General features: G+C 47.2%; 2 long non-coding RNA genes across 3 annotated transcripts; one reads left to right on the forward strand and one right to left on the reverse strand.

Annotated features, from left to right (window-relative positions):
- Positions 1 to 13,813: 13,813 nt before the first annotated feature.
- On the reverse strand, positions 13,814 to 38,590 carry LOC129626123 (uncharacterized). 2 transcript variants are annotated; one of them, XR_008701775.1, is made up of 3 exons: positions 38,188 to 38,590; positions 33,756 to 33,844; positions 13,814 to 14,081 (listed from the first exon to the last, which is right to left on the reverse strand). It is a non-coding gene; the product is annotated as an uncharacterized LOC129626123 (long non-coding RNA). The 2 variants fall into 2 exon arrangements; XR_008701774.1 differs by lacking the exon at positions 13,814 to 14,081 and adding an exon at positions 30,062 to 30,415.
- Positions 28,464 to 29,182, forward strand: LOC129626124 (uncharacterized). Its single transcript, XR_008701776.1, has 2 exons — positions 28,464 to 28,688; positions 28,906 to 29,182. It is a non-coding gene; the product is annotated as an uncharacterized LOC129626124 (long non-coding RNA).
- Positions 38,591 to 71,877: the final 33,287 nt, after the last annotated feature.

The following is a 71,877-nucleotide window of genomic DNA, read 5'->3' on the forward strand; positions in this document are numbered from 1 at the left end:
GACCTGACCCAGCTGAGCAGATATTTTCTTTCTGTAAACACTAAGTTGTTATCGTCAGTGTTCTACTGGGAGTTCAGGAAGTTTTGATTGATCTTAATTCATCTCCTGAGTGCATCCAAATCCAACTCTCCATCATAATGGAACTGGACCGCGCTGAATTTCAGGCTGGGGTGAGGCTGCAGTTCGCGGCTCCAGCTGCTGGGGGTGACCGCGGGGGGAGACCGGCAGAGCAGAGAAGCCGCCTGCGGTCCCCACAGCTGGACGCAGGTGGCCAGGGAGGAAGCCGCCGTGTCTGGGCCCGATTCCCGGCCCGGTCTGGGAGGGGGCGGGCGATTGAGCAGCGATTCGGAAACTCGAATTTCACCTTTGCCTTCCTCCCAGTGCACTCTCCAGCGCACGGCCTGGAGATCTGTGCCTCGTTCAACGGTGGTTCTTTGAGCACAATTTGGATCGCTAACTCAAAAGAGAACTGAAAGTCTTCTATTTTTGACTAAAAAAAAAAAAAAGAAAGTCTCTGGTACGTTGAAATGCTAAGAGAAATGTGTACTACATTTCTTAATTAGTTTTCTCTAATAAAATACTTTTTATGGTTTTCTGTGCCAACGGTATACTGTTCCCGTAACTATTTGATTAAAAAGGAAAGAGTTCTTTGAAAAACCATAGTACTGTAATACTAGAACTGAAATTATACCTGTTATTCCATACTATTGCCTATGGCATTTTGGACCTTTCTCATTATACTGATTTGTGAGATATTTTGTCTTCTGTGGGGAAACTTTGTGGCCTGTCTTTTTTTTTTTTTCCTTTCCTTCCTCCCTCACTCTCTCTTTCACCCTTCTTTCTTTCTTCTAAAAGAAATCAACTGCTTTCTCATTGTTGTAAGATATGTATGTGCTGTTTACTATACAATTTCGAGTATGAGATGGCATCCTTTCATGAGAAATTCATTAAAAACTAACACACGGCATTTAAAAAACATATTTCTAAATACTACAGTTGAGCTTGATTGCATGAAATACAACTTGAAGACTGGAAACCGAAATAAATTCCAAAGTATGTTTTTAAACACCCGGGTACTGGGCTCTATGACAGGCAGCTGTGGACACTGAGGGGATGAAAACCCCGTTTGGAAAATTTCCACTTTATTTTTACCATTTACTGAGGTCCTGTGCTAAGAGCATTAAATGGGTCATTTCATTTAATCCTCACAACCATTCAAAGAAGTAATACCATTATCCTTGCATCATCCGTGAGAAATGCCCAGAGAGGTTAAACAGCTTGCTCAAGGATGCGGAGCCACTAACTGGTGGTACTGGAGATAAAACCACAGCCATCTGGCTGCAAAGCAAGAGCACTTACAACCTGCGTGCATTCTAGGAACCCTGTCTGGTTGAGTTCAGAAGAAAAACTACCAAGGCATCCACAGGGCCTGCAGCCTTGCTTGACTTGTATCTCTTCCCTCCTCTGAGAAGGAAACTGAAAGTGTGATGTCTTTGGTTTGATTCTGTTTAGGCTCTGAGGTTACACTGTCTCTGGGTTCTGCTCCACCCGTAACGACTCACATGGCCATGTGTAGAATACTTTCTTTTCTACCGCTCAGGTTTTCATTCCTGAAAATGTAGATAATAGTGACCTGCCTAACGACATTAAGCCGGGCTTCCCTTGTGGCTCAGCTGGTAAAGAATCCACCTGCAATGCAGGAGACCTGGGTTCCATCCCTGGGTTGGGAAGATTCCCCTGGAGAAGGGAACGGCTACCCACTCCAGTGTTCTGGCCTACTCTGTCCATGGGATTCTCCAGGCAAGAATACTGGAGTGGGTTGCCGTGCCCTCCTCCAGGGCATCTTCCTGACCCAGGGATCAAACCCCAGACTCAAATCTGCACTGGAGGCGGGCCCTTCACCACTGGCGCCTCCCAGGAAGCCCTGTGGATGCCTGTAGATAGTGGCAAGTCGTTTCTGAGATAAAAGGTGGTTTATAAGAGGATTGTTGGAGAAGGAAATGGCAACCTACTCCAGAGCTCTTGCCTGGAGAATCCCAGGGACGGAGGACCCTGGTGGGCTGCCGTCTATGGGGTCGCACAGAGTCGGACACGACTGAAGCGACTTAGCAGCAGCAGCAGCAGCATAAGAGGATTATGAAGGGTCAAAACTCTATGGTTTAGGAATCAGGAGTCCACTGAAGGTTTTTGAACACGGGTGTGGCGTGATTCAGTAGGCATTTTAGGTAGAATCACTTGGGGGTTTACTATGGACTGTTTATTTACTGTGGACCAGCCACATGGTCAAATAGTTTGGGGAAATAATGGTGAGTCAAAACAGAGGTAGGCTCCGGGGCAGGCGACCTCTGAGACGGTTCCCGTGGTCCCCACCCCCTGGTATTCACGCCCCTGGGTGTGGGCTGAAGCCAGTGACTCAGTTCTAATGAAAGAATATGACAGAAGTAAGGGGGTGTCATTTCAAAGCTTGGTTACACAGAGGTGGTGCCGTCTGTGCCATTTGCCCTCTGTTGCTTGTCTCACAGCTCCCTTGCCCTGAGAGGGTCGGTTGCCGTGTTGTGAGCTGCCCTGTGAAGGGGCCCACTTGGCGGGAGCTCAGCAAGGCGTCCAGTCAACAGCCAGACACCCACGTGGTCCCACAGTCCAGCAGCCACAGGCGCCGAGTTCTGCCGACAGCCACACACCCTTCCCCGGGGGACACCTTCCATCAGGCCGCAGCCCCAGCCTACACTTGGTTTATGTTTTCCACGGTTAGCATAGTTGCACTGTGGGCTTCCCCGGTGGCCCTTGTGGTAAAGAATCCACCTGCCAGTGCAGGAGACCTGGGTTCGATCCCTGGGTCGGGAAGATCCCCTGGAGTAGGACATGGCAATCTGCTCCTGTATTCTTGCCTGGAGAATCCCATGGAGAGAGGAGCCTGGAGGGCTACAGTCCATAGGGTCAGAAAGAGTCAGACACAACTGACTTGACTAAACCTCCCCCACACACGTGCTATGTAACTTAAAAATTATTCATTTGGCTGTGCGGGTCTTGGTGGCAGTACTCGAGACTTTCAGTCTTTGCTACGGCATGTGGGAGCCTCAGCTGCGGCATTCAAATTCTTCTGTGGCGTGAAGGGATCTAGTTCCCTGACCAGGAATCAAACTCACGCCCCTGCATCGGGAGTGCGGAGTCTCAGCCACTGGGCCGACGGGGAAGTCCCCCACCCTGCGCGTTAATTGTACCTGGAACTGAGGCATCCATTAAACCACACCCGGATTCCGGAGCCACTATGATACTAACTGCAGAAATCACCGCTGCTTTTAGCGGCTTTGTCTGGGGATAATTTGTTTCTCAGAAATGGATAGCCTGATTTCCCTGGTGGCTCAATGGTTAAAGATCCGCCTGCCAATGTACGGGACACCAGCTCCAGGAAGATCCCACATGCTGTGAAGCAACAAGCCCGAGACTCACAGTTACTGAGCCTGTGCTCCAGGGCCCGGGGTCTGCAACCTGAGTGCCTGTGCGGCCGCTTCTGAAACCCACGTGCCTAAAGCCTGTGCTCCGCAGCGAGAGAAGCCCTGCAGCTCGAGCTGCAGCTAGGGAAGGCTGGAGGGGAGCAACCCAGACCCGGCGAGCCAAAATAAACACACAATTAAATAAGATGAAAAAATGGACAAGTGATGTGGTCTCTGTCCTCAGGGAACTCACAGCCTGGGGGAGGAGAGTGAATGTGTGTGGACGCATGCTCGGTCTCTCAGTCGAGTCTGGCTCTTTGTGACCCCGCAGACTGTAGCCCTCCAGGCTCCTCTGTTCATGGGATTTCCCAACAAGAATACGGGAGTGGGGTGCCATTTCCTACTCCAGGGGGTCTTCCCTGCCCAGGGATTGAACCGGCATCTACTGAGTCTCCTGCTTTGGCAGGCAGGTTCTTTACCAGTGACCACCAGGAAAGCCTGGGAGGGAGAGATGGGATTTAAATATGAGGCCAGTTGTGTGGCCTCAGAGCTGTGTCACGTGCGGTGGGAGAGGAGGATGGGTGCTCAAGGATAAGAGCGGGTGCAGGGGCCGGTTCGGAGGTGCCTGCGATGGTCCAGTCTAGGAGGATGGGCTGGACGGGGGTCAATGGGAGACACAAGATTTCTAGGCAGCAAAACTGGTAGGGCTGGGACTTCGCTGCTGGTCCAGTGGTGAAGACTCCACACTCCCAGTGTAGGGGACCCAGGTTTGATCCCTGGTCAGGGAACTAGATCCCACATGACACAGCTTTAAAAAAAAAAAAAAAAGATCTCGAATGCCTCCACTAAAGATCCTGCGTGGCGCAAGGAAGACTGAACGTCCCGTGTGCCACAACTAAGACCAAATAAATAAATATTTAGAAAATTGGTAGGACTTGTCGATGGTTTGGACAAGGAGGATGAGGAGGAAGCAACTGTCAAGACTGACTCATGAATGCTTCTGGCCGGGGAAGCAGCCGAGTCTGGAGACGGGACGCTGTCCAGTTGCTATGTAAAGAGGCCATGAAGACGCAAAGTCAGAGACGGTAGGACAGGCAGAAGCATCCCCAGGGCACCACAGAGAGAACTCAGGATTCGGCAGCTGACTGGCCGTGGGGTAAAGCCTTGGAAAAGGAACCGTCTAGAAGGACGTCGGCCCAGGCGTTCTTTGCTATCTCTATCTTTAACATGCAGAATACGTATCCCATGAAGTACCCTCAGATCTGTCCATTTACACAGAATTAAGCTGGTCTGTGAATGCCTAGAGGGAAGAAGAGAGTAATAGAGCTTTTCAATATCCACAAAGTATTATTAAACCCAAAGGGGGAAAAGTACTGTTTTAATGAACCCATTAGATACACTTGGAGACGTATTGCAGGCCGTAGAAGTGACCGGAATGAGCTGGGTGACAGAAACCCTGTTCCTAGTTGAACAGGGCTGTGCTGATGGTTAAGTTTGAATTGTTAGCCTAAATGAGTTTGAAGGGAAATAAATGATTTTGATTTGGCAAGACTCATGTGCGGCAATTGCAAACTGATACATTTCTATATATATGGTACGAAAGAATATGCATATACGCACATACATTTCATATATATCAGTATTTAATATACAATGACTATATTACAGATAAATGTACAATATACAAATTACGTTTATCATTTTATTTATTAAATTTTAATTTATAATTAATATATCATCCTTCATTACTTACAAATACACCGAATAAACATCATCTTTCATTCACTTATAAACACACTAATAAATAAATTTAAAAATATTATATATATATATATATGATCTCCCTTAATCTAACCTTTAAATCTTTAGTCATCATTCAGCCCAGCTGACGTCTGTGCTCGCACAGAAAGACACCACGCCGTGGTGTCAGCTGTCACCTGCAGGATGTTGCAGCCTGGTGAACAATGCCGTCCATCCACCAGGCGTTCCGGCCGGTTGAGATTAAGACTCTATGTACGTGAGCAGATAAATTTAAGCATTGGAGCTCTCTGCGTTCCAACTCACCCCTCTACATTTTTGTTTAAACAAATTAGGCTTGTAAATACTTGGACAATTTTAACAACACGTGGAGGCCCTCCGTCTTGTTTCTGAGATAAGACAGCACAAAACAGGCCAGACAGCGGCTCTGGCGTCCTGACAGGCCTCTCGGCCCTGCGCTTGCCTTCCCGCAGTCCATTCTCTGCAGGAGTCAGCGATCCTCTCAAAAAGCGAATCAGACCCTGCCACTGTGGGTTCACACCCTCTCCAGCAGCTCCCACTGGCTGCATCAACCCCCCTCCCCAGGCCCCGGAACCTCTGTGACCAGACCCGCCCGCCTCCCGGCAGCCCTTTCCGCTCTGCGTTGCTCCTGGTCACAGCACGGAGCGACGTGTGATAATGATGCACCAGCCTCGCCCTCCGCCTCTGTCGGGCACGCCTCTGCCTGCCACGGGGCCTTCGCAGTCGCCGCTGTCCACCGGGAGCACACTTCCGGTCGTGTTCCCCAGGGCTGGCGTCTCCTCCTCACTAGAGTGGACTCTCGTGAAGACTGTCCCTCCTCCGGTCCTTTCTCCCGTCATGCTGTTTTATTGCCACAGGCTCACGCGTGTCATTGCCTGAAACGACCTTTCTTGACTGTCCGTGGGAACTGGTTTTTGGCAGTCTCTCTCACCCGGGTGCCTCCTCCAATAGGGCTGTGTCCTTTTCCGTCTCCTTCACCACTGTCTCTCCAGATCCTAGGACACTGCTTGGCACTTAGTAGATGCTCAAAAAAATCAAATTTTTTTTTATTTAAATAGGTTTATTAAATGGACATGGAACAACTCCTTTTCCCAATAGGAAAAGGAGTACGTCAAGGCTGTATATTGTCACCCTGCTTATTTAACTTCTATGCAGAGTACATCATGAGAAACGCTGGGCTGGAAGAAGCACAAGCTGGAATCAAGATTGCCAGGAGAAATATCAATAACCTCAGATATGCAGATGACACCACCCTTATGGCAGAAAGTGAAGAGGAACTAAAAAGCCTCTTGATGAAAGTGAAAGTGGAGAATGAAAAAGTTGGCTTAAAGCTCAACATTTAGAAAACGAAGATCATGGCATCTGGTCCCATCACTTCATGGGAAATAGATGGGGAAACAGTGGAAACAGTGTCAGACTTTATTTTTCTGGGCTCCAAAATCACTGCAGATGGTGATTGCAGCCATGAAATTAAAAGATGCTTACTCCTTGGAAGGAAAGTTATGACCAACCTAGATAGCATATTCAAAAGCAGAGACATTACTTTGCCAACAAAGGTCCGTCTAGTCAAGGCTATGGTTTTTCCAGTGGTCATGTATGGATGTGAGAGTTGGACTGTGAAGAAAGCTGAGCGCCAAAGAATTGATGCTTTTGAACTGTGGTGTTGGAGAAGACTCTTGAGAGTCCCTTGGACTGCAAGGAGATCCAACCAGTCCATTCTAAAGAGATCAGTCCTGGGTGTTCTTTGGAAGGAATGATGCTAAAGCTGAAACTCCAGTACTTTGGCCACTTCATGTTAAGAGTTGACTCATTGGAAAAGACTCTGATGCTGGGAGGGATTGGGGGCAGGAGGAGAAGGGGACGACAGAGGATGAGATGGCTGGATGGCATCACAGACTCGATGGACGTGAGTCTGAGTGAACTCCGGGAGATGGTGATGGACAGGGAGGCCTGGCGTGCTGCGATTCATGGGGTCGCAAAGAGTCGGACATGACTGAGCGACTGAAGTGAACTGATTAAATGGACTGGCCCCAGCCACTCTGAATAATAAAGACTAATCAAAACTAAGCATCATGGTGACCATTCTCCTGGATAAAGATTTCAACGTATTCAAATGTGTTGCTACAGGCAGAATCCTTGTCTTATAAACAGAATTGTGGGGTGATGGGCAGCCTGGCCCATGAGTCAATGGAATGGGCAGGGCAACAGTCAACTACACATTCTATGAGGTGTAGTATTGGTCATCCAACTCCTCCCTGGGCATGTCAGCTATTTTTAAAATAGCTTTCTTGAGATATAATTCACATACCATACAACTCACCTATTCAAATATATGGTTCAGTGGCATTTAGTTTATTCACAGAATTGTGCAACCGTCACCACTAAATCCAGAACATTTTCATTATCTCAAAAAGAAACCCCTTTCTCATTAGCACTCATTCCTCAATTCCCCTCAGTCCTACCTCGCTCTAGTAGACAAGTCAAGTCTTGTCTCTATGGACTTGACTATTCTGCATTTTTAAAGGGCTTCCCAGGGGCTCAGTGTTAAAGAACTCCACCTGTCAATGCAGGAGACACAAGAGACGCAGGTTCAATCCCTGGTTCAAGAAGATCCCTTGGAGAAGGAAATGGCAACTAACTCCAGCATTCTTGCCTGAAAAATCCCATAAACAGAGGAGCCTGGCGGGCTACAGCCCATAGGGTCTCAAGAGTTGGACAGGACTGAGCGACTGAGCATGCACGCACCTCTCAAACATATGACCCATTGGGATTGGCTTCTTTTACCTGACTTCACGTTTTCAAGATCCATCTGTGTTGTAATACGTGTCCTTTTTTTTTTTTTTAAAGTCACTCAGCCATGTCCATGGACTCCTGTAGCCTGCCGGGCTCCTCTGTCTGTGAAATTCTCCAGGCCAGAATACTGATGTGGGGAGCCTTTCCCTTCTCCAGGGATCTTCTCAACCCAGGGATGGAACCCAGGTCTCCTGAGGTGGATTCTTTACCGTCTGAGCCACCAGGGAAGCCCAAGAATACTGGAGTGGGTAGCCTATCCCTTCTCCAGGAGAGCTTCCTGACCCAGGAATCGAACCGGGGTCTCCTGCATTGCAGGCAGATTTTTTACCAGCTGAGCTACCAGGGAAGCCCAATATGTATCCATACCTTATCCCTTTTCATTGCCAAATATTCCATCTCATTTATCCACTCATCTGTTGATGGACCCTAGGCTAATTTCCATTTCTGGGCTGTGATGAACATCTGCTTTCAGTCATCTTGGGCAGTAACTCTAGGTTTATCCTTTAGAGGAACTGGGAGCGGCTTTCCAAAGTGACTGCCCCAGTTTCCGCGCATTAGTTTTTTTTTTTTTTAAACTTTACATAATTGTATTAGTTTTGCCAAATATCAAAATGAATCCGCCACAGGTATACATGTGTTCCCCATCCTGAACCCTCCTCCCTCCTCCCTCCCCATTCCATCCCTCTGGGTGGTCCCAGTGCACCAGCCCCAAGCATCCAGTATCCTGCATCGAACCTGGACTGGCAACTCGTTTCATACATGATATTTTACATGTTTCAATGCCATTCTCCCAAATCTTCCCACCCTCTCCCTCTCTCACAGAGTCCATAAGCATTAGTTCTTGAGAACCGGTTGACTCGGCCGACACACAGCCTGTCAGAGAGCCCGCCGCCAGGCCGATGGAGATGCTGGGAGGGCCGGTGAGGGAAGCGGCGAGCCCTGCTAAACAAAACCCGATTGTTGTAACGTGAATGGAGATTTGATGATGCAACAAAGTGTTTCCCTGTTTGTGGTCTGGGAGAGGATTTCAGTGGTCCAGGGACAAGGCATTAATCACAAAGAATCCCGACGTGAGAACATACTGCTCTTTCCATTGTCTGGTCCATCCTTATGATTACTCAAAGAAGACAGGCTCAGTGTGACGCTAATATGTCTTTAACACCTCTCTAATACTTGCAAATCTTCCTTTGGAACCAAGAAAGAGCAGGTCATCGGCTCTTCAGAGCCTTCAGCAGGCAACATGATATGGCCAGAATTTAAGCATTTTATTTTTGTACATTCTCTTAAACAGTTTCTTTTTATGGAATATGGTATTGATTTCCATTTATAGCAGCGACAAAGTGTTTTCTCTTCGACATTATATTTAAAGCAGAACACTATTTTAAAAATAAGCAGTGGTAATAATCTTCTGTGGTCCACAGGGAAGATTTAAAAACAATAATGGCTCTTAGTATAATGGCTAAGTATTCTTTGATGTCCTTACTATGTGACAATCAGAGGTGTTTTTTTTCAATATTTATTTATTTGGCTGAGCTGGGTCTTTGTTGCGATATGTGGGATCTAGTTGCCTAATCAGGGATCGAACCTGGGTGCCTGCACTGGGGTCATGCAGTCTTAGCTACTGGACCACCAACCAGGGAAGTCCTGTGACAATCAGGGCTTTCAGAATTTTAGTCAACTTAGTGCAACATTCACAACACTCAGCATTCAGATGAGGAAACTGAGGCTCGGTGACCTGCTCCAAGTCACACGGCGAGGAAGCAGCAGAGCTGTGATGGGCACCCAGGCAGCTGGCACTGTCTTCTTGTTCTGATGGTGGCGCGTGGAAGAGTGATGGTGGGAAAGCTCAAGCTCAGTGATGCGTCATGGTGCAGCCAGCTCACGGCAGCTCCTTCACTGCCTTCCCTCCACCCTCTGCTTTGGGGTCGGGTCCCAGCCACCTGGACTGAACTAAACGACCATGCTCTTCCAACTACCGTTGAGTAAATCAGGGGCAAGACTTGACCCAGGCTGGGCAAATCCAGCTCTTCTCTGAGAATCTGGAACTGTTTTTCAAAGAGATGGGCTTCCCAGGTGGCGCAGTGGTAAAGGATTCACCTGCCAGTGCAGGAGATGCAAGAGACCCGGGTTCAATCCCTGGGTTGGGAGATCCCCTGGAGTAAGAAATGGTAGGTGCCATACTCCAGTATTGCCTGGAAAGTTCCATGGGCAGAGGAGCCTGGTGGGCTGCATTCCATGGGATCACAAAGAGTCGGACATGACTGGCACACACACACACACACACACACGCACTGAAAGAGATGCACTCTCCACAGTGAACACTGAAATATGTCAAACAGGGAGACCTGGGTACCTGCATTTTCTGTAGATGGAGCCAGTCTGCAAGGAAGAGGAGGATGAAGGAGTGCAGAGAGAGACAGAGTGGAGAGACTGTATCTCCTCGGCTCCCTGTGGCTTCCGCTTCCTAGTCCTGGTCCTTCCTGAGGCCAAGTCAGACCTGTAGTTCTGGACTGCCTATCTGTGCCCTTTCAGAAATGCAACCTTTCAACCAAAGCTAGCTAGAGTGGGTTACTGTTTCTTTTAATAAATACAGATTTTAGTAAGAAATGCAAGCAATACGTAGATGCAAAAGAGGGAGGTAAGGAATTCAAGATCTATAGGAAGGGTTTTCAGAAATGAAATGAATATCCTCTGGAGGAGACTACTGGACCTCCCTGGTGGTCTAGTGGCTAAGAATTCGCTTGCCAATGCAGGGGACACAGGTTCAGCCCCTGGTCTGGGGAAGATCCCATACAACCCATGTGGGGCAACTACTGGAGCCCAAGTTCTAGAGCCTGTGCTCTGAGACCAGAGAAGCCACTGCGATGCGAAGCGTGAGCACCGCAGCTAGAGAGTGGCCCCGTCTCTCTGAAACTGGAGAACGCCCTCACCAGAAGGAAGACCAGCCTGACCAAAAAAAGATCCCAAGGTCTGAATTCTTAACTACAGGGGTATAAGGACTCTCAGATGCCGATCATTCTTCTTTCTTATGAGTGTGATAGAAAATATACTTCATTTGGTTCTAGCTGGTCCGTTCAGCCAGCTCTGAAACATGAGACGTCAATGCTCTAGTGATACTCCTAGGTGGGGAATTTCACTCTGCTCAGCCCCACTAACCTGGGGAGTGACCAGACTGTGACCTGAAGCGCCGACATTTCTGCACATCAAGGAGCAAGCCTGGCCTGTGAGCTGCCTCTTGAACTCACAGGGTGACCAGCTGGTTCTGACGGGTCTGGGATTTTCCTGGCTTTTGCACTGAAATTTCCACATCTGGGGAGACCCCTCAATCCTGAACAAACTGGGATAGTTGGTCACCTTAGCAGACTGCCCTCAATACTTGGGAATTCCAGAATTTTCTGATGGCAGAGTCCTGAGAGTCTGGGCCAGTGGTCCTCCAGGGCAGACTAAGAGTGGGCCAACCCTGCATCCCCGAGAGTACCTATTACAAATGAAGGGGCCTGTCCCCGCTTCAACTAGGGGGGATGGACCCTGATGTGGCCCAAGAATTTGTATCTTCGCCCAGGGTTTTTAATGCACACTGAAGTTTGCAGAATCAAGCTTCCTGAGTTAAGGATCCCAGGCCCCAGATGGCGTGGGGACAGTAGTCACTGTGGGGAATGTGGGTGAAAACAGGGGATAAAGAGAAGCCGGGCTTCAAAGTTGAGCAGGCACCCCCTTCTCATTTGTCCCCGCAGTGGGAGCACGGGGTCTTAACCACTGGTTCGTCAGGCAAGCCCCTGTCTCTGGATAATTAACCAGCTCCCCGAATCTCAGTTTTCTGATGTTTCAAATGGGGATAATAAAGGATATAATATATGCAAAACCACTGGCATCTGTGGTTAAAGAGGCACCACGCCATTGTGTCCAACTCTTTTGGACTCCGGGGGCTGTACCTGCCAGGCTCCTCTGTCCGTGGGACTTCCCAGGTGAAAATACTGGAGTGGGTTGCCATTCTCTTCTCCAGGGCCTCTGCCCAGACCAGGGATTGAACCCAGGTCTCCAGCATTGTGGGCAGATTCTTTACCATCTGAGCCACCAGGGAAGCCCTTGGCATCTGTGAATGCCGGATAAATTTTAGTTCCCTTTCCTTACATTCAGATTGAGAATCGCTACAAGAAATGGGCATAAAAAGTAATTCTGCACATGTAGAAACTGCTCTTCAGAATATGTCCCCATGAGAAACTTAAATAAGTTAAATAAGTAAACAAACAAGCAAACAACAAAAATAAACTCCCATGGAGAATCGCAGAATGTAGCACCTGAAAAGTAAAATCTCACCGGCCTCCCAAAAATTTGTCCTGTTTTCTTCCGGTTTCCTCCTCGTTACGGTTTGACTCTTAGGAAACCCAAACACTGAAAATATAATCATTTTAAAATTAAGTTTGGAGCAGCACACTTGTCCTTTTGTTTATTTAGCTGAGCCGGGTCTTGGCTGTGGCCCGCAGGATCCTCAGCTGTGGTGTGCAAACTCTTGGCACATGGGATCTAGTTCCCTGACCAGGGATCGAGCCCGAGCCCCACACACTGGAAGCATAGAGTTTCAGCCACTGGACCACCAGGGAAGTCCCCCAGTCCTCTTCTTATGGGGCTCAGTATCGACTGAGTTGTTCTTACTTCAAACGTTTTTTTTTTTAAACTTTTATTTTGAAATAACTAGTTTCATAGGAAGTTGCAAAAAGAGCAAAAAGAGGCCCTGAGTCCCCTCGCTCCAGTTTCCCCTTGTTCCCCATCCATAACTAAAGGCCACGTCCAAGTCAGGCAGCAACAGTGGGACGATGTGGCCCATTTGTCACGTGTGGCCGCCACTGCCAGCAGGACGCAGCGCTGCCCCATCACGCCAGGGTGTCCCTTACAGCGCTCCTTGTAGGCATTCTCGCTCCTGTCCTGCTCAGCCATCCTGACGCCTAGCAACCATGAACCTACCTGCCATCCTCAAGGCTTGGTTATTCTTAGAATATTGTGTAAATGGAAGCATACAGTATGACCTTTCAGCACTGACTTTTCACTCAACACAACATGATTCAGAATATGGTTCTTGAGATCCATTCAAGTTGGTGGTGGTACAATCCCTTTTCACTGCTGAGTAGTATTCCAGCAATGATACAATACACCTATTACATGTATATGCATTCCAGCAATAATGTAACACACATATTATATGCATTCCAGCAATAATGTAACAGACATGTATTCTTTAAACGACCCTCGAATCATTCTAAGTCACAGGTGAAGCTACAAATAGGGCCTTTTGCCCAGATCGCGACCTGTGACTGTGTGCTGGGCAGCGTTCACATTTGGACTCACATGGTCCCCGAAACAGCCCTGTGAGCTGGTGGCTGTCATCTACCTTCCTTTATAGGCCAGGAAAGTGCGGCCCAGAGAGGTTCAGGCACTTGTCTAAGGTCACAAAGCCAGGCAGCCTGGCTCAGAGCCCAGGCCCTCAGCCCTGACCTCTGCTGTTACCTACAAGCCCGTCCCCGTGTTTCTGGAGCACGCACAGTGGAACTGGCTCTCCCGGGGGACCAGCGCCAGAACTGTCCCAGCAGATGTGACTTAACACGTTTAAACCAAGCAGGAGGAGCCAGATTCCTCGGGCTGAGCCTCTTGACTAAAAAGAATGTCTGCGGAAAGAATGCCAACACTAAAGAACAAAGTTTTACGGTCTGAGACTCACAGAACCAAAGGATGAGTGGAAGCAAGATGAAGTACGTCCACCTTATGGGAGCACCCGTGTTTTTACGTAGAATTATGTCAGATTCAATTTTTTATAGTGTCTTTTTAAAAAATGTTTTTATTCATTTATTTTTGGCTGAGCTGGGTCTTCGTTGCTGTGCAGGCTTTCTCCAGTTCAGAGGGCACCGGCTTCTCCTGCTTTGTCGCACGGCCTCTGTGGCACGGGGGCTCCGTAGTCACGGCACACACGCTTAGCTGCTCCCAGGCAGGTGGGATCTTCCTGGACCAGGGATCCAACCCGTGTCCCCTGCATTGGCAGGTGGATTCTTTACCACTGGACCACTTGGGAAGCCCCTATAGTGCCTTTGTAAAAAACATTTTAAATTATGGTTATATATATATAATATCACCAAGTTAGCTATTTTAACCATTTTTAAGTGTACAGTTCAGTTATATTAATCACTTTGACAACATTTTGCAACCATCATCACCATCTATTTCCAAAAGCACTCCAAACAGAAACACTGCATCCATTAAGTAATACATTCCTATCCCCGTAGCACCTTGTACAGGGGCTGCTGCTCCTGGTACTGCTTCCGTTTCTGTGAATTTGACAGTTCTAGTATTTCCTATAAATGGACTCAGGCCATATTTGCATTTTTGCCTGCTCTCCTTCCCTTGATGTCTCTGAGGGCCACCCACATTGCCGCACGTGTCAGATCTTCACGCGCTCGATGCTGAGCAACACGTCTTGTGCCTTTACGCCGCGCCGTGCTTCCTGGCGTGCCTGCCGCTGGGCTCTGAGGTTGCTTCCTCGCGCCTGCTGCTGGGCTCTGAGGTTGCTTCCTCGCGCCTGCTGCTGGGCTCTGAGGTTGCTTCCTCGCGCCTGCTGCTGGGCTCTGAGGTTGCTTCCTCGCGCCTGCCGCTGGGCTCTGAGGTTGCTTCCTCGCGTGCCTGCTGCTGGGCTCTGAGGTTGCTTCCTCGCGCCTGCCGCTGGGCTCTGAGGTTGCTTCCTGGCGTGCCTGCCGCTGGGCTCTGAGGTTGCTTCCTCGCGCCTGCCGCTGGGCTCTGAGGTTGCTTCCTCGCGCCTGCCGCTGGGCTCTGAGGTTGCTTCCTCGCGCCTGCCGCTGGGCTCTGAGGTTGCTTCCTCGCGTGCCTGCTGCTGGGCTCTGAGGTTGCTTCCTCGCGCCTGCTGCTGGGCTCTGAGGTTGCTTCCTCGCGCCTGCCGCTGGGCTCTGAGGTTGCTTCCTCGCGTGCCTGCTGCTGGGCTCTGAGGCTGCTTCCTCGCGCCTGCCGCTGGGCTCTGAGGCTGCTTCCTCGCGCCTGCCGCTGGGCTCTGAGGCTGCTTCCTCGCGCCTGCCGCTGGGCTCTGAGGCTGCTTCCTCGCGCCTGCCGCTGGGCTCTGAGGCTGCTCCCACCGTTTGGCTCTGACATCAGCACTGCAGTGAGCACGGGCGCACACACTCCTGCCCGAGTTCCTGTTTCCAGTTCTTTGGGGTTCCATCTAGGAGTAGAACGGCTGGGTCATACAGTAATTCTATATTTAACTTTTTGAGGAACTGCCTGATTCAATTTTGGGGCAGAATGTTTCCAAAAAGGAGGAGGAGAAGTAGACAATGAAAAAGAAACCATACCCAAACCTCACAGCCCAGCTCAGAATAGGTGTTTTGCACTGATTACGTTTTTTTCCCCTTCCTATCAAGCATTCCATCTGTAATTCTGCTGGTTAATCTTCAGAAAGAGACACTTAGAAAAACAGAGTTTGGGGTTTTCTTTTTTAAGGCCAGTCTTTTCTTCAGAAGTCCTGATAAAGTAAGATTTCTCTAGAACTTGAAACTGTATTTTAAAACCATGCTTGATACCAAAGCCAAAATAAGTCCCTTCCTCTGAGTGTGACTTTGTTTTAATGTTTGAGGATACACATAAATAATTGCACACCATTGCACACTAGAACAATTTGAGGCAAACTGCCTTGATACATCCCTGTCCTCAAAGATATGTTTCTTTGAATTTTCAAACTTCCTGGCTAGAGCTCAAGTAGTGGGTTAGTTTTCTTCAGGAGGCCTCACTTTATAAGTAGGCAAGGTACTATCCAGTGGCTCAGTGGTAAAGAATCCGCCTGCTAATACAGGAGCTGCAGGAGACACAGGTTTGAACCCTGGGTCAGGAAGATCCCTGGAGGAGGAAATGGCCACCCACTCCAGTACTCTTGCCAGGATAATCCCATGGACAGAGGAGCCTGGCAGGCTGCAGTCCATGGGGTTGAAGAGTCGGACTTCTTCAAGTTGAAGAGTCACACGACTGAAGTGACTGAGCAAGGTACTACTTTAAATATACAACGATGGATTTCAGCACATGTGCGAGCTTGCTAAGGTTGAAACTCAGTCCCCGAGGCATAATCAATCGAGGGTAAAATTCTGTAGGAAACTCAAAAGTATTTCAGGAATCTTAAAGACTCTATTTACAGATAGGGTAAAATATGCTTCCACTCCATGGGACCAGTGCATGTGGTAAACACAATTCCCTGAAGAAACAGAAGAAAAAAAAATTTCACCCTGCCGCTCCACTCTGTGTACTTTGCCGTATGTGTTCTTGACTTAAAAGCTCCTCCTCGCCAGTTCTGAGAAGCAATTTGTTATTTTCCTCTAAACCCCTCAGTTGTGGCAAGACTTTCTTCCCAGTTGAATCAATCTGCTGCAAGAATGTGTTTGCGTGATACTTAATCCCTTACTGGGAGCCCAGATAGGGTTTCTTGCCAGAACTAGAAATGGCCTCTTTTACAAATTCCCCTTCCCAAGCAAGCCATGATAACCCACATTTGGGGCCAGTAACACCCCATCAGTGTATCTTTAAAGAAGAGAAAAAGGCTCCACCTTGTATCGTAAATTACAGCAACATCGTCTCTGACCACCGGAGTGCCGTTCACAGGAGCAGAAACGGCCTGTCTTGGATCTCGGGGATACAGCGAGAACTTTCTAGTGCAGCAGCAGATAGCCGTCAGGTCAGTGGCATGCGGACAGACAGGCTCCCGGGGAGCCTCAGTGGTGTTTTCCAGTTTCAGTGGCATAAATACTCCCACCGTGGTGATATCATCAGAGGCAGAGTTGAGAAGATCCTTACAGATCAGTTCCCCAGAGCCAGCCCACGGGTCTCCAGGACAACCCCACTCTCAAAGTTGCCTTCAACTCAAGACATAAGAACCCACATCTCTTGAAACAACACCATCCCACTCTTCCCTGGAGAAAGTTAAAAATGAGGTTTTGCTACAAAACTACTGTCTCCAGCACCAAATCCCACGGGCTCTGCTAATTCTTTCCGAGGAACAGAATTCACTTAAATTATTCCAAAGTTAATAATATTAAACCTCAACCTCCGTTCTGATCCAAAGGATATGCATCCTGAGAAATCAAATTTTTTTTTGTATTAAAAAAAAAAGCGTTTCGTTAGTGCCTCCCTGCTGTGGAATTAATCCCATTTAAAAATAATTGTCATATGTACTTTAGGACTTGGAGTTATTTAACAAAATGTTCTTGTCATGTTGATGTCATTCTAATGACATGTTATTGGTATTTTTGTTCTCAAAATGTGAATGTTTCCCAGGAAACTGACCAGTGGGAAGGAAGCGGGGTGGGGAAGTGAGAGTGTGTCAGAAATCGCAAGTTAACATTTTTGCATAGCTCTTCTGGTTGAAGTCCTAGGGTAACTACAATTTTCTAGGAAAGAAAGGCTTTCAGGTTTCCCTGCCTTGACAGAAAAAAAAAAAAATCCTTCTTTGGGATCCTTTAACCATCTTTAGCATCCTAGGCAAGTCTCTGTGTAACATTTATGTAGCATTTTCCACGCAGAATTGGTGTTATTGATTTTCTCTTCTTATTCAGTTAGGCCAGGCTCTTCATCAAATAGCCAGTTTTTGTTTTTGTTTTTTAATCTCTTTGACTCTCTCCTGTGCCCAGGAAACACTAGATTTGTTTGCGGAATGAGTGCTGTGAACTATTTTCAAATGAAAAGATACTATCAAGATCCTAGGGGACTCGTCTTTTTCATGAATTCACCCTCCACAATTGAGGCACCTTTAAGCCCCCTCCTATTTTGGATTTATTTAGCAACCGACTCTACTGAAAGCTGCATAAGAGGTGGTGGTTTCTACAAATGGCTTAAGCAAATAATGAGGTGCTCCGTGTGGGTGAAGGTGGTAGGTTAATAGCATGGGCAGGGAGCCAGGAGCGTGGGGCTGAATCACAGCCTGTCACTCCCCACTGAGAAAGGCCCGCATGCTTCGGAACGTTGGCTTGTTCATCTGTGAGCTGGGCGCATATCTAACGTTTCTGTGTACTGTAAAGCTTCAGTGAGATAACGAGTCAGATCTAGCAGGCTGTCTGGTCCGGAGTAAGCCTCATCCAGTAAATGTTCCTGCCCCCTCTCTCCTCCCGACACCTGCCTCCCAACACCTACCCTTTTCTTCTCCCAGCTATTAAAAAAAAATTGCAGTAAAATATATGTAACACAAAGCTTACCATTTTAGCAGCTTGAACGTTTAGTTCGGTGGCACCAAGTCCATTCACATTATTGGGCCACCAGAGTCATCCTCCAGCTGCCAAGCCTTTCACCGTCCCAGACTGAAGCTCTGAACCCAGTCAACAGTGCTCCCATCCTCCACCCAGGGGCCCTGACGATCACCCTTCGACTTTCTGCCTCTGTGATTTCAACTACTTTAGGTCCCTCACGTAAGTGGACTCCTGCATTATTCCTCCTTCTGCGTCTGGCTTATTTCCCTTAACACACAGTCTTCAAGGTTAATGCATTTGTATTGTATGTCTGAATTAAATTCTTTTTTGCGGGGGCGGGGGGGGGGGTGGGTTTGCTGTGTGGCTTGCAGGATCTTAGTTCCCTGACCAGGGACTGAACCCAAGCCCCAGCAGTGAAAGCGCCGTGTCCTAACCACTGGACCACCAGGGAACTCCCATGAATTTCATTTTTAAGGCTGAATGATATTCCATTGAACTGTACACCATATTATGTCTATCCATTCAGCACTGGGTTGTTTCTCTCTTTTGGCTACTGTGAATCGTGCTGTGATGAACACTGGTGTCCAAGAATCTATTTCAGCCCTCCCCCACCCTTCAAAAGTGTGTTTCACAGTTTCACCCAAAACATTGTTTGAACAACTTCAAACCTCCTTCCTGCTGTAGGTCTTCCCCATCTCCTCTGTCTAAGGGCATCCCTGGCTGTGACTCTCCAGCCATCCACTCAGCTGTACTGATCTCATGAAGTATCATTCACCTTATACCTTAGGAACTGACCTCTTTATGTCTGTCTCCAAGCCTTACATTAAAAAACGCTTACTCCTTGGAAGGAAAATTATGACCAACCTAGACAGCATATTAAAAAGCAGAGACATTACTTTGCCAACAAAGGTCTGTCTAGTCAAGGCTATGGTTTTTCCAGTGGTCATGTACGGATGTGAGAGTTGGACTATAAAGAAAGCTGAGCGCAGAATTGATGCTTTTGAACTGTGGTGTTGAATAAGACTCTTGAGAGTCCCTTGGACAGCAAGGAGATACAACCAGTCCACCCTAAAGGAGATCAGTCCTGGGTGTTCATTGGAAAGATGATGCTAAAGCTGAAACTCCAATACTCTGGCCACCTGATTCGAAGAGCTGACTCATTTGAAAAGACCCCGATGCTGGGAAAGATTGAGGGCAGGAGGAGAAGGGGATGACAGAGGATGAGATGGTTGGATGGCATCACCAACTCAATGGATATGGGTTTGGGTGAACTCCGGGAGTTGGTGATGGACAGGGAGGCCTGGAGTGCTGTGGTTCATGGAGTGGCAAAGAGTTGGACCGACTGAGCGACTGAACTGAACTGAACTGAGACCTTACATACGAATTCCAGGAGAGTAAGGATTGGCCCTGACTGTATTCCAGCTCTTAGAACAGTGCCTGGCATAGTAGATGCTCAATAAAAACATACTCAATGGCCAAGCGGTGCCTAGCTGCCCATCCACCACCGCTGCCCAGAGTCATCCGGACAAACGCTTGGCTGCCGCCTCTGCAGCCGGAGGCGCAAGCTGCGCTCTGGAGCCGCGAGCACCTCACAAGTGCCCAGGAGCCCGCCGCTGCCCCACCCAGCCCTCCGGGGCTCCCTCTGACACGCAGCCCGGATCCCCATGGTCTGGGCCAGCTCTGATTCACCTTCAGGACGAGTGAGGCCTCGGTGAGGACAGCACCGGGCACTTGACGGGCTGATTTAGAAACAAACTGACCCAGCACTTGCTCGACATTGTTTGGTGCAAAAACACTGCCTCGCGGAGTCGGCTCAGCTGCCTGCCTGGTTTTCCATGAATTCGTTTCTCTCCCTCTGTCTGTCTGTCTTTCCAGCCCATGAAGTTTCACAGAGGCCCTCAGTGTGTCCAGCCCGGCGGCAGACAGAGGGACACCCCGCCTCCCCCAGGCCTTTGGCAGGGCAGGGGGCCCCGGGGGCAGGCTGGACGGGCCGCGGGTGCTTGACCCCGGCACTCACTCTGCTTGAGGTCAAGGGGGACAAAGTGAACGCCCTTTATCCACTCAAAAATGTGTTATGTGTCGGCATTCCTACAGTTAGCTCAGCTTAGGAATAACCCATCGACTGCCTCCCCAGCTAGCTGCTGTATACTTGGGCGAGTCACTGAGCCCCTGGGCCTTGGCATCCTCATTTCTAGAATAATGCAGCTGGATTAAGGACAAGAGCCCCGCAAATGTGTGTCTTGGGCGCGCGTGTGACACGGACGAGCTCCAGGTCCACAGACCCCGCCCCGGAAAGGGGCTCCGCAGGGAAAGGCGGCTGTCCCCGCGTGGCATGGGGAGTCTCAGGGTGGATGTTGCGGGAAGTCCCAGATCCACTCAGACAAACGGGAACCAGGGCCCCGGATCTCAGAGGCTGGGACGTGAGAGGGGCAGCGTACCCCAACTCTGTGCTTCTGCCCCTGGGGATCCTTGGCGAAGTCTGGAGACGGTCAGGTCGTCCCAGCGCTGGGGGGTGGCGGGGTGCTTCTGGCATCCGGTGGGTAGAGACTGGGGTGCCGCTGACCCTCCCACGAGGCACAGGTCGGCCCCCAGCAGAGGGCGGGCCGGCGCCCAGGTGAGAGGTTGCCGAGCCGGGTACGCACGGGCTGACAGTGGGTGCGGGTGAGCCGGCTGCAGGCGGCGCCTCGAGGGACCGAAGTCGGGCCAGGACTCCCGCCCTGGACCCAGGACCGGCCCAAACCAGGATGCGCTCGCCGCCCCCCACCTCCCCCGGGGTCCGCCCCTTCACCCGCTCAAACCCACAAGGTTCACTCCTTCACGCGATGACCATTACCGAGCACCCGGCTTCCTCCGTAAACCCAGCCGTCGGCAGTGCCGTCTGCGCCCTGCAGGGTTTGTGGCCCCGGACCTCCTCGTCCAGCGCCCACGAGAGCCTCTCTGCAGGACGGGACCGAGCACAGGACCCGCACGCAGAGCTTCAGCCCCTCCTGAGGCCCTGGACGGCCTTCCAGGGGGCTGGCACGCAGACCGGGGGGTCTATTTACTGTTAGCTATTTTTGAGGAGGAAAGTTCAGAAATCAAGTCAGTCCTGTGAAACTTTTATAGGAAGCGGGTTCACTTTGTGGTCACTGAATCCAGAGACAAGCGGAGCTGGTGTTTTATCTGTCTTTGCTTCCTTGGTTCATCTCTCCAGCACTTAGCTCCTACTGCATTTTAAGTGTCTGTCTGTGACAGACAGCTAGTGACAAAAAACAGCTCAGCTAGAACTTTTTTTTGCATTTTAATGAATTAATTCACTTAATTGAAGTATGGTTGATGTACAATGCTGTGTCAGTCTCTGCTGTACAGCCAAGAGACTCAGTTTTACACACACATACATTGTTTTTTTAATCTTCTTTTCCATTATGGTTTATCCCAGGAGCTTGGATAGAGTTCCCTTGCGCCTCAGCTGAACACTCTGAGTCTTTTCTGCATCATGCTAGTGACTTCCCATGAAGGCTTCCTTCTGCTTTTCTAGCCACAGGTGGGAACAGGTTTATACACAACAAACAAAAAAACCTTCCATAGACTGAACTCTTCTAGTGTCCAGGACCTCAGGTAAGAGTTTCAGAGCTTGAGGTAGGTAAAGTTATTCCCATTTAATGGATGAGGATTACAAGCCTGAGGGAGACTACGTAACTCGCCTAATTTACAAAACAGACTCTTGTGAGTAGGCTCTGAAGCAGGAGCTGGAAACCCAAGTTTCAGCATCTGTGAGGGAGGGAAGGACTGGGAGTTTGGGGTTAGCACACGTAGACTATTATTACAGGGTGGAAAAGCAACAAGGTCCTTCTGTACAGCAGAGTGAGGAAACCATTCAATATCTTGTGATAAACCAGAATGGAAACGAACATATAGAAACAGGAATGTGGGGCTTCCCCGGTGATGTGGTAGGTAAGAATCTGCCTGCCGATGCAGGGGACAGAAATTCAGTCCCTGGCCTGGGAAGATTCCACAAGGCGCAAAGCAACTAAGCCTGTGATCTACAACTACCGAGACGGCCCTCGAGAGCCTGCAGGCCCAACCACTGAGCCCGTGTGCCCGACTACTGAGGCCCACGCACCTAGAGCCTGTCCGCAACAAGGGGAGCCCCACACCGCCACGAAGATAACCCCTGCTCGCGGCAATGAAGATAGCCGCCGCTCACCGCAACTAGAGAAAAGCCCGCACACAGCAACAAAGACCAGCGCGGCTGAAAATAAATAAAATTACAGAGAAAACTAGAACGCCTGTACGTGTGTAACTGAGTCAGTTTGCTGAACAGCAGAGATCGGCGCAACCTTGTAAATCAACTCTACTTCAATTTAGAAAATGTTGGAAAGATACATTAATACGATATTACATATTTTATTTTGGGGGGATATTATTTAACCTTTTAAATACCCTATTTACGTAAAAAAACCAATACTTCCCATGATACATAAAGTACAAAAGGGCGCTGAATCTCCTTCTAACCCTGTTTCAAGTGACCCTACTTCTTGCTTAGGAGAAAAGCCTATCTTACAAATTTCTCCCGTGTGTTTCCAGAGTTATTCTGTGAATATGCGAGCAGTTTCTGTGCTGTGTGCCGTATTTTTGTGTTTCTATTTCACAGTGCATTTTGGAGATTGTGTCATATCACTGAAGCAAGCACTTCCTCGTTTTTTTTATTGCAGCATAGTATTCCATTTTGACTCATGTAACCTGTCTCCCATGGACGAGAATTTAAATCATTTCTGCCCCTTTGCTCTGACAAGCAGCGCTGCAATAAGCAGCCTTGTCGACTGTTCTGTGCGTGGGGGAGTAGATCTCAAGAATAGCTTCCAGGAGTTAGGCGACATTTTAGAGGAAAGAACAGTGAAGCTCCGCCGGCCGTTCCCATTCAACACGTGAGAGGGGTAGCACCTACTCTCAAGTCTCAGCACTTTTGGGGGAGGACCACGTTCAAGAAGGGGCTTCATTCTCCAGGACAACAGAGCCAAGAGGGCAGGCTCCAAATAGCTAATCTGGCAATAACGGTCTCCCGAGACCAGACAGGCAGGCAATTGTACCAACACGGTTTACGTAGCTGAGAAGTGACTTGAAAGTAACTGGGGTTGGTAGCCATCTGCCTGGCTACCCTCACTCTTTTACATGTATGGGCGTTTCTCGATCACCTTTCTCTTAAGAGCCAATGCTTCATTCTTCCCAGGCTTTGGGAGAGCGCAGCAGCCAGCATGCCTCCCGCTCACTCGAGGGGCTTTCGCAGAAGCGTGGGCCTTTCTTTCCCTTAAAGCTCTCACGTTCGTCTCCAGGCCCATCTGGCCTTGAAGAAAGATGTCTCCTTGCCTTTGCCTCTGTCCACCAATAGAAGAAGAGAGCTTGTTCTGCTTGATAGTTTTTAAAAACGTAAAGACATTTTGATGGCTTGTGAAATCCAATTTTTCATTTTACTTGGAAAGAAAGACTTTATTTCATCAGCTCACAAGCTTTTTTATACCACTCTCAGCTTGGAGAAATTCTCTATGCTGTTCACAAGTTTATTCTTCAAAGCCCAGAGCAAGGACTCTGCCACCAGTAGATATATTGATAATTAGTAATGATAATCAAACTAGAATACCTACCTTTGACTGTGTGGATCACAATAAACTGTGGAAAATTCTGAAAGAGATGGGTGGGAATACCAGACCACCTGACCTGCCTCTTGAGAAATCTGTATACAGGTCAGGAAGAAACAGTTAGAACTGGACATGGAACAACAGACTGGTTCCAAATCGGGAAAGGAGTACGTCAAGGCTGTATATTGTCACCCTGCTTATTTAACTTATATGCAGAGTACATCATGAGACATGCTGGGCTGGATGAAGCACAAGCTGGAGTCAAGATTGCTGGGAGAAATATCAGTAACCTCAGATATGCAGATGACACTACACTTAGGGCAGAAAGCGAAGAAGAACCTAGCCTCCTGATAAAAGTGAAAGAGGAGAGTGAAAAAATTGGCTTAAACCTCAACATTCAGAAAACTAAGATCATGGCATCCAGCCCCATCAGTTCATGGCAAATAGATGGGGAAACAGTGGAAAACAGTGTCAGACTTTATTTTTTGGGTTCCAAAATCACTGCAGATGGTGACTGCAGCCATGAAATTAAAAGACGCTTACTCCTTGGAAGGAAAGTCATGACCAACCTAGACAGCATATTAAAAAGCAGAGACATTACTTTGCCAACAAAGGTCCATCTAGTCAAGGCTATGGTTTTTCCAGTAGTCATGTATGGATGTGAGAGTTGGACTGTGAAGAAGGCTGAGCGCCGAAGAATTGATGCTTTTGAACTGTGGTGTTGGACTCTTGAGAGTCCCTTGGACTGCAAGGAGATCCAACCAGTCCATCTTAAAGGAGATCAGTCCTGAGTGTTCATTGGAAGGAATGATGCTGAAGCTGAAACTCCAATACTTTGGCCACCTGATTCGAAGAACTGACTCATTTGAAAAGACCCTGATGCTGGGAAAGATTGAGGGCAGGAGAAGGGGATGACAGAGGATGAGATGGTTGGATGGCATCACTGACTCGATGGACATGAGTTTGAGTGAACTCTGGGAGTTGGTGATGGACAGGGAGGCCTGGCGTGCTGCAGTCCATGGAGTCGCAAAGAGTCGGACACGACTGAGTGACTGAACTGAACTGACCATGTCTTGAGAATTTATTGCTTTATCATTTCATTCTACAATCCTTCCCCCCCGCCCCCATGTTTATTTACTTTTGGGTGCATCGGGTCTTGGTTATGGAATGCAGGATCTTCTTTGCAGTGTGCTGGCCTCTCTCTCGTTGGCCGTGAGGGCTGCCGAGCACATGAGCTCAGTCGCTGTGGCACGTGGGCTTCTCTCTTGCAGAATGCGGTCTCTAGAGCATGGGCCTTGTTGCCGTATGGCATGTGGGATCTTGGTTCCCCGACCTGGGATCAAAACTGTGTCCCCTACGTTGGAAGGCAGATTCTTAACCACTAGACCACTAGGGAACTCTCTCATTCTACAATCTTGTGAAATTAAACTCCTACTCTGTATATGTTGCAGAGAAAAAACTGAGGCCCGATTTAAGAGGGGGTTAAATTATGCTTAAGCCCCCACAGCAAGTAAATAGTAGAGAATCTGGATCTGGGTCAAAAACAAATGTTCTGGAATATACGATAGCTCTGATCCTCTGCCAGGGGTGATGCTGCCTCCTGGGCAGTTGGACAATGTCTGCTGACATCCTTGGTTGTCACGAGGGGTGGAGGGGGATCCGGTGCTGGCAGCCGGTGTGTAGACAGCAGGGATGCTGCTAACGCTGTTCAGTGCAGTGGTCAGCCCCACAACAGAGACTTTTCCAGCCCCAAATGTCAGAAGTGCCATGTTTGAGAAATCGTGTGACGTACGAGCAAGTCATTCAAACCAAAGCATTTCAGACTGGTATTCATATGCTCTATTTTTCTGGGAGCCATAAATTCAAATTAAACACAGTGTGATCAACATGATATGGTATGAATGGTATCAACTTGAATGGTATAAATTTAAGATAATGTGACATAAAATATTAAAAATATCTGATCACAAATTTGATATATTGTGCATTTCCTCTCAAACTAAAAATTGGTCCAGAAACACAATTTCAGAGCTATCGCGTTGAGGGAATCACATGACAATGCCAGGGAGCTGGCAAACAGAAATGTTTTGATCTGTGAGTTATTCAGGTGCAAATCCGTCCCAAACAAACGTTTGCCCTGTATTGAGGACTGAATGAAAGAGTGGCGTGCAGACTTTTATGTGCCTGCAGGTACATAAGTATGTTTGATTTGTCTCAACCTATAGAGATTTGCTCTAAAATATCATTTCACCAACACTCTAGGGCTTGCGCATAATTCTTCTCGGAAATTATTCCTCAGATAATTTGCACTTATCAAACTTGTAATTATTCCAACAAATAGGAAGTTGCCTTTGAATGAGACCATTTCCAGAGCATACAAAGCGGGGTGATTTTAGACTGTTCCCGCGGCTCGGTCCCCGCGACGTCTGTGAGCATCTGGCGGCGGAAAGTGTTTGCTCTTCAGTGCCCGTGATTGCCATTGTCATAGAGATGCTGGAGGACATCGGATCGCCCAGCCCTCGCAGCAGATGCCCGCGGGGATGCCTGTGCGTCTCGGACGCTCCTTGAGTGTTCTTTGCTCGTCGGCACTGTGGCAGGCATGACGACTCCGAAGCCGCACTGGTGGAGCGCTTACTGGCTCACCTGGCACTTCTCGGTTCAGCACAGGAGTCACTGTGCGGTACAGTGTGTTTCTCTCAAAATGAAAAGGGAGACTGTCAAGCAGGGGTTGGCACACTTTTTCCGTGAAGGGCCAGCTATTCACTGTTTAAGGCTTTGTGGGCCAGATGGTCTCCATCGCAATGACTAAACTCTGCCCTGGTGGTGTGAAAGCAGCCATCGTAGACAATAGACAAGTGAGCGTGGCCGTCTGCCAATAAAGCTTTATTTACAAAAGCAGGCAGGGGGCCTTGTTTGTCAGCTCCTGGAGGAGGAAATGACAACCCACTCCAGTATTCTTGCCTGGGAAATCCCATGGACAGAGGAACCTGGCGGGGCTACAGTCCATGGGGTTGCAAAGAGTCGGACACGGCTGAAGTGACTCAGTACGAAGTAAAGCGTTAAGTATTTAAAGACACAGATATGGACAGATAGGTATAAAGAGATACTTGAAGTGTAGCCGAGAATGCTAACTTCCACCTCTCATTCTTCTCTCTTCTTTAAGATCAGACCTTTACACTGTTGAGGCCAGCAAGGTCTGCTCTTCAGTGTATCTATATCCCAGTCTCTCTTGCCAAAAGGAGTCATTCTTAAAGTGAGAGCAGAAAATATAAATGAGGCATCTGGGAATGCTCTGTAAAGAGGACTCATCTATCTAGCGGAAGCTATTTTGCATTTGACCTTTCTCTCTTTTCATGCCTGGAACAAGGGAAAGATGGTTGGAGCGAATGTGGGCATTTTGTGATTAAGAGGGTAAATCAAGAACCTATCAGAAACCGTAGCCTCTACATCTACAAGCCAATGAAACAAAGCCTGCAGCAGCTGACCTCTGAACCTGTTATATGAAAGAAACAACCTTTATATATACTTAAGCCGATGTTGAAATTGAGTCTCTATTTCCTGCATAACTAAAATTCTGATACATGTTGATAACAGACGCATAGTGCAGCTTACAAATACTAGATGTGACACTGTGAGTTATGACTATTTTAACCGTGAAGAGGCAGTACTTCTGATTCAAGACCTTGTCCATCCAGATCTGATGGCCAGTCGTGAGTCTAATACTGACTTTAGGTAATTACTCTTTCTAGACTTCAGTTTCTCCCCTCCAAAACTGGGATGAAAGTATTACATGGCTTCATGGTATTGTTGAAAGACTTCAGTATGACAGCGGATGTATAAAGTAACTGGCAGAGGCTACTCAGACACTATTCATTATCAACGCTATTACTGTTACTCCTATTATTTTGTTGATGTGGTGAATGCTCACTTCTTTGAAGCAAGGATGTGTATGAGAATAGTTGGTGATGACTTTTTTCCCAGCCTCACTTTTCAGGTGTCCCCTTTCTCACTAGAACAATACATGGAAATCCACCCACCATCTTGGGGTTTTTAATAGTTATTATATGTCTGACGGAGTGCTGGGTGTGGGGTTCTCAAGATGAGTCAGATGGTTCCTGTCTTCTGTGGGCAGTGGCAACCCGGGCAACAATTAGATGTAATTATCAGGTGCATGATGGAAATATGAATGGAGTGCAGCGAGAGAAACAAAGAAGGTGCTCAGTTCTACACTGCCGAACGGAAATGGTCTGAAACTCTAGAGGAACTGGGTGTGAAATATGAGTAATGAAGAGGGGGGGTTAATGCAACGTCATTAATAACTAAGGATAATAGTAAGAAAATGTTAAGCCTCAAAGAAAATAGGTGACATGGTTTTCCTTTCTTCCCTCCGTTTCCCCTCCAGCCGCCCCTCCCCGCTCCGCGGGCGCCTTTCTCGGCCGTAGGAGGAGCCGCTCTCCGGTTTCTGCTCGGGGGCAGCCAATGGGCGGCGGCTGTGGAAGAGCGGGAGGAGGAAACTGAGGTTGGGGGCGTTTCTTTCCCTAATTTCCTCTCGGCCCAGGTCGGCAGCTTCCTCCCGCCGAGGGACGAGCTCCTAGCGGGGGGCTTGCCCCGCCGCTGCCGTGCGCAGGTGTGGGGCCCGCAGCCCGCCTCCGCCGCTCCCGGGCTCGGGCAGCGTCGGCTCCGTGCTCACACGACTGGCCTCGGGGGGTCCCCAGCTCGGGTGCTTTTCTCTTAACCCCGCTCGCATCTTTGAAATCCTCCCTTTGTGCAACTCTCGGTGGACACCTCCTCTATTTCAGGGTGGTAACTGTTTCCAGCTGGGATCCTGACCAACTCGGTTGCCAGCAAGGGTGAGATCGGAGGGATTCGGGCCAAGTGTGACGCAATAGGGAGGGCTGGTGACTGCGGAAAACAGGAGATGTTAAAGCGGCAGCTGCTGCTCGGCTCTGGCTGCTGGTGCCATTGAAAATATGGTTCCAGTTTCGTCAGATCTGATTTATCAGTGGAAGCCGAAAGTACACATTTTAAAGGTTGTTTGTTTGTTCTTTGTTTTTGGCTGCCATGCAGCACGCAGGATCCTAGTTCCCCAAGCAAGGATTGAACTCACGTCCCCTGCATTGGGAGAGCGGAGTCCTAACCTCTGGACGGCCAAGGAAGCCCCCAAATACACATTTTAAAAGAAGAAGTGTTCCTATTTATAAAAATGCTCTGTGGGCCAAAGAAAAAATATGTTTAAATTTGACCTGTGGCTGCTACTGCTATAAACCTAGAGCGCTGGTCATCAGGGGAACAGATTGCACCTCTCTAGTGCTAATGATTGTCACCTCATGCCAACACAGCACACATTATTTTGTTTAATCCTTTCAACAACACCAACTTGAGGGAGGTTCTGTTTTCCTCCTTGTATGGAGGAGGGTGTGTGTGTGCGTGCGTGCGTGCTCAGTCACTCAGTTGTGTCCAACTCGTGCGACCCCGTGGACTGTAGCCCGCCAGGCTCCTCTGTCCACAGGATTCTCCAGGCAAGAACACTGGAGTGGGTTGCCATGCCCTCCTCCAGGGGATCTTCCCGAGCCAGGGATGGAACCTGCGTCTCTTTACATCTCCTGCATTGAGAGGCAGGTTCTTCACTACGAGTACCGCCTGGGAGGCCCACGAGCTAATAGATGGTTTCTGGAGAGGTCTATGGGCTTCCCTGGTGGCTCACATGGTAAAGCATCCGCCTGCAATGCAAGAAACCTCGGTTCTCGCCCTGGGTTGGGAAGATCCTCTGGAGAAGGGAATGGCTGCCCTCTCCAGTATTCTTGCCTGGAGAATTCCATGGACAGAGGAACTTGACAGGCTACAGTCCGGAGAGAGGCCTGGGAAGTGTTTGAAGTGACAGGCACTTTTAAATGCGCACATGTACATTTTGCTCAGGAGCTGTGCTGTAGCTTGCATGAGTATCTCAGATGGAGAACCACAAAAAACGAAGCCCATCTGTCAGGGTGTTGGACAGAAACTTAAAAAAAAAAAAAAACCAGACCCACTAGAGTGGCTACAATAAAAAAAGATGGAAATAACAAGTGTTGGTGAGGATGTGGAGAAATTGGAAAGGAACCCTTATATGTTGCTAACGGGAATGTAAAATGGTGCAACTATTTTGAAATAGTTTGGAAACTTTTCAAAAATTTAATATAGAGTCACCATGTGACCCACCCATTCCACTCCTAGCTATATACCCAAGAGAGCTGAAAACACTCATCCACACAGAAACCTGTACTCAGATGTTCATAGCACTGTTCACAGAGGCACAAGGTGGAAACAAGCCAAACGTCCATCAGCTGATGGACAGATAAAACGTGGACCATGCACATAACTGAGTATTATTTAGAAAGAAGAATCAAGTACGATAATGCTGCAATACAGAAGAACCTTGACAACAGATGCTGGGGGCTCTCCTGGTGGCTCAGTGCTACAGAAGCCGCCTGCCAGTGTGGGGGACACAGGTTTGATCAGTGATCCGAGAGGATCCCACGTGCCTCAGGGGAGCGACGCCGGTGCCCTGCAGCTGTTGAGTGTGTGCTCCAGGGCCTAGGAGCTGCAACAAGAGAACGAAAGTCGCTCGGTCGTGTCTGACTCTTTGCAACCTCATGGACTATATAGTCCACGGAATTCTCCAGGCCAGAATACTGGTGTGGGTAGCTGTTCCCTTCTCCAGGGGATCTCTCCAACCCAGGCCTCGAACCCAGGTCTCCCATAACGCAGGCGGATTCTTTACCAGCTGAGCCACCAGGGAAGCCCAAAAATACTGGAGTGGGTAGACAGTGTAGCCCACCAGGCTTCTCTGTCCATGAGATTTCCCAGGCAAGATTACTGGAGTGGGCAGCCTATCCCTTCTCCAGCGGATCTTCTCAACCCAGGAATCAAACCAGGGTCTGCAGCATCCCAGGCGGATTCTTTACCAGTGGAACCCCCAGGGAAGCAACAGAGAAGCCACCGTGATAAGAAGCCCACACAACGCGATGAAGAGCAGCCTGCTCACCGCAACTAGAGAGAAACCATGCAGCACTGAAAACCCAGAAAACATCACGCTGGACTGCCCTGGTGGTCCAGTGGTTAAGAATCTGCCTGTCAATGCAGGGGACACGGGTTCAATCCCCGGTCCGGAAAGATCCCACCTGCTGTGGAGCAGCTAAGCCCACGCACCACAGCTACTGAAGCCCCCACACCCTAGAGCCTTTAAAAAGAAAACATGCCAAGTGTAAAAAGCCGGTCACAAAGGACCACCTATTGTATAATTCTTTTTATAAGAAATGTCTAGAAAAGAGGGAAATCAATAAAAACATGACATGTTTATGAACTGAAGGTTAGAAAAATCTATGTCCCTTATTCACTAACTCATCTGTCCGTCCATGCATCAACACGGCCTTGGACACCCACAGAGCACGCTGTACTCTGCTGAGGCGTGAGGATAAAAAGGTATAGTCCGGCTCATTCCTTCCAAGAGCTGACAGCTTTGTGGGCGAGAAGACTTTAAACAAACAAACAGGTGAACGAGAAGCTGCAGCTGGAACAAGTGTAACAAGTGAGAAGTGAGTGGTGGTATGAAATTATCGATAACCTGAAGAATCTGGCTTGGTCCTGGGGTAAGGGCATTCAAGGAAGGCATCTCAGAGTCCAAATCTGGAGGTGAGATGGGAGTGGAGGTTGGAGGGGGAACGAGACAGTGTTCTCATCAAGGGACAGCAGAACGCTGCGCGAGACTCTGTGGCAAGAAGTGGCTTGGGCCACGGGGAGGCCTGTGTGATGGGGCCAAAAGGTGAGCCAGGGTGGCGAGAGAGCAGCTGCAGGCCAGAGGCCGGCGCCGGGCCAGGACGGGGCTCTCGGGATCTCAGGTTAAAATGCGTCCCTTCAAAGAGGTACACTGAGGACTTCCGGGAGCTCCATTGGTCACCTTCCAATGTGGGAGGTGTGGTTCGACCCCTGGTCCGGGAGCTGAGATCCCACATGCCTCAGGACCAGAAAACCCAAAACACATGAAACAGAAGCAATATTGTAACAAACTCAATAAAGACTTTAAAAATGGCCCACATAAAAAAGTCTTTAAAGAAAGGTCACTGATGTCCTGTGTGCCCAGTCACTCAGGTGTGACCCAGTGGACTGTGGCCTGCCAGGCTCCTCTGTCCGCGGGATTTGACAGGCAAGAAACACTGGAGTGGGTTGCCATATCCTTCTCTAGGGGATATGTGAGACCCAGTAGACTGCAGCACACCAGGCCTCCCTGTCCATCGCCAACTCCTGGAGTTCACCCAAGCCCATGTCCATCGAGTCGGTGAGGCCATCCAACCATCTCATCCTCTGTCGTCCCCTTCTCCTGCCTTCAATCTTTCCCAGCATCAGGGTCGTTTCCAATGAGTCAGCTCTTCGCATGAGGTGGCCAAAGTCTTGGAGTTTCAGCTTCAGCATCAGTCCTTCCAATGAACACCCAGGACTGATCTTTGGGATGGACTGGTTGGATCTTCTTGCAGCTCAAGGAGCTCTCAGGAGTCTCGTTCAGCACCGCGGTTCTTCGGCGCTCAGCCTGCTCCATGGTCTTTACCGCTAGTGCCCCAGCATCTCAGAATATGACTGTATCTGGAACCAGGGCTGTTGCAGGTGTGATTAGTTAGGACGAGGTCATACTGGAGCAGGGTGGAGGGGCACCTAAGACACACACACAGAGGGCAGACCGTGCGATGACGCCGGCGGAGCCTGGCGTGATGTGGCTGAGGGCCCGGGGTCTGCCGGGAGGGCAGGCCCGCTGGGGAGAGGCGAGGAGAGCCTCTGCACAGCGTTCAGACTGGCCTGCCCGGCCGGCCCTGCACTCTGGTTTTCTAGGCTCCAGAACTCTGCGGCAATACCCTTCTGTTGTTCTAAGCTGCCTAGTTTCTTATACTTTGTTACAGTGTCTGCAAGAAAGTAGGTCATCATAGTGAATAGAATTGGGGGCTTTTGTCCCAAGAGTGTGGGGAAGACTTCCATGGCAAGAACTGAAGCCAGGTGGGGAGGGGAGTGGTCTGGCTACACTGGGAAGACGAGAAGGAGGCAAGAGTGCATGCGCTGAGACTAGTTAGGTGACTGAAGGGGACTAGTTAGGAGCCTACAGGGAGACTAGTGAAGAGTTTGGTTGCCCAGGAGACACGACAGTAATTTGGAACAGGGATTGAGGCTTCACGAGGAAGCTGAAAGAATAAACCTGGGTCCCTCATGTGAGCGAGACACAGAGGTGTGTCAGCAAGAGGTGGATTCAAGACTGCTGGCTGCTCAGTTGGAGGAGAGTGGTGCCAATCACTGGGCTCCGGGGAAGACAGACTCCACAGGGTCTGACAGCGGATGGAGATCTGATACAGTGAAACGAGCGTGCACAATAAAGCCCTTTTTCTTTACGTATACAGGACTGGAATATATACGCCCTGTAATGCCTTTTATCTTCACTGAATAAAGCTTCTGGGTGTCTCATATAAATCAGCACAGGGAAGTTGACCTCTTTCTTATGAATGACTGCCTGATAATCCATTGTAAGGATGTAGCTTAACAATTAATTGTAAACATTTGTTTATTTACTTGGCTGTGCCAGGCTTTGGTTGTGGCACGGGGGATCTAGTTCCCTGACCAGGGATCGAACCTGGGCCCCCGACACTGGGAGCACAGAGCCTTAGCCACTGGACCATCGGGGAAGTCCTGGCTTAATTTACTGAACCAATCTCCTATCGAGGCATTCAGGTTGTCTTCAGATTTTAAATTGTCTGATGGCAGAATTTTCACATTTTCAAAAAACTTGACCCCCTAAAAGAAATATTTTTACACGGACAGCCAGCATGCACATATATAACCCAAGCACACACACATATATACACAGCATGTATATATTTATCAGAACTTCTGTAAACAGTACTTACCCTTCCCGTGTGCCGTGTGCTCCGTTCCATGAAGAAAGTGCTGGTTGCGACCTGCTGCTGGCTCTCACCACCTCCAGGTAGGTCACAGCCTGCAGTTTGAAGAACACCTTCAGCGCATATTTATTAAAGGAAAAGCAAAGATGCTTACGAGTTATTTAAACCTTACAAAGTGGGCTAGGAACGACTGTTCTTCCCGTTTTTCAGATCTCAAAAGTGAGGCACAGAGAGGTTGGACAAGTTGTCCAAAATCACAAGCTAGCATGTAGGGGTGCCACGCTTCAGATCCCGGCCGCCTGACAGCAGTTTATTTTCTTAATCATCAGCTTACAGTACTTCCTCTAGCCTTAGGACTTGACATGAGACAAGCCAAGTATTTAGACATGCACAGTGCTAAATAGCCTAATTCAGGGTTTTACTCTATCTTACTTGGGGTACGTCTATTCCTTTACAACAGTCAAACAGCACAAGGTGAGTGTACACCGCTATTCACACACCTTGATGACTACAGAAACTAGTCAAAAAGTCCCCTAATTTATGAATCTCCTCTGGCAACTCAGCATCAGCAGGACACACCCAGAGTCCCGAACCCCCAAACCCTCCAATGATCAGCGACGACCCCTAGCAGCACTGAACTGTAGTGAGACTCCAGAAGCACTTCTGATTCAGACGGAGAGTGGGGCTTCTCTGTTATTTATTGATTTCTCCCCAAAGTTATCAAGTTCTAAAGTCTAATTATTGGTGTACTAGCAGAGACGTTTGGAGAATCATAAGCCCCTTTAGCTAATGCATGGCATATGTCGGAGGGATCCGGCTAATTCACATATCTGTCTGCACTATTAATGGAGAAGGTTACATGCCAATTATCTAGGCTTCAATCAGCCCGTGTGGATACAATAGAGGCAGTGTTCACACACTTGACGTGCCACATTCCTTCTCCAGCAGAAGCAGCTGGGCCAGATAAAGACCACTGGGGTTTGGAAGTTTAGGAATCTCCTCCACAGAACGCGGGGAGCGGGACTAGATTGCTACATCAACGGCAGGTATCTTTAACCCGGTTTCTTTTGAGAAAGCTCGGGGTTTGTACTTTACCGGTCTTTAAACATTTCCTGTTCAGGCTTGTTGGGTGGGTGGGTGGAGGTGCTGAGGAAGAAGACAGACAAAGACACAAATAGCTTAACCAACAAAGGAGAAAATAAGAGGAAGGGGTGAATGGATTTCTATAAAATAACCCACATGCACTTTCTCGTGCCCAGTGTTAGAACCGAGTAGGCTGAGGCATTTTCCCCTTAAGATTTCAGCCTCGTGTGTTAAAAAAAGACACATATGTATGTGTGTGTGCATGTACATATCTATATATTTCACCTCCATTTTTTCCTTTTTCTTTTTTTTTTCATTTTCGTTTGTTTCCCCCTCTGCTTCGGAAACTGGACTAGAAGGGCTGTAATCTCATCAGAAAATGCTGCTTCCGGGGGTATTTTCAACCCAGGAACAGAAGCAAGTGTCTGGAATCACTGAAGAAAGCCCCAGGTCTCCCGAGAGCCGATCGCGAGTTTTTGTTGGCTGGGAGCACGCATCAGTGATCAGGCAGTTAAGGCGGCAGATGTTGCGGGTGTTGGGGGAGGGAGGCAGATACCTGAGACTGCAGCCGCCTTTCCTACCCTTCCCTCGCCTCCCTTTCTCAGATCACCGTATGAACACAGCATTGCTCCCCACCTGCCTAAGGTCACACAGCCCGACACAGGCACGGCTGCAGACAATCCACGCAGCCAGTGCCAGGCCCTGCCTCCCAGGCTGCTTCATTATCCCGCTGACATTACCCAAATACTACGGCAGACTGCGATACCTTAAAAAAAATCACCAACAGCTAATAGACACCAGGCAGATACCATACGCCAGCCGCTGTTTTGTGTGCTGTTTCAGCCCAGCGTGTATTTTTTCCCACCCTCCCAGATGAAAATACAGTAATTAACTCCATGCAGTGGGGGGATGGGGGAGGGAATTCTTTTTTTTTTCCTCCCTAGACTTGAAAAGAAATTCTGGCAGATAATTTGGCTGAACATGAAAAGGGAGAGGCTGCTTACAGCCGTCCAAATAAAGTGCTAGGTTGGTGAAGCTGCACAGGCTGAGCTGGTTATTTCACTGCGTGAAAAGCAGACATTTATCTGTTCCCATGGAGATGTGTTTTCTACTAGTCAATCAGGCACTGAGGACAATAGCCGGTAGATCTTTTTTTTTTTTTTTTTCATCTTGAGAGACAGTCCTGCTTTATTTTAACGTTTCACCTCCATTTAAAGGAATCTAAATGGAGTCTCAGAAATACCTGCGAGCATAGCCACTATCATTTCAAGAGATCCAAATTAACAAGAAACTTCAACTGCCGAACAAGACTGGGGTGTGACCACTCCTCCAATCTCACGTCCTTATTTGTATTTCTCTCCTTATTTGTATAAATTTGGCGTCTCAACTTGATCCCTCCCTCCCAAATAAAATAATAAGGTCATGACTTACATGTTGAAAATTTCCAAACAACTGTTGGGAAGCAAGAAGGGACCTTTCAAACAGAACATCATAGAAGCAAGACAAAGCTGGCCCAGAAAAGAGAAAAAACCAAAAACAAAACCTAAAGTGCTGGACGTTGGATAAGTTGTAAACTTGCCTGAAAAGTGTTCATGCAGAAATGATTAGGGCTGCTATTTGACCTTCGGTGTTTGTTATCAGTCCCCAGAAACCAGATCATGTCCGTTTGCAAAATAGGTTTGCTTCAGTAGGTGAACTGCCGTGTGAGCGCCTGGAAACTGGGACCCACACAGAGACTTTTAAATCTCTTCTTTCAAGTGTGCTTTTCCCCACTCCATCTTCGCACAAGCCTAGTACAGAAGAAAGTGCAGGAGGTCTTCCTGGAGCTGACTGAGAGGGGAGAGCGTGTTTCCAAGGGATCGCCCCGAGGCCAGCTCTCAACTATGACTCCAGCAGAAGCCCCTGTACGGGATGGCCGTGTCACAGAGGGATGGCCGTGTCACAGAGGGATGGCCGTGTCACAGAAGACAGCAGTCAGGATGGAGTCATTCGAGTGCCGTTCAGCAGCGCAAGGCAGGAAAGGGAGTGCAAGAAGGCCTCCTGTGCACAAGCCCGGGCTTTTCTGGGCCCTGTGTCTCCAGCTCCCTGAGGGCACAGGCTCCAGGGCCTCCAGGTGAGCCCTGGGGCAAAGACCCCAACCGGGCCCCTAGGAAAGCCACCTGGACTCGTCCCAGCAAGTAGCGCCCAGGGGAAGGGGAGAAACTCCAGCGTCACTGATAATGGACAACATCCCGTTGCTAAGGAGGCGGAAAGCAGAAATCTACCATGAGGGTTCGTGGCAGTTTGGTTTCCCCGGGAAGACAGGGCCCACATTTCTCCTGTATTGTGGGTATTTGACTATTTCCTTCTCTTTTTTTCTCATGTTAGTTTTTTTTTTTGTTTTAATTTAAAAATAGAAGCAATATGTCATCTCTCTAAAAGATTCAAGCAGTATAAATTTCAGGTAAAAGACTCGAAGTGCCTCACTGCCTTTGCTCTCGCCTATAGCTCAAGATCTCGATCGCAGCAGCCAGCGACTGCTTCTCGCACATCCTTCCAGACGCGTTTCGTAAACACGCGCGTATTTGTGAGCGTATGTGTGTGTACACACGGGCGCATGCTCTTTGTTTTAAATATACCACTGGAATCATATTTATAGACACTACTATACAACTTAGTTTTTTTTTTTAAACTTATCTATCAGCCTTTTTCTAAGTCTACATGCATTTTTTTTTAATTAGCTATTCGTTTTTGAGAAAAATGAGGTTACATGTGCTCCTAGGATGGGGGTGGAGCGGATTCAAATCAAAGGGCTTGTGGGGAAGGTTGGGCCTCGTCCCTCCCCCGCAGACAATTGCTGAGAGGTTTTCGTGTGCCAGGAACCGTCTCAGCATAGAGCAGGGTACACATTTATCAGACACTCACACTGATCGGTCTTCACCCCATTTCTTTCCCCTTCCATTTTTCACTTAGATCTCTTGGAGAGGGGTCCATGTTAGAAAACACTGACGTTTTATTTAATTATTATTTTAAAATTTTATTGGGGTGTAGTTGCTGTACAGTGTTGCTGGTTTACTGTTCAGCAAAGTGAGTCAGCTGCAGGCACACATCCGCCCCCCACTTTTTTGGACTTCTTTCCTATCTGTGTCACCCCAGGGCACTGAGCAGAGTTCCTGGTAGGCTCTCATCATTACCCACTTTATACAGAGGGTCACTGGTGTAGACAGGGAAAATGGACATTTTAAATGTGGCACAGTACCTCTTTGAGAGGTTGTGGTTTAACGTCCTTCCCTTGTCCTTTTGGACGGGCTGTGGGTGGCTCTCAGGCACCCTCTGGCCTCCTGGCCACTCTGCTTCTCTGCTCACACTCACTCACCTACTGAACGCAGCTCCTTTACTCCACACCTGTCCTCCAACTGCCTTCCTTCGAAGAACAACGGACTGAATTAACTTTTATTTTATTTATTTTTTTTTTGAATTAACTTTTAAAAGAGGTTTAAAGCAGAGTACTATTAACCCATTAAAAGTCCATTATTTTTAATGCGCCCCTCCCTGTGGTTTTTAATCTCTCCTCCGGCTTGAGAGTGAGAGGCTCAAGAAAAAGAAAAAAAAAAAGTCACGTTTCTCGCCTGCCCCTGCCCCTGTCAGTCCAGAAGGCAGCCAGGCCAAGCTCACGCTTAGGCGTCCTGTGCCTATTATAAACGCAGACTTCATACTGGCTGATTCCTCTTGTTTATTCCTTGTATCCTGGGCTCAGAGAAACATCGCAGCTCACTCTTATAACTTAGGTGCAGCTCCCTGCTCTTTTTTTTTTTGGTGCAAGAGTGACGGCAACAGGGATTTAGAACAAAGTGTGTCCTTGGAAAGAAGTGGGTGGGATTTTACATTGTAAAATTGGTAGGTTGGCGAGGGACGCCCCCCTCTCGGGGGAGGAGTCGGCTTTCATTATCCAGTCAGAAACCTGGTGAAATCATGGATATGATTGAATCTTTTCGTTCATCTAGTGAGGTCTTTTTGTTCTTTGTCTCTGCAGTGTGTACTGCAAATTTCTGTGATGCCTGGGAAGAAGGAAATTTGAGTTAAAGAGCCGGGCAGCTTCACATGACTCGTAACAAGCCAGCTAATTGAAAAATTTAATTCAGGAAGAGATACAACGAGGCCGGAGCGAAAGAGGAACTGGGCCTGTCGATGTTCAGAGCAGGAAAGCCGAAGAAGTTGTCATCCCTGAGTTAAAACATTATGTGGGGCTTGGAAAATATATCACCTGCTCTATTTGTCATTGAAAGTCACAATCTTGTTTGCTGTTTATCTTGAGGCTTGGGGAGCTCGCCTGCTGGTTAGGAAAAAAAAGAGGCGAGTTTCTAGGGGAAAAATGCTAGTAATAAGAAAGGGAGGATTAGAAGCCCCAGAAAGAATGGGAGGTGTAAATAATATGTGGGCATTTGGCAATCAGCACAAAAGAATGAGGGACAACGCCCAGCCTGATGCCGGAAATCCTAAAAACTTAAATGGGAAATCCGGATATAAGAAAAGCATCCCAAAGGAAAAAAGAAAACAAAAGTCCCTGGAGATCTTTTTCCTCTGTGATGATGCTGGTTCCTGGAGTAAATAAAGCTTGGTTTTGCTGTGGTGCTCGTGTGAGCAGCTCTGCAGGCAGAGGCCCCAGATTCTCGATGTGCCTTCAGGGCTCATCAGGCCAGCTCTGGCTTTTGGACAAAATGGGTCAGCTTGGGGAACAGAGTTTTCCTTCAAAAAAGAGTCAAGATTTGAGGGCAGGAGGAGTGTTTGGTGGGGGAAGAATTACCCCTCTCCTCAGAGAGACTGGTCTGTTTGGGTCACCTACCCACCTCTGTTCCTCTTTTTTTTCCTCCTCGGACTTACCTTGAATGAAATTGCCTAAAGACAGAAAAGGCATTTTTAGCCAGAAGCTAAGTTAGGACCAAGTTAAACTCGCTGGACAAGGGGACTCGCTTGCCTTCTAAATGCATGCCTTGGGCTGATTGTTATCTCACCATAAAAAGAGAGGAAGAAGCAGCAGAAGAGGCAGCAGTTATAGGAGCCTTACGTGGAATGATTTATACCTGGATCCACTTTGTCCTCTGAGCCTAGTAAGTGGTATAGTTATGTCTGTTTGATACATAAATGGAGACTAAGAGTCAGACTATCTCCAGGAGATGGTGAAGGACAGGGAAGTCTGGCTTGCTGCAGTCCATGGGGTCACAGAGAGTCAGTCGCGACTGAGTAACTGAACAGCAACAGCCAGATCACAGCTAGAAAATGGTAGAGATGAAACGGAATTCTAGCTCAGCGGTTGCTAATTACAGCCTGATGGACAAATCCAGCTCAAGATCTGTTTTTGTAAATAAAGTTTTATTGGAACACAGCCGTGGTCACTTATGTATTGTCTGTGACTATTTTTGAGCTACAATGGCAAAGACACGATGGCTTGCAAAGCCTACAGTATTTATTACTAACACTTCCTCCTTTACAGAAAAAGTTGGCAGATCCTTGCTCTAGATCACCTAAGCCCATGCTCTTAAACCCATATATTTGCTTCTACTCCAAAAATGCCTTTTTAATGTGCTGCTTAACAGAAAAAATGATTATGAAATGTCAGAAATAATAATAATTGGAGAAAAAAGAAAGAAAAGAAAAAAACATTATTGGAAAACTGCATCTGTTAGGATCCAAGGAAGATGTAAAACAAATGAAAACAAACTTTTCTCCTTTTTCCCTTTTTTTAATCTCAAAATTTGGAAGCACTTTGATCCTAAATTTAGAACAAACTAAAAACCTTCATTGCTTTATCAACTTTATCAAAACTGCATACAAAAAGCCAAACTTCTGGAGTAATTTCCAAAAAACCCCCACAAAATACTATTTTCCACGAGACTTAAAAATTCTTGTTTTTGTATGTTATTTTCAAAAACTACAAGAAAAATAAGTTGTTGAAGTGAGAAGCTACCAGATTTGAATCTGATGTTTATCCCATCATAGTTATATACAAACTCTCATCATTTGGAGCTTTGTTTATAAATGTGAAAACTCTGTAACCAAAGAAGAAGGAAAACCAAGGACAGTTGGAGTTTCTTACCCAACAGTTATTTTTTTCTATTATTGCCTACTAACGGAAGCCGGAGATCTTGGAAACGGATCTGGTTACCATGTGACTAAGTGTTTCCATGTTGTAACAGCGGCTTTGTTTTCCCAGGTTTCCAGGATTGAGGAGTGTAACTACTCCCAGGTTTTAAAAGTTAATGAACAGCATTAATAAAAGTGTCTTCTGTGCTGGGCCCTGTGGGCTGTTAGCCCTTTCTCTAGGGCGAGTGGGCTTCAGAAGCTATGGCTCACGGGCTTAGCTGCCCCGTGGCGTGTGGGATCTTCCAGGACCAGAGATCGAACTGGTGTCTGCTGTATTGCAAGGTGGATTCTTAGCCAGTGGACCACCAGGGAAGTCCAGGCTGTCGGCTCTGAATACACCGGCGCTAAGTCCTCCTGATAACTCTACAAGGAAGCCTTGCTGTTTTCATTTATTAGAGAAGAACAATGAGGGCCATGCAGTGCCTCAGCTAGCACGTGACGGCATCACCCCCAAAGCCTGACCTCACGCTCCTTCATTTTTTTGAGTGTCTGCCTTCTCGCTCAGCCAGTTTTTAGCTACTTGAGTACCTACCATCTATCAGGCACACACGTGGTTCTGGGGATTCAGCAGTGAACAAAACAGGGAGCTCAGTCAACAAGGTAAAGAGCAGGGTGTTTTCAGCTGCCGAGGAGGGCCGGGGAGGGGATTCAGGAGGACAGACAGGATGGAGAGGTCGGGTTGGGTGCGGTGATCGGGGGTGGGGGGCCGAGGAGGCGATCCGTGAGAGAGGCAGAGGCCACGGGTGAAGATCCAGACTCTGGAGGAGAGCTGCAAGCGGAGGAGAGGGCAGAGGCAGGCCCCTCGAGACGGGAAGGCTCTGTGCTGAAGAGTCCTGTTGGTCTCCTTCTTTCACCTGTATGGCACAGAGACCGGCCCAGGCTTGACGGGCCTGGGCTCTCCAGGTGCACGGTTATCAGACAGCTCATCCTCAGATCTAAGAGCATCCTCTGACTTCCCACTGCGGAACCTCCTTCCCCTCACTTATTTGTAACTGGAAACAATCGTAAAAGCTACCAATTACTGAGTACATGCCGTGTCCAATGCATCATCCTAACTGCTCGATCATATTATCTCATTTAATCGGCAAAGCAACCTGGTGGATTTCTGTGGTCTCAAAACAAGAGGAGGTGACAGGGAGAGTGTTCAGGGAATTACTTTCTAGAATCTACATGTTTATACTTACATGGATTTCTTCCTAAGCTTGTCTGGGAATGCTCCGGCATGCCTAAATTCACAGTAACCCTTTTTCTACGTTACAAAGAATTCTGGTACGGGGAGTACGCCAGCAACTTTATGGAGCATTGAGGGGTAGGTGGTGCAATAATCTTCAAGGTAAAAAACAAATGGATTAATTCAAATGTTGTTTTTGGGAAACCCACCTTTGATGATTAATCAAGTCACCTAAATGTGGGCATTCTATATTACTTTATCTTCAATGCATTGCTTTTTTTTTTTTTCATATTTTTAATTTTTGTTTACTTATTTTTTTGAGGGGCTGTGCCATGCAGCATATGGGATCTTAGTTCTTAGACCAGGGACTGAACCCACATTCTCTGTGTTGGAAGTCTGGAGTCTTAACCACTGGACAGCCAGGGAAGTCCTTTATATGTATTTCTTTCTAGGTAGTATTCCAAACAATGACAGGAGTTTAATAATATTATTTATTCTTATAAATATAATGGAACAGTTTTCTAGAACCTTCAAATATTTCAGAATACACTGGATATGTCTCAGGATAAAATATTTATATATGTATTTTCAGATTTAGTGCATGCTGTTTAATACATTACTTAAAACTTACTTTGTCAAGTCATATAATGAATTATGGATTCCAATTACAGTCATTCATTGTACTATTATTTTTAAAAACATGTATTATTGTAGTAGCTTACAGTGTTTCAGGCGCACAGCAAGGTTATTCAGTTATCCAAATACACCTATATTATTTTTGAAATTATTTTCCATCATAGGTTATTCTAAGATACTGACTATAGTTCCCTATGCTATACAGTAAACCTTTGTTTCTTGTTGCATATCTATTTTTTAATTAGAAATCTAGCATTCTATTCATACTAAGTCAAACAAGTTTAATAAAAATGTCATGATTTTTTTAGTTAGGCAAAAACTAATGTTTCCTAAAATACATATATTATACATATTTATATATAGGTATACAAAAGCCTTTTTACTACACTTGATAAAGGCTTGAGAAAGACCATCAAAAAAAAAAAAAAAGAGAGGGAGAGATGGAGAAATTGGAGAACATAAACTAAATGAAAAGGAAGCATTGAATATGAAACAGAAAAAGTGAAACAAACTAGATAAAAGTAAAAGATCATCCTACACTTCAGTTTTCTTACACACAGCTGCTCATTAGAAACACACCTGGAGCTCTGGAGAAAGAAAGCAATACCTGAGCATTTGTGTTTTTCAAAAAATTTCAAGATAACTCTGATAGGCATCTGGATTTTAAAAAGTGATGGCAGGTTTTTCTATTAGATCCTAGTTTTGGTGATACAGGCTTCCCTGGTGGCTCTGATGGTGAAGAATCCTCCTGCAACGCAGGAGACCAGGATTTGATCCCTGGATTGGGAAGATTCCTTGGAGGAGGGCATGGCAACCCACTCCAGTATTGTTGCCTAGAGAATTCCCATGGACAGAGGAGCCTGGCGGGCTACAGTCCATGGGGTCGCAAGGAGTCAATAGACTGAGTGACTAAGCACAGCACAGCCCACAGAGTTCTATTATTTTTCTGTTGACCAATCATGATACAATGGTATTAAGTGAGAAATAGTTACGTAATCACAAGAGTAAAACATGTTTATGAGTTTTCACAATCAATACCCAGAGAAAAGAGATAAAATTGCAAGCCATAATGGGAACATGATTAACTTAACAACACAAAATAATTGTATAAAATTGTATAAAAATTGTAAAAATAACTGTAAAAATGTGTATAAAATATACAATGGGGGGCGGGATCAAGCAGAGTGATGTGGCAGCTGGGAGAGCATGCATGCACATGTTTTCATCCACCCGGCCAGTCTAGGTCTTTGGGTTGGTGCATTTAAACCATTCACTTTTAAAGTAATTATCAATATATATGATCCTATTGGAGAAGGCGATGGCACCCCACTCCAGTACTCTTGCCTGGAAAATCCCATGGACGGAGGAGCCTGGTGGGCTGCAGTCCATGGGGTTGCTAAGAGTCGGACACGACTGAGCGACTTCACTTTCACTTTTCACTTGCATGCATTGGAGAAGGAAATGGCAACCCACTCCAGTATTCTTGCCTGGAGAATCCCAGGGACGGGGGAGCCTGGTGGGCTGCCGTCTATGGGGTCGCACAGAGTCGGACACGACTGAAGCGACTTAGCAGCAGCAGCAGCAGCAGTCTGTGGCTCATCCACCTGGTGGGTATGGGATTTGATTTTGTCCTGATTGTGCCTACAGTCTGGCTGTGACTTCTTTGTGTCTGGATGCGGGGGATCTTTGGTGGGCTCCAGCGTCCTCCTGCGATGGCTGTTCAACAGCTACTTGTGCTTTTGGTGCTCTCCAAGACGGAGATGAATGCACATCCTTCTACTCCACCATCTTGAGCCTAAAATACTGTATTTTTTTTTTTCATACAAACGGTTTACTATTTTCTATTTTTTGTTAGGAAAAATGGGCTTATTTGAATCATGGTAAAGAATTAAAGATATCAACTTAAAAATATTCAAGGGACAACATATTATTTTTTTCAAAATTATGCTGAGCATAGCCTGGCTGTTGTCTAATGCATGCATGCATGCTAAGTCACTTCAGTTGTGTCTGACTCTGCAACTCTATGGATTGCAGCCCACCAAGCTCCTCTGTCCATGGGATTCTCAAGGCAAGAATACTGGTGTGGGTTGCCATGTCCTCCTATAGGGAATCTTCCCAACCCAGGGACAGAACCTGCATCCCTTACATCTCCTGCATTGGCAGGCGTGTTCTTTACCACTAATGCCACCTGGGAAGCCCAGCTGTAGTCTAATAGTAACCACTAATTATTTTCTTTGCTAATAAAACACAGTTTATATGTACACACACACATATACTTTTATTTATCTTGACTGCTACCTGCTTCAGGGAAAGCTAGGACCTCAACAGTCCCAGGCCATGAAGTATTGATTGGTATCAGTGGTTCTCAACCTCAGCCACAGGTCAGCTCATCTTCAGAGCTTTAACAAATTCTCAGTGCCTAGACCCTACTCCCAGCTAGTGTGGCTAAATTAGTCTAAGCAGTTAAGGTCATTTTATTTCTCTTGGGAATAACTGATTAAGGAATAGCCATGTGACATAATTCTGACCAATGAGATGTGAAGTAAGTGGGATGGTATGTGTCTCTCAGAGGATTATTCTTGCTTATGATAAGCAAGGGAAGAAATATTCTCTCTTCCAAGTTTTAGGCATTTTGTAGGTGAATAAATGCCAGCAGGCGCTGCGGCAGCCATTTTGTGGCTATGAGAGGCAAACCTGAGATTCAGAGCGAATATACCAAGGCAAGCAGAACACGATCCAAAGAGCCTGGGGCCGGAATAATTGAATTAACCAACCTTGGAGCTGCCCTAATAGGAGGACATTCATGCATAGTTTTGCTGTTTCTCTGTTTCCTGGAGGTCTAAGCGTCTTCAGTTTTACACAAGGAAAGTGGAACACAGAGAGGTTACGTGCGCTCTGCGGTCACACAGCTGGTAAGTGAGAAAACCAGGGTCTGAATCTATCTGGATCCAGTTCCGTGCTCTGAATGACTAAGGTATAGAACAGGGATCAGCAAAGTATGGCTTGCTGGCCAAAACCCACTCCCCACCTGTCCCTGTAAATAAGGTTTCGTTGGCACACAACCAGGCTCAGTGTCTGTACGCATTGTCTGTGGGTGCTTTTCACGTTGCTCCATCAGCGCGGCTGTGAGAGACGCCGAGTGGCACATAGAGCCCCAAACATTCAGCGTCTGGCTGTCGATGGGAAAAGTCTGCAGACTCGTGGCGGTGTAAACCAGTCGTGGCGCTCTCACCCTCATCAGTGATGTGTGTGTGCGTGCTCAGTCACGTCCCGCGCTGGAGACCTCACACGCTGTCGCTGTCCCACCGGCTCCTCTCTCCATGGGACTGTCCCGGCAAGAACACTGCAGTGCGTTGCCATTTCCTACTCCAGGGGGTCTACTCAACCCATGGGTCAAATCCATGATAGTAATATATAAACTCTCAGTGTCTGGGGCTTTTTTTATATATGTAAAAAAAATCCATAAAAGTGAAAGTCGCTCAGACATATCTGACTCTTCGTGACCTCATGGACTACAGTCCATGGAACTCTCCAGGCCAGAATGCCAGAGTGGGTGGCCTTTCCCTTCTCCAGGGGATCTTCCCAACCCAGGGATCAAACTGCCTGAGAGTTATTTCCTCTTCTCCCCTACTAACAGAGCCTGCATTTAGTTTGCCCATCAATACACCCAGATGAAGGCTATTTGATCTAAGCCAGTCATGACATTCTGTTTCCCCCTTGTGGGAAGTTTTACTCCCTAAATACTCGGATTCCATGGTGGGCCTGAGTGAGGCATGACAGCCTGCACTTCCTATGAGCTCCCAGGTGAGGCCAATGCTTCTGTTCTGTAGAATGCTTTGACCATACTCGGGGCTTCCTGGGCGGCGCTAGTGATAAAGAACTCGCTTACCAATGCAGGCACACCCAGGTGCGATCCCTGGCTAGGGAAGTTTCCCTGGAGGAGGGCATGGCAACCCACTCCAGTGTGCTTGCCTGGGGAATCCCATGGACAGAGGAGCCTGGCGGGCTACCATCCATAGGGCCACACACAGTCAAACACGACTGAAGTGACTTGGCACACATGCAGATCCTATACTAGACATAGAAACTTTCTCTGTAAAGGGCCAGATAGTAAATAGCTTAGCTTTTTTGGCCCAGATAATCTCTGTCACGACTACTCAACTCTGCTATTACAACAGCAACATATAAATGAATGGGTGTGGGTATGTTTCAATAAAACTTTATTTACACAGACAGGTGGAGGGCTGGACTTCGCCTTCAGGCCACGGTTTGCTGGCGCCTGGCTTAGACTAATCACAGGTCATGGCTTGTCTTCTCTGACTAAATTGCTGACTAGAAGCAGGACCAGCAGCACTTCTCTTAGGAAGGATGACATGGGTGATGGCATTGGATTCCAGGTGAACGGCTGGGATTTAAGCCAAGCTGCGTGAAGCAGCCCTTGGGCTGTTTTTTGGCACAGGTGACGGCTTGCTGTTGGCCCGCAGTCTAACTACACGTCGCCATAAAATTAAGCCTCTACCGCAACTCTGCAACTCCTAGAGCCACACGCTGCTCAGGAGAGCAGGCACAGAACAGCTCACGCAGCCTGTTCTGGAGGCACCCAGCACTCTATTCTTCCGGGTGCTCTGGTTATACCCTGAATGCAAAGTGCTCCCGGGCAGGCATAACAGCATTCCAAAAGCAGGATTCTGTGCTCCCTGGTCAATGATATAATCACAACTCCTCCTAAACTAGTGGTTGGACACAGAATTAATTAGGGAGGGGGGGAGGGTGTAGGTGAAGGACTGATTGTTATATCCCGTAATGCATTCTAGTTAACACAGAAGACTCCAACAGGTTTAGTTTCACCAATGCAAATCCATTTCTAACACCATCATGCCAATTAACTAGTTTTACTAATGAAAAACCGATTTCTGAATTGCAAGAGAAAGAACTGTACTATTTGCCTGGGGCCAAACTATGGTGGAGGTAATGAAGATAATGGCAACCTACTTCAAAAGATCCCACACACACACTGCTACACTCAGTGCCCCCAGCCCTGCAGCAGGCTGCCACCAACCCACGCCTAAGCTGGAAACTCCTGGGCACTCACAGGCAAGTCTGGATCAGTCTCTTGTGGGGTCATTGGTCCTTTCTCCTGGGGCTGAACTGTGTTCTGCATATTTAACTTCTATGCAGAGTACATCATGAGAAACGCTGGGTTGGAGGAAGCACAAGCTGGAATCAAGATTGCCAGGAGAAATATCAATAACCTCAGATATGCAGATGACACCACACTTATGGCAGAAAGCAAAGAAGAACTAAAGAGCTTCTTGATAAAAGTGAAAGAGGAGAGTGAAAAAGTTGGCTTAAAGCTCAACATTCAGAAAACGAAGATCATGGCATCCGGTCCCATCACTTCATGGCAGATAGATGGGGAAACAGTGGAAACTGGCAGACTTTATTTTTCTGGGCTCCAAAATCACTGCGGATGGTGACTGCAACCATGAAATTAAAAGACGCTTACTCTTTGGAAGGAAAGTTATGACCAACCTAGATAGCATATTAAAAAGCAGAGACATTACTTTGCCGACAAAAGTCAGTCTAGTCAAGGCTATGGTTTTTCCAGTAGTCATGTATGGATGTGAGAATTGGATTATAAAGAAAGCTGAGCACTGAAGAATTGATGCTTTTGAACTGTGGTGTTGGAGAAGACTCTTGAGAGTCCCTTGGACTGCAAGGAGATCCAACCAGTCTACCTTAAAGGAAATCAGTCCTGAATATTCATTGGAAGGACTGATGTTGCAGCTAAAACTCCAATACTTTGGCCACCCGATGCGAAGAGCTGACTCATTTGAAAAGACCCTGATGCTGGGAAAAATTGAAGGCAGGGGGAGAAGGGGACGACAGAGGATGAGATGGTTGGATGGCATCACTGACTCAATGGACATGAGTTTGAGCAAACTCAGCGAGATAGTGAAGGACAGGGAAGCCTGGCGTGCTGCAGTCCATGGGGTCAGACACAACTGAGTGGCTGAACAACAACTTGTAAATATAACAGGAGGCAAAGGGGCAGGGCACAACTTTTGAAAGAATGACTTAGGCCAAGGACACAAGATAAACTGATTAGAATCAAATGGGTCCAAGATGGCAGACAAGTAGACTCTGATTAGACCTTGATCCTCAATCAGCAAGCTAAATGACACACACAGAGGTGCCATGACAGTTCCAAGGCTCCATCAAAAGACCAAGGACTGGGCAGTGGCCCAATACCTGCAAATCTCTTCCCCTTCCCCAAAACAGTTGGCATACTCCTCCCACTCATTAGCATATGCAATCACCCAGTCTATAAAGACTAACCACGCCACACTACTTGGCCGCACTCTGCGATGGTCCACACTCTTTCTGTGGAGTGTGTTACTCTGAATCTGAATAAATCCACTTCTTACCTATCACTTTGTGTCTCACTAAATTCTTTCTGCGATGAGACATCAAGAATCTGAGCTTCATTAGGTCCTGAAACCAGGTACTGTGGCTTTTGGCTGGAGTTTGAGTCCCAAGCACATGGTTCAAGTCTCAATCTGAGGTAAACAGTTTCAAAACCACTGCCGGAGGGTGCTCCTTTCTGCCACGTGTGTTTGCTAACTCTCTTTAAATAATTTCTTCTCTAGTGTCAGTTAGCTGACCATACTCCTACAGCTGAATTTGGACTAATGTCATGAAGATCCCCTGGAGGAGGGCACGGCAACCCATTCCAATATTCTTGCCTGGAGAATCCCTTGGGCAGAGTAGCCCTGCAGTCCATGGGGTCACAAAGAGCTGGACACAACTGAAGCGACTTGGCATGCACACGCATGGACTGTTTATCACACTAGTTATACTGGAGTATTTTAAAGTATAGACTTTGTAACTGAGAAGTAACCGCCTCTCAGAATCGAAGAGGATTTGTTGCAGGACTGCTGCTGCTGCTGCTGCTAAGTCGCTTCAGTCGTGTACGACTCTGTGCGATCCCATAGACGGCAGCCTACTAGGCTCCTCTGTCCCTGGGATCTATTTCAAATTCTGGCTGAGAATACATACTCAAAAAAAAAAAAAAAAAAAGCATCATTGTTACTGTTCAGAGAACTGGTAAGAAAATAATATCAGCTTTTGTTTTACGAGCTTACTCTCAGCCCTATGACTTCCTGTGCCTTTCGCAACTTTCTAACTCTACAAGGTAGAGGTACAGATAAGGAAAACAAAGCACAGATGAGTGAACACACTTGTCCTTGGCTCTGCTATCAGTGAAGCTGGGTTCAAATCTAATCTCTTGCTTACTACCTTACTAGTTCAGTTCAGTTCAGTTGCTCAGTCGTGTCCGCCTCTTTGCGACCCCATGGACTGCAGCACACCAGGCCTCCCTGTCCATCACCAACTCCCGGAGTTCACTCAGACTCACGTCCATTGAGTCGGTGATGTCATTCAACCATCTCATCCTCCGTCGTCCCCTTCTCCTCCTGCCTTCAATCTTTCCCAGCATCAGGGTCTTTTCAAATGAGTCAGCTCTTCGCATCGGGTGGCCAAAGTATTGGAGTTTCAGCTTTAGCATCAGTCCTTCCAATGAACACCCAGGATTGATCTCCTTTAGAATGGACTGGTTGGATCTCCTTGCAGTCCAAGGAACTCTCAAGAGTCTTCTCCAACACCACAGTTCAAAAGTATCAATCCTTCGGTGCTCAGCTTTCTTTATAGTTCAACTCTCACATCCATACATGACTACTGGAAAAACCATAGCTTTGACTAGACAGACTTTGTTGGCAAAGTAATGTCTCTGCTTTTTAATATGCTGCCTAGGTTGGTCATAACTTTTCTTCCAAGGAGCAAGTGTCTTTTAATTTCATGGCTGTGGTCACCAACTGCAGTGATTTTTGAGCCCCCCAAAATAAAGTTTCCACTGTTTCCCCATCTATTTCCCATGAAGTGATGGGAGCGGATGCCATGATCTTAGTTTTCTGAATGTTGAATTTTAAGCCAACTTTTTCACTCTCCTCTTTCACATTCATTAAGATGCTCTTTAGTTCTTCTTTGCTTTCTGCCATAAGTGTGGTGTCATCTGCGTATCTGAGGTTATTAATATTTCTCCCAGCAATCTTGATTCTAGCTTGTGCTTCCTCCAGCCCAGCATTTCTCACGATGTACTCTGTATATAAGTTAAATAAGTAGGGTGACAATATACAGCCTTGACGTACTCCTTTTCCTATTTGGAACCAGTCTGTTGTTCCATGTCCAGTTCTAACTGTTGCTTCTTGACCTGCATACAGATTTCTCAGGAGGCATAATAGCTATGAAAAGAAGAGAAAGGAAAAGGAGAAAAGGAAAGATATACCCATTTGAATGCAGAATTCCAAAGAATAGCAAGGAGAGATAAGAAAGCCTTCCTCAGTGATCAATGCAAAGAAATAGAGGAAAACAATAGAATGGGAAAGACTAGAGATCTCTTCAAGAAAATTAGAGATACCAAGGGAACATTTCATGCAAAGATGGGCCTGATAAAGGACAGAAATGGTATGGACCTAACAGAAGCAGAAGATATTAAGAAGAGGTGGGAAGAATACACAGAAGAACTATACAGAAAAGATCTTCATGACCCAGAAAATCATGATGCTATGACCACTCACCTAGAGCCAGACATCCTGGAATGCAAAGTCAAGTGGGCCTTGGGAAGCATCACTATGAAAAGCTAGTGGAGATGATGGAATTCTAGTTGAACTATTTTAAATCCTAAAAGATGATGCTGTGAAAGTGCTGCACTCAATATGCCAGCAAATTTGGAAAACTCAGCAGTGGTCACAGGACTGGAAAAGGTCAGTTTTTATTCCAATCCCAAAGAAAGGTGATGCCAAAGAATATTCAAAGTACTGCACAATTGCACTCATTCACACACCAGTAAAATAATGCTCAAAATTCTCCAAGCCAGCCTTCAACAGTATGTGAACTGTGAACTTCCAGATGTTCAAGCTGGTTTTGGAAAAGGCAGAAGGGCCAGAGATCAAATTACCAACATCCACTGGATCATCAAAAAAGTGAGCGAGTTCCAGAAAATCACCTACTTCTGCTTTATTGACTATGCCAAAGCCTTTGACTGTGTGGACCACTAGCTTCCTAGGTAAGGGCTTAATGATCCTTACAGGCTCCAGGTGGCCCCTGGTAGAGTACGGGGCTGTTGGTTGTGCTTCCTGAAGTTGTCAAGAAGTGGCCTCCTGTGCAAACATGGAGACAATAATGCTTATGATGATTAAGGAAGCCCGGCACGCGCAACAGTCCGGCGTCAGCACAGGATGAGTGCTCAGTAAATTCTGTCTGCTGTTACCATTAGCCTGACTTTCAGATAAGACTCAGGCTCAGATAATTAATTTTCCCCAAGACTGAGGTAGAACCTGTGAAAACCATAACAAAAGAATAGTACCACCCACCCTAAAAGAATATATTCCAGTGAGTGCGTGCTAACTCACTTCAGTCGTGTCTGACTCTTTGCAACCCCATGGAGTGTAGACTGCCAGGCTCCTCTGTCCATGTTGTTCTCCAGGCAAGAATACTGGAGTGGACTGCCATTTCCTCCTCCAGGGTATCCTCCTGACCCAGGGATTCAAACTGTGTCTCTTCAGTCTCCTGCAGTTTTAGGCAGATTCTTTACCACTAGCATTACCTGGGAAGGATAATAGGGGTTGGGCAAATCTTTTGTCTTAGGCTTTCCCTGGTGGCTCAGATGATAAAGACTCTGCCTGCCATGCAGAGTCAAACCTGCCACCCAGGTTTGATCCCTGGGTTGGGAAGATCCCCTGGAGAAGGGAACGGCTACCCACTCCAGTACTGTTGCCTGAAGAATCCCATGGACAAAGGAGCCTGGTGGGCCTCAGACCCCGGGGTCACAAAGTCAGACATGACTGAATGGCTAACACTTTTGGGAAAGTTAAGGACACCTAACAGAGGCTGAGCTTTGCATTTAAATGAGGAAAGTGGGAAAACACAGTCTTTGGCCGGTGCAGACTGATTTAGATCCAAAAGCTGGAGTCCTTGCTTTCATGTGTGCAGCAGAGAAAGTTCTGAGTTTGTGTCCTCATCAGCTACAGTTGGTGTTTATCCCTTTTTCTTAATCACTTACCATCTGAACCCTTTTCTTTTTTTTAACTGATTAAATAGTGAACCCACTTATTCCGAGTGGTTTCTGGTGGGAACCAGAGCCCAGTTTTCACTATAGAAACTGAAAATGTTGAAAATTGATTCCCAGCCTCCCTTGCAGGTGACTTAGGGCAATGTCACACGTCCTTTTCTGGAGTTTTTATAGGAGGGAGACTATTTCCTGTTATTTCCTGCAAAGCAAAAGAAGATTTGTGGTTAAAAGTGTGGGAATGGAATTCTGAAGGCTTGACTCTAAAACTTTACTGTAGAAATTACAAAGTGGGTGACATGGGACCAGAGAGCCTCAGTTTCCTCATCTGTGAAACGGGCATAAGATGGCTCACCTCTTAAAGGATTAACCAAGATTTAAGTAGTGTTTGGCACCTCTTGGCAATGTAAAGTCTCTGGAAGAAAGGCGGGGACCAGGGTGACAGCTCTCAGCGAGGAGGAAGGTGCACGTGAATCTCCTGGGCGCCTCACTGCAGGCGTGCTCCGAGCCTGCAGGTCTGGAGAGCACCTGAGACCCTGTATTTCTGATCAGCTCCCGGGGATGCCGATGCTGCCGGCCCCAACCACACTGCAGAGACCCTCATCTCAAGACCACGCTCTGAGATCTCCTCAGTTCTCCTTTTCCATTTTCAGTGGCCATAGGTTTAAATTCCAGATTCTTTCTTTCCCTTCTCTGTTTCTTGCTTTGCATTTTGAGTGATGACTTTGCCTAGCCTGGGTTCCTCTCACGCTGACTGTCTTCCCCAACTTTTCTCTTTTTCTTGCTGCGTCAGGTTCTTAGCTGTGGCGCGCACGATCTCTGTTTGGCACGTGGGATCTTCCTTGGGGCACAGGGACTCTCAGCAGTTATGGTGCACGGAGTTTTCAGTTGCTCCAGGGCATGTGGGATCTGCGTTCCTCCACCAGGGGTGAAACGCGAACATTCAAGGTGGATTCTTAACCCCTGAACCACCAGGAAGTCCCACTCCCCCACTTTACTCATTTAATAAAGATGAACTGAGCGACGGCGCCTGTGCTGCCGGTTATGCTCAACCAGGCGGCCCGCCTGTGTCTGTCATCTCCAGGTTAGACGCTATTTTCTTAGTTGACTAGGTGGTAAGTCTCCTGCACGCAAATCTTCGCACCTTGATGAGCTCGCGTCATGTCCATCTCGACTGGTGGTTTGTAAACTATAGTTCACGGGCCAAATTTGGCCTTTTGGCTAATTTTGTGAATAAAGTGTTCTTGGAGCCCACGTCCATTCTATCATGTATCGTGCATAGTCGCTTTTGCTACAACAGCAAAGCCGAGCAGTTGTTGATAGAGAATGGATAACCCACAAAGCAAAGATATTTACCCTTTTCAGAAAATGTGTGCCAACTTTGGCTGGATTATGCATTGATTGCTCTAGGGCAGTGCCTGGCACTCAGTGGGCCCCCAGAAAATACTTTTTGAACATATTAATTAATGTATTAAGGATGAGATGGTTGAATGGCATCACCAGCTCCGGTTTGCGCACACCCTGGGAGACAGTGAAGGGCAGGGAGCCTGGGGTGCTGAAGCCTCTGCAGTCACAGAGTCCGACACGACTGAGGGACCGAACAGCATTGATTATCTCATTTAATCCTCCTTACCACTCAGAGAGCTAGATCCTATTAAGAGTCCACAGAACCGAAACTCTAAAGTCACACTTAAAAAAAAAAATAAATTTGCCACTGAAAACTGATTTTATCTGACCTGACTCATTTGGCTGCAAAATATGACCGGAACTAATGCAAGGCTTTTGATGGCCTATATTTATCTAATTCAGCCTTTCTATGTTTCCCAGCAAACATAACAGTGAGGTGGATTAGGAGTGCTGGCCCAGGCCCTGCTGAGAAGCTCTGTAACATAATGACACAGCATCATTTTTCACTTCTGAAGTCCCCAATTCCTGAATTCCAGAAGCATATTCAGCCGTAAGGGTTTGCATAAGAGATACAGATGTATGTTCGTCTTTATTGCAAAGCTGAGGAATAGAGAGATTAAACTAAATAGCAATGTTTATTCAGTGGATATTGTTGTTGTTTAGTCACTAAGGGACGGCCAACCATCTCTTTGCAGCACTGTGGACTGTAGCCTGCCAGGCTCCTCTGTCTATGGGCTTTTCCAGGCAAGAATACCGCAATGGGTTGCCATTTCCTCCTCTAGGGGAATCTTCCCGACCCAGGGATCTCCTGCATTGGCAGGTGGATTCTTTACCACTGAGCCATCTGGGAAGCCCAAGGAATAGAGAGACAAAACTAAGTAACAATGCTTATTCAGCGGGTGGCAGGGCCCAGATTTGAATCCAGGAATCTGACCCCTGAGTTGTGTCTGGACCCACTCGGCTCTCTGGCTCTCTCGGGAGAGGGGTTGGAGCTGGTCAGCTGGCTGAACTAAGGGTCGGTGAGGCTGCCAGGGCTTGTTCCCACCCTGGGCTGGTGTGCCTGCTGCTGGGGTCTCCTGCCTTTATTCCGTCAGAACATCCTTGCAGGCCAATTGTCGAAGTCATAAATGTGCGTTTAAAACACGCGACGCATGCGAACACACATATACACGCACACCTCAGAAAGGAGCTGCACCATTCCGTTTCCTGGAGCTGTGTGTCCTCCTTCTGTTTCAGGAAGCTCATCTGTATGAATCAGGTGACAAAACCCACTAGTCGGCGGGCAGGGGAAAGAAAGCAGATGCTGTTCCCGCCGGGTAGGATTGAGCTGGGCAGTTTGTCATTGTGGTTAAACTCTGCCTCTCTCAAGGCACAGCCCCTTGTTAAAAAAAAAAAGGAAGAAAAATCATGACTGTTCTCTCTCTGGCTTTGGGAGCTGCTCTGGTCTGAGCGCTCAAAGCTGCAGCTCACAGGAAAAGTGTAATTTGTCTGTTGCGGACGGAGATGAGAACAGGGCGAGGGGGCGTGGTAATGCTGCTTCCGGAAGCTTGAAGGCATTGGCTTCCTTCAGTCAGGAGGGGAACTGAGCCTCCCGTCGCGTGCTTCAAAGCTTCCTTAAGAAGTTGCCTCCAGAAGGCAGTGGAAAGTTAACATGGTTTCAGCATGCAAGATTGTCTTTGAAAAAGCTCAGAGGAGATGGGCTGTAGCTTAGCCAGGAGGAGACACTGTTGATTACACACAGTTGTAGGCTGTGAACACTATATGGTTTCCTCTCTGGGTAAGACAAAGGCACGTATCTAAGTATGTGTGTGTGTGCAGGCGTGTGTGACAATACAGAAGAAGGATAAGAAGAATACACCCTCAGTATTAACACAGGAAGTAAATGAGAGACAGGCGGGGGTGGAGGAAGGCATGTGTGTCGGAGAGAGAGGGGCAACTTTCTATTTCCAATCAAACACGCGCCAGTATTCTTCCATTGTTTGTGTAATCAAAACAAAAAAATCCAATAAAATTGACTTGCAAAAACAGACGAGCAAACAAAAAAGTCCCGCAAGGCATCACTTCAAAATAAACAGAAATCCCTTGACTTCTAAGAATTAGGAGGCTCCAGATACAAAAGGTCTTCCTGGTTTGGGGCATTCCTAGTTCATTCATTTTTGGAAGCTGACTTCAAATGCTACCCCACCCCTGGAACAATGTGGACTCCTTAACATTGTTATCGAAACTTGCCTGCTGAACAAAAAGGAAATGTTTAATTCCCTCCTCTCTTGAATACTCTCCTTAAAGTTTTGAAGATTAAAAAAAAAAGAATCATCCAAATGACTGATGTTCTTTGTAATTTATCCTTTAAAACCACATCCTACTAGATTAAGGCATGAAATCCTAACCTTTGAATGCTAAAGAGCAAAATCACATCTAAAAACCAACCAACCTTTTTAATAACCTATAAGGGAAAACAATCTAAAAAAAAGAATATATATATACATATGTGTGTGTGTGTGTGTGTGTGTGTAACTTAGGCACTTTGCTCTATACCTGAAACTAAGACAACATTGTATATCAAGTATACTTCACTAAAAATAAATAAGTAAATAAAAAATAACCTTTTTCAGAGACTAAGAGTGTGCTGTGCTTAGTTGATCAGTCGTGTTTGACTCTTTGCGACCCCCTGGACGGCAGCCCGCCAGGCTCCTCTGTCCATGGGATTCTCCAGGCAAGAATACTGGAGTGGGTTGCCATGCCCTTCTCCAGGGGATCGTCCCAACCCAGGGACTGAACCCAGGTCTCCCGCATTGCAGGCAGATTAGAGCCACTACTGAAAAATAATTGTTCGCCTTTTTACTTTCAGGTTACTTTTCGGTTGAAGTTTCACTGGACTGTTACTTTTTTCACTTTGTTTTTTAAAACTCAGGTTAAATAGAAAATAGAAGATGAAGGTGCGTGAGGCAGGTGGTGATGGTGAAACGGAGGAAGGGGCTCCCTCTCCTGCATCCCCTCCATCCCTCTCCTGCATCCCCTCCATCCCTCTCCTGCATCCCCTCCATCCCTCTTCCTGCATCCCCTCCATCCCTCTTCCTGCATCCCCTCCATCCCTCTCTAGCATCCCCTCCATCCCTCTCCTGCATTCCCCTCCATCCCTCCCCTGCATTCCCCTCCATCCCTCTCCTGCATTCCCCTCCATCCCTCTTCCTGCATCCCCTCCATCCCTCTCCTGCATTCCCCTCCATCCCTCTCCTGCATTCCCCTCCATCCCTCTTCCTGCATTCCCCTCCATCTACACAGACAACAGGAACTCAGCAAAATGGTGGCTACTGGCCAGGCACAAATTGAGAAGCTTTTCCAGCTTTGAATCTGAAACTGGCTTCTCTTAGGAGAACAGTGTGCTTAATTACTGGGTTTCCCAGATGGCTCAGTGATAAAGAATTTGCCTGTTAATGTAGGAGATGCAAGAGATACGGGTTTGATTCCTGGGTTGGAAAGATCCCCTGGAGACGGAAATGGCAACCCACGCCAGTATTCTTGCCTGGAGAATCCCATGGACAGAGAAGCCTGGCGGGCTACAATCCATGGGGTCAAAAAGAGTCAGACCTGGCTGAGCACGCACACTCTTAATTACTGGAGCTTTAGTCATATGCGCTGAAAGAATAAACTACCAGCATGGGAGGATTTAAAGATTTGTGAAGCAGGAAACTATTCTCTGAAGACTGAGACTTTTAGCTTCACAGGATACATCTCTGGTTGGTGAAAGTTTGTCAAAATCCCTCAGGTTTGCAGCTTAGGAAAGGGTGTTAGAAAAAGTCTGCACCCACATTTTAGAATGTGGTTTTGTTTTTTTTTCAAATAAGGATCATGTAAGAAATTTTGTTTTCATTGATCAAATGAGATGAAAAAAAAAAAAAGCTTGGCCCAAATGTTAGGTTTTGTTCCTGTCCTTTTCAAAGCGCCTCTTGTCGTGTTATTTCTTCTTTGACCCTTGTAGCAACGTGAAGGCTGTCAGAGTGAGGAACTTCCATGTTGCAGAGGAGAGAGCGGCATAAAAGGTTAATTCATGCATGTAAATAACTGGCCAGAGAGCGTTTAGGATTCCCAGTCTTTTTCGCTTAACCTTTTGAGCAGAGACAGGTATAATCTCTATCAGATTTTATTCAGGTGCAGTTCAGTCAATTCCAGGCTTCATCTTGGGCTAAAGGTTCTGGAAAAATTTCCAAGAGTACAATAAAATTCAAAGAAGAGGTTTATTTAACCATGATTCACTCTCCCCCCCAGCTCTAATACCTACTTCAGACTTTGGGGAAAGGACTGATTTTACCTTTGTCATCAGATATACACCACAAGCGTTTTCCAGCCCTGCCAGGAACTTGTCTATTTTTATTACCTGAGGAGACTGTTCAGCTATTGGTCTTCTAGGACCACACCAGGCCTCTGCGAGTGGACGGCAAGGTGATTCTGTGGACGTAGATAATGACCCGAGACAATCCCAGGCTCCCTTTTACTCTAGGGGTGTGCCCCTTCATTTACAGAAAGGAAGACTGAGTCATGGAATGGAAAACAACTGGGACACAGCAGGTCAGTGGCAGAGCAGGAAACAGAAGAACAGGCTGACTCTTACTCCCCAGCTTAGCTTTCAGACTAAATTGTCTCGAAGGCAGACTTTGATCCAAAATTTGAGTCCTTTTTCATTGCAGCAGAAACTCAAACGTCTCAATTCACTTAGACTCAGTGGATGATCATCCGCTTAGATGGCTAAGTGGGTGATCATCTAGGTTTTGCTTACGGAACAATAAATAAAACTAACCTGATTGTTGTTTAGCCACTAAGTCTTGTCTGACTTTTATAGCCTACCAGGCTCCTCTGTCCATCGGATTCCCCAGGCAGGAATACTGGAGTGGGTTGCCTTTTCCTCCTTCAGGCTATCTTTCTGACCTAGGAATCGAACCTAGGAATCTCTTGCATTGGCAGGCAGATTCTTTACCATTTAATCACCTGGGAAGCCCAAAATGAACCTTGTCCAAGCACAAAACTCTGAAGTCAGGATTTAGTGGTGGTGAGGAGCAAGTAGTAGTTTTCAAGCATGTACAAAGTGATGTAAAATCAGCAACAGTAATAAAGCTGGTCACGAATAATAGTAACAGCTCACTTACAGCTACGCATCAGACACTGCTTTAGGTGCTTTGCAAATATTAATTCACTTAATGCTCACATCAACCCTATAAGGTGGATGTTATTATTATGCCCCCTGTAGACCTGAGAAAACCAGGGCACAGTGAGGTAAGACACTTGTTCAGGCTGGCAGTGAAGAGACATTACACTCGTCATCCTCGCCCTGGTGATGCTTGCTGTTGCTTAGTCGCTCAGTCGTGTCTGACTCCTGGCAGCCCCCTGGACTGTGGGCCTCCAGGCTCCTCTGTCCATGGGATTTCCCAGGCAGGAATACAGGAGTGGGTAGCCATTCCCTTCTCCAGGGGATCTTCCCGACCCAGGGATGGAACCTGTGTCTCCGACATTGGCAGGTGGATTCTTAGCTGTCGAGCCACCAGGAAAGCCCCTGGGGATGATTGCAAATGCAGCTTCAGTTGCTCTCGCCCCTCTTCCTCCTAACTCGCTGCTGCTCTCTCACCAGGGCTGCTCTCTCACCAGGGCTGCTCTCTCACCAGGGCTGCTCTCTCCGGCCTCAGGGTCACCATACTTCTGCCCCGCCCACCCCCTGGAATGCTTTTCTCCCAAATAGCCTGTGAACAGCCATTCACCCAACATTTTCCTCTGTCTCTACTCCAACATCGCCTCATCAGAAAGTCTTCTCCAAGCGCCCCCTGAACTCTAGCTCGGTGCCCTCTCGCCCTGCCGGCCCCTCGCTCTGCTCCACCCTCCTTAGAGTCTAGCCTCGAGGGTTCCCGAGAGCGAGGGCTTCTGCTTGTCAGCCGCTGGGTCCAGATGCTGCCTGAGACCATGAGGCGAAGGCCATGTTGCTCTGCACCCAGGAGCTGGTGTCTTGACTCTTCCCCAGTAAGAGCTTCGAAATGAGTCTTGAACTATTTCATCAGGAGGAACGTGGGGGAGTGGTGATAAATGCAAAACTAAACAAATGTAGAGAAACTGCTGTCTGCCCAGGTCAAGGAAGAAAAGGAGAACGTTCTGCGTGCACAGATGTTAGATGGTGGTTGCCAGAGCACGATCCCGAGCCATCTGCCGCCACGGGTCCGCCCACGTTCCTTTGAAGAACAGCGGCCTCCCTCCTCTGAGCCTGCTAAGGCCGCCCAGGATAAATACTGCTGATGGCGAGGGGGTGAAAGAAGAATCCCACTCAGCTATTTTTAGTTTCCCCTTGAAGTCTTACATTTCACGTTTTAAGTTTGCTTTCAGAGTTCTCTTCCAACCCAAATAAACCCAGGCTCAGAAATGAAAGGACTTGGGTGATTACTTTCTGAGTCTCCAGGGAGCAGGCAAGGAAGCCGACTTCCCCTGGACTCCCGGTCCAGCGAGGCCGCCGTGAAGAGGACCCGGGCCCGCCGGGGCTCCCTGCGCAGCCGCACAGCTGCTCCTCGAGAGGCGGCGAGCGGCTCGCTCTGCCCTTCGGGTAGCCCGCTGAGATCCACTCTCCAGGACTTTCTGTCTGCATTCTGCAAGGACTTGCTGGTTGAATTCCTCCATCCCTTGCTGATTTCACTCATTCATTCATTCAACAGATAACTATGGGGCGCCTACTGTATGCCTGGTACTGTGCTCAAGAGCCACCCCCCCCTCCCTCGGGTCACTTCTTTTCTATTAGGGGAGCGAGTAAAACACGAAGTAACAGATGAACGAACTTATACATCAATACAGAGTTGACTAGATTGTCTGTTATAATAACTACAGTGAATGAAAGAACTGTATTCACACATGAAGAATCTCGACAGACTGCTTATTACATGCTGCGTGGTCATGAATCTGAGCAAACCCCAGAGATAGCGGAGGTCAGAGGAGCCTGGTGGGCTGCAGTCGATGGGGTGGCACAGAGTTGAACATCTCAGCAAAATTTTACAAATGGGGAATCCAAGAAGCCTAAAGGTTAAGTATCTTTCTGAAAGTCCCACAGCCAGCTGGATGGTCAGTGGGATTTGAAGGTCAATCATACGGATTTAGGATCTGTCTTATAACCATATGGCTGGCCTAAGTCTGATTATTTTTAACTGAATTAGGTAATTATATTTTTGGCTGCTCTGGGTACTTGTGGCAGGCGGGGGCTTCTCACCGTGGTGGCTCCTCTTGCAGAGTCCGGCTCGAGGGCGCGAGGGCTTCAGGAGCTGCACACTTGGCTCAGTAGCTGTGACTCCTGGGTCTTGGAGCACAGGCTCAATGGCTTGGTTGCCCCTAGGCACGTGGCATCTTCCCGGGTCAGGGATCTAACCCACGTCTCCTGCATTGGCAGGTGGATTCTTTAACCACTGGACCACCAGGGAAGTCCCTCAGTCTGATCTTTAAGACAGCCCATTAACAAGTAGATGGCAGGAAATGACAAGCGCCACGGGGTGGGGGTGGGGGGGCGGTGACCTGGCGGGTGAGGAGTGTGACTGGTGGGTTGGCGGGCAGCGCCCTGAGGAGCCAGAAGGCCACACGCGTGCCCAGGGCGTGCGCCGGGGGCAGGCTGGTTCGTGGGGAGCCACGGGAGCACGAGCAGGCCGGGTGAGGGGGCAGATCCTGGTGGGTTTTCAACTCAGCTGCTCTTCAAAACAGGAAGCTCCTTAATAGGTCATCTTGCTCAGGGTTCTGTGGGGGCCTGTGGTGACTGGCATTTGTCAGAGCTCAGGGGTATGCAGAAAACCTGTTTCACAGCATCCCTTGGGGCTGAAAACCTTTGAGCATTTTTGAATCTGTCCTTCCATAGTAAGTCTCTGAGCATAATTGAGTTGCCTGAATGATTGGTGGTCTGACCGGGGTTGCAGTTCAGGACCTGGTGACCCATGATCAATGCCACTGGACCTGTAACCAACCGTTTGAATGGCACTCACACTCACCTCAAGACTCCCCCGAAGCAGTGTTTCCTTGGTTGTGGTTTAAAAATACATTTTGAAGATTAGATTATTTTCCTATGATTTACATGATGTTTAAAAATGAGCACAGGACTCAAAAGTCAGCAAAAAAGGAGGGGGGCTTTATGCAATCCGTTTCTAGTGCATCAGGACTTCTGCCTTCTGTGTATGCCTCCACGGTGGGGACTCTTTGCAGACCTATGGCTTGGGTAAGGAAATAAAAGGTTCGAGTTCAGGAAAAATAAATAGCCTAGCCAATGACCAGATACTTTGGCCAAAAATACGTGCACTGGCCCCACTTGGAATGGATTAATAGTCTGAGCAGAGTAATCGACACATGCCGGCAGCCCTAGTTCTTAAAGCACCTTGGCCACAAACAGATCACCGTGCAGGCAAGACAAGCCCATTACAACTGTTGTTCAGAGGGTAACACTGGGAGATTTCACAGAATGTTCATCAGGAGGAAATAAGGGGTTCAGCCAACCTCAGTGAGAATTCCCAAATTCTCGATTGGCCTCAATCTCCTTATCTGCAAGATGGGTATAACAATGGCATCTGCTTCACAGGGCTGTCCTGAGGGTAACTGATACATTGGTTCATAGTAGAGGGAACCGATGTAAAGGAGCAAGTTCAGAGCCTCGTGTGAGTGAGGCCCCGACACACACTTTCCTGTGCTGCTTCTTCCATTGTCCCTTTCCAGCTGCAGCCTGTGGCCCTGGCAAAGTGCACAGAACATTTCAAATTTACTGTTTTTAGGGGATGTCCTTGCTGGTCCAGTGGTTGAGGCTCCGTGCTCCCAACACAGGGACCACAGGTTCCGTCCCTGGGTGGGGAACTAAGATCCCACATGCTGAAACAAAGTGGAGGATTTGATCCCAAGTGCAGCAGCTAAGACCCAGGGCAGCTAAATGAATAAATAAAAAAAATATTAAAAAAGGGGAGGGCCGGAGGGAGGCTCAAGAAGGAAGGTGTATATGTATGCATATAGCTGATTGGCTTCCTTGTACAGCAGAAACTAATACAACATTGTAAAGAAGTTAAAATATAAATTAAAATAAAAAATAAAACCTGTTTTTAAAAAATCTTTAACTAAATCATATACCCCTATCGGGTTTCCCAGGTGGTGCTAGTGGTAAAGAACCCGCCTGCCAGTGCAGGAGACCTAAGAGACGCAGGCTGCACCCCTGGGTCGGGAAGGTGCCCTGGAGGAGGGCAGGGAAACCCACTCCAGTGTTCTTGCCCGGAGAATCCCACGGACAGAGGAGCCTGGAGGGCTACAGTCCATGGGGTCACACAGAGTTGGGCATGACTGAAGCCGCATGTATACCCTCATTGCTGGCGAAAGGGAGGAAGAGAGGCTGGAGGAAGGATGAAAAGGAAGGAAGGAAGGGACAGAGAGAGAGGGGGAAGGAAGCGGGCTGAGGAACTGTGTCCACAGCAGAACCGAAACGAATCAGCACACACATGCCTACACGGCACTACAGAAGTTTGATAAATATCCTCGGAAACCACTGTTTCTAGGTGTGAATCTATATATCAAAATTTCTTTGGGCCTGACTCTCACACAGGTGTTCAGAGCAAAGGTTCCGAGATGGGAAACCCAGGGGCTTGGATCTCAGCTCCAGCCCTCATGATGAGCCGTGTACTAGCGGCCAAGCTGCTTCACTTCCGCCAGCCTCAGTTTGTTCATCTGTGAATGGGAGCGATCATGATACCTCACTCGGCACAGTGCCTGGAACACTCACTCATCGTGGGCTGTTTATATTTGCAAAAATATGTACAGCATATGCCATGTGCTAAGCGCTTTCCACGAATCAGCTCATACGCTGAGCGATTAACTGATGAACAGGCATTATTTCATTCCCAGGTTATAGGTAAGGAGCCTGCCGGTTACAGAGTAACCAGCCAGGAGGGGGACAAGCAGGCAAAGAGCTTAGCAGTTGGCTCTCTCAATGACTCTGCTGCCTGCTACCGTTCAGAATTCTGAAGTATTCCCTAAACTCAGCAGAAAGAGGCTCTGTCTCTCTTCATCTCAGGACCTCTTGCCTTGGGATAATCCAGGAATCTTAGGGTCCTTCCCAAGATTTTTGATTAGGATCAGTTATGTTCTTCTATCACTTGCTACTCAGGAAATCCGCGGAAATATCCCCAATTCAAAAAGGCGGCAGGAACCTTGGAGACGCCCCAGTGCCTCTGATAACCTAATTAGGGCAGCGCCGTTCTATCACTTCTGTGGGTTTTACAGTCACATGGACCGATCCTGATACAACAGGGAGGGAATCTCAGAAGAATGGGGACAGGAGACACCATCTCAGAGGCTGGCCACCACACCAAACACAGGCCAGTGCGTAGAAAATATTTAAAAGAAAATAGGCTTTGGCTGGAAAACTGACTTTTATGAAAAATTTAGCCTCACATCGGAGATGACTACTTCTCTTGAAAAGTTACTCTTGGGAAATATTATAAACTCTCTTCATATAAAAGATAAAAAAGAAATATGGCATATTAGGTTAGTCTCTATTTGAGTTTAGATCTGGAAAGGCAAATTAGATAGAAACCTCTACTTTGATGAACAGATAATGAGGCTAATGTATGTAGTTCTAAAACTGCTCTCTCTCTAAGAATACAGTAAGTGTTGTCTAAAGTGAAAATGACTCCTGGTACAACCACCTGTACACACTAACAATGTCACTGATGCTAGCATGAAGTCATAGTTCACCAACACAATAAAAACGTGCAGCAATTTAAAAACATAGTGAATCAGTAAGTATGAGTAAACCTAAATCCTTCAGAAATATATGTTTGGTCAGCCTTTGAGATTCTATTTGTACATTCAGAGTTAAAGATTCAGTTGAGTTCAGTTCAGTCACTCAGTCGTGTCCAAGTCTTTTCGACCCCATGAATCGCAGCACACCAGGCCTCCTTATCCATCACAAACTCCCGGAGTTCACCCAAACATCATGTGCATCAAGTTGGTGATGCCATCCAGCCATCTCATCCTCTGTCGTCCTCTTCTTCTCCTGCCTCCAATCCCTCCCAGCATCAGAGTCTTTTCCAATGAGTCAACTCTTCACATCAGGTGGCCAAAGTACTGGAGTTTCAGCTTCAACATCAGTCCTTGCAGTGAACACCCAGGACTGATCTCCTTTAGGATGGACTGGTTGGATCTCCTTGCACTCCAAGGGACTCTCAAGAGTCTTCTCCAACACCACAGTTAAAAAGCATCAATTCTTCTACGCTCAGCTTTCTTCACAGTCCAACTCTCACATCCATAGATGACCACTGGAAGAACCATGGCCTTGACTAAACGGACCTTTGTTGGCAAAGTAATGTCTCTGTTTTTCAATATGCTGTCTAGGTTGGTCATAACTTTCCTTCCAAGGAGTAAGTGTCTTTTAATTTCATGGCTGCAGTCACCATCTACGGTGATTTTGGAGCCCAGAAAAATAAAGTATGACACTGTTTCCCCATCTATTTCCCATGAGGTCATGGGACCGGATGCCATCATCTTCGTTCTTTGAATGTTGAGCTTTAAAGCCAACTTTTTCACTCTCCTCTTTCACTTTCATCAAGAGGCTTTTTAGTTCCTCTTTACTTTCTGCCATAAGGGTGGTGTCATCTGCATATCTGAGGTTATTGATATTTCTCCTGGCAATCTTGATTCCAACTTGTGCTTCTTCCAGCCCAGCGTTTCTCATGATGTACTCTGCATAGAAGTTAAATAAGCAGGGTGACAATATACAGCCTTGACGTACTCCTTTTCCTATTTGGAACCAGTCTGTTGTTCCATATCCAGTTCTAACTGTTGCTTCCTGACCTGCATATAGGTCATCCCCATGGAAAAGAAATGCAAAAAAGCAAAATGGCTGTCTGAGGAGGCCTTACAACTAGCTGTGAAAAGAAGAGAGGCGAAAAGCAAAGGAGAAAAGGAAAGATATTCCCATTTGAATGCAGAGTTCCAAAATAGCAAGGAGAGGTAAGACAGTCCTCCTCAGCGATCAATGCAAAGAAATAGAGGAAAACAGTAGAATGGGAAAGACTAGAGATCTCTTCAAGAAAATGAGAGATGCCAAGGGAATATTTCATGCAAAGATGGGCTCGATGAAGGACAGAAATGGTATGGACCTAACAGAAGCAGAAGATATTAAGAAGATGTGGCAAGAATACACAGAAGTGTACAAAAAAGATCTTCAAGACCAAGATAATCACGATGGTGTGATCACTCACCTAGAGCCAGACATCATGGAATGTGAAGTCAAGTGGGCCTTAAAAAGCATCACTACGAACAAAGCTAGTGGAGGTGATGGAATTCCAGTTGAGCTATTTCAAATCCTGAAAGATGATGCTGTGAAAGTGCTGCACTCAATATGCCAGCAAATTTGGAAAACTCAGCAATGGCCACAGGACTGGAAAAGGTCAGTTTTCATTCCAATCCCAAAGAAAAGCAATGCCAAAGAATGCTCAAACTACCGCACAATTGCACTCATCTCACATGCTAGTAAAGTAATGCTCAAAATTCTCCAAGCCAGGCTTCAGCAATATGTGAACCATGAACTTCCTGATGTTCAAGCTGGTTGTAGAAAAGGCAGAGGAACCAGAGATCAAATTGCCAGCATCTGTTGGATCATGGAAAAAGCAAGAGAGTTCCAGAAAAACATCTATTTCTGCTTTATTGACTATGCCAAAGCCTTTGTGTGGATTACAGTAAACTGTGGTTAAAGATTAGCTAGGTCCAATTCTGGGCCCAGTGGTAAAGAAACTGCCTGCCAATGCAGGAGACACAAAAGACACAGGTTCGATCCCTGGGTCAGGAAGATACCCTGGAGTAGGAAATGGCAACCTGCTCTGTATTCTTGCCTAGGAAATTTCAGGGACAGAGGAGCCTGGCAGTCCATGAGGTCGCAAAGAGTTGGACGTGACCGAGCACGCGCGCGCGCACACACACACACACCCTTTGATAAACCATAATGGAAAGAATATATCTATGTATAACTGAATCACTTTACAGCAGAAATTAACACAACATGGTAAATCAACTATACTTCAATAAATTTTTTTTAAAAAGGTTAGATATGTACCTCTACTGACAGGAAGAAATAATTTTTTTGAATATCACATTTAATTTTTTATAAAGTATCATTAGCTACAAGGCCCAGCAATGGACATGAGAGTGCAAATTCTGAGAGATAGTGAAGGACAGGGAGGCTTGGCATGCTGCAGCCCATGGGGTCACAGAGTCGGACAGGACTGAGCGCCTGAACCCGTGGGACCTGACTCCTGCTCGGCGATGAGAGTAAGCTCACCCACCACAGTCTTGCCGTGGTGGACAACTTTCTTTATTTAAAAAAAAAAATCTCTGGTCACACCACATGGCACGCGGGAATCTTAGTTCCCTGACCGGGTCAAACGGTGCCCGGTGTTGGGAGGATGGAGCCTTAACCCCTGAACCGCTGTAACTCCTCCACCAAGGGCGACTTCCTCACCGTGAAACACAAGCCAGCGTCCTTCCGCGGGGCTTCCCCCTCAGCCATTCCCTTCCCACTGCATCTCAAACACGTTTGTCTCTCCCCAGTACCCTAGAACAATATCTTGCCTATGTGAAGTGTGAAGTGGCTCAGTCGTGTCCGACTCTTTGCGACACTGTGGACCGTAGCCCACCAGGCTCCTCCGTCCATGGGATTCTCCAGGCAAGAATACTGGAAGGGGTTGCCATTTCCTTCTCCAGGGGATCTTCCCGACCCAGGGATTGGACCCAGGTCTACCGCATTGCAGGCAGACGCTTTAACCTCTGAGCCACCAGGGAAGCCAGGTGCTAAATACATCTTCCCTGAATTTGTTTTTGACTTGCTAAATTTACACACAGGTGACCACACTCGGCTGCAATCACTTTGGATTGGTTGTTGTTCAGTCGCTACATCGTGTCTGCTTCTTTGCAGCCTCGTGGGCTGTATTTCCAGTTGTAAAGGTCGCCTCCTTTGGGGGTGACAACCCCAAAGCATCTGCTGTCTCGTGTACCACGGTCGTGAAGCTGAAACGTCAGGTGACACCAGAGAAAGAATCAGCCACGGCTGCTCTTTAAACATGTTAAACACGTCAAACATTCAGTGTTTATCAGTACGGGGCTCAGGGAGAATTCCAGCCTTTCCTTAGCACACGGCAAGTTGGGGTTTACAGTCAAAGTCCACTTATAGCAAATGTTTATTCTACGAGTGCTTTCCTTTTGCTTCCTGTAAGTACAGCTTCATGCCCTGCCAGGATCCGAGGTCACAGACACACGGAGGTTATTAACATATCAATGGAGAGATCTCTCTGGAATCCAGAATCTGGAATAATATTTGCATCTCAAGCTCAGAAGCCGCCCAGGCAAGCCTGCTTATTGATTGACTTTAATTTCCCCTTAAAACAGTGTCTGCTTCTGAATAAAAGATTAATAGAGGAGGGCTCAGTTTGTCAGTGATTTATACTCAAGTTCTGCCTCCTTTTCATTCAGGAGTGCGGTGTACACACGTCTCCACCCCTGAGACGTTCCTTCTCCAAGAAAAATAGCTCCTGGCCACTGAAGCCTGCAGCTTAATTGAATTTGTCTTTGTCCACTTAATCTTCACGCTTAGGAAAAGTGGGGTAGGTGGGATTTGTGCAGGAAAAACATACCTGAAAAATACATACGATGGCTAGAAGGCTGGGCCGAGGAAAGCGGTAAAATGCCTGTGAAACATGAAAATCAGGATGCCACTCGAAATGTCGGGGCTACACTTCCTTTTGCTTTAGTATTAACAGATCCACCAGCATCATCCGAGTGTAAACATGGCGACCTAAAGAAGTCAGCTAGTGCGCCAACTGGGAGCAGCGCTATCGTTTTTGTTCTGGCCGCAAATTTCTGTTTCCTTTTTTTTTTTTTTTTTTTAATTTTATTTTATTTTTAAACTTTACATAATTGTATTAGTTTTGCCAAATATCCAAATGAATCCGCCACAGGTAGAAAAAAATGAGAGGAAAGTGAAGATTTCTGTTTCGTGTAAAGATTGGAGACCTCTTTTTATAAATGAAGGATTGTTAATAACATTAATAATAGCAATCATTTATCAAGCACTTTTTTCCCCCTAACCATTGTACTAAATGATTTATACTCTTTATCTCATTTAATCTTGGCTCCAAAACTCTAAGGAGGTCCTATTCATAATCTCATATAGACAAGACTTGGAGAAGTATAGGAAGCCCAGTTTGTAAAGTGGCAGAAGCTGTGTATATTGACTTGAAAAGCCAAGACTCTGTTCCTACCAAAACAGGTACAGCCCTAAGGGCTGGCCTCACCTACATTCATTTCTTCAGCATGGCAGATGAAAGATGAACCTTCCAGGTGGGCAGCTGGTTAGGACGCAACAAGCCTCTGAGTCCCGAATCTGTTTCTTACTACCTACTCTTCCCTCATGGCTCAGTCAGTAAAGAATCTGCCTGCAATGTGGGAGACCCAGGCTCGATCCCCGGGTCTGGAAGATTCCCTGCAGGAGGCATGGCAACCCACTCCAGTATTCTTGGCTGTAGAATTCCTCGGACAGAGGAGCCTGGTGGGCTACAGTCCATGGGGGTTGCAAAGAGTCGAACATGACTGAGCAACTAACACACACATGTGATCTCCCATGGCCAAGCAGGGTCCCTGGAGCCAGCCTTCTTGCAATCTGTCGACTTTACCTACTACAAAGTCACTTTCCACGCAAGTAACTTATGTGCTGTAAAGATGCAGGAAACAGAGAGGAAAGCCGGATCAATAAGAATTAGAATATCCAGCAGAACGCATTCCACCCCAAAGAGAACCGCATCCGAGGGACGGATATAGGGAACAACACTCTTGAGGTGTCACTCTCGATGAAAGTAACAATTGTGCCCTAAATACCTAATGATATACCTAATGACCTAATGATGTTCCAGGTTGGATCTTTGAGCTCCAGAGGTGCCCATTTTGATGTTTTTAAGTTTCCCTTCTTTGATTGGACACGTGGAGGATAATTCTTGACCTAGGGATCAATGTGGAGCTAGAGTTAAGGTTCTGGGGGAAAGAATGAGACCTGATTTTGGAAGGCAGGAAGCAAATGTGCCTGCTTCCTAGGTTAGGATAAGGACTCCCTCATTCTGTGACTCTCCGCACGTCCCCTTCCCCTCTCCAGGGACGGTCTCCCTGACTCAAACTGAAAAAAAGGAGACAGAAACAGAGGACACTGGTGGAGGATGGACCAGCTGACCCTGTCACGGGCGCTGTGTCCGAGACGCTAAGCAAGACAGGTTTCTTACAGCTAATTACATGGAGACATACACTGAACAAGTAAATCCTCAAAGGATAACATAATTACCATTTAAGACTTGCAATGAAAAGGTCCATATCGTTAAAGCTACGGTTTTTCTGGTAGTCATGTTCGGATGTGAGAATTGGACCATAAAGAAGGCTGAGTGCCAAAGAGTTTATGCTTTCGAACTGTGGTGTTGCAGAAGACTCTTGAGTATCCTTTGGACAGCAAGGAGATCAAACCAGTCAATCCTAAAGGAAATCAACCCTGAATATTCAGTGGAAGGACTGATGCTAAAGCTGAAGCTCTGATATTTTGGCCACCTGATTCAAAGAGCCCACCCACTCACTGGAAAATACCCTGATGCTGGGAAAGATTGAGGGCAGGAGGAGACGGGGACAACAGAGGATGAGATGGTTGGATGGCATTACCGACTCGATGGACATGAGTTTGAGCAAGCTCTGGGAGACAGTGAAGGACAGGGAGGCCTGGCGTGCTGCAGTCCGTGGGGTTGCAAAGAGTCGGACACAGCTGAGCGACTGAAAAACAACAGTGAAAAGTAACGAACTTAGGATGAGATGAGGGTCTATCTGAGCTGCGTTCGAGCTTCCATCAGACCTCCTGCCTCCTCGTGATTCCTATTTGTTTCGCTGCAGGGGACTGGCTAAGCATGTAGGTCCCGAAGTGCCTCCCACCAGAGGGTTTCAAATCCTGACACCAATCAGTGGTGGTGTGACCTCCAAAGAAGTTACTGAACCTACAGGAGCCTAGGTCCCTCAGCTATAGAATGGAAATAGCAGAAGTCCACATGCCTAGATTTATCATTAGAAGCAGAGGAGATACTCTTAGGTGAAGCCTTGAGCTGAAGAAATGGGCGCCCCGAGTGTGCCCGGGCTGCTAGTCTCTGAAGGTGGCGTCTCTGCTCTGCTCTCTGCTGCGCCCAGAGACGCTGGACTGCTTGCTCAGGATGTGACGAAGGGCGTGACTTGGAGAATGTCTTGCCAGGCCAGAAGCCTGGAAACCCTGCAACAGCTGTGTGTCTCTGGGCAAGTCAGGTAGCCTCTCAGGACCGCACTTCCTTCATCTACCAAGGGAAGATCTCAAATTCTTTGGAGAATTAGAGTTGATGCACAAGGAACACGTAGTAAACAGCAGCTGCTATTAATATTACCTTCTTATTTTTAGACTTTATATAAAACATAACAAAGCCTAACGATGCCTTTTAATCCCACAAGGTTTGCGGTGTTTATATCCCACTTTCAAAGTGGGATTCTGAAAGTCTTTCTGCCTGGAGTGAATT

Source organism: Bubalus kerabau, chromosome 13 (assembly GCF_029407905.1).
Source record: "Bubalus kerabau isolate K-KA32 ecotype Philippines breed swamp buffalo chromosome 13, PCC_UOA_SB_1v2, whole genome shotgun sequence".
NCBI classification, from domain to species: Eukaryota; Metazoa; Chordata; class Mammalia; order Artiodactyla; family Bovidae; genus Bubalus; species Bubalus kerabau.